Source organism: Triticum urartu, chromosome 4A, assembly GCF_056163025.1.
Source record: "Triticum urartu cultivar PI428250 chromosome 4A, HENAU_Tu73, whole genome shotgun sequence".
In the NCBI taxonomy this organism is placed as follows: domain Eukaryota; kingdom Viridiplantae; phylum Streptophyta; class Magnoliopsida; order Poales; family Poaceae; genus Triticum; species Triticum urartu.
In genome coordinates, this window is record NC_141876.1 from 106,734,569 (window position 1) to 106,806,657 (window position 72,089).

The 72,089-nt window shown below is 44.9% G+C and overlaps 1 long non-coding RNA gene across 1 annotated transcript; it reads right to left on the reverse strand.

Annotated features, from left to right (window-relative positions):
- Positions 1 to 24,826: 24,826 nt before the first annotated feature.
- On the reverse strand, positions 24,827 to 46,948 carry LOC147975005 (uncharacterized). Its single transcript, XR_015602003.1, has 3 exons — positions 46,578 to 46,948; positions 45,002 to 45,074; positions 24,827 to 25,147 (listed from the first exon to the last, which is right to left on the reverse strand). It is a non-coding gene; the product is annotated as an uncharacterized LOC147975005 (long non-coding RNA).
- Positions 46,949 to 72,089: the final 25,141 nt, after the last annotated feature.

Genomic DNA, 72,089 nt, shown 5'->3' on the forward strand with positions numbered 1-72,089 from the left:
CATGGCATAATAAGCAAACGTAGAAGTAACTCCCAAAGATTTGATAATAAACAGGTAATAGGTACTACCTCATCTACTTCCCATCCCACAATTTAATTAGATCCTAATCATGCAATGTGTGAGGATTGATCTAATGCAATAAAACTGGGTTGTAGAAAAAGTATGATCAAAGTTTTACTTGCCTTGCTGATGATCCGCGTAACCTAGAGATTCGAAGTAACAGGCGGCGCACTCCGGGTATTCTATCGCAGACAAATAACAAGCATGCAATAAGTACTCATCTAATGCACAGGTAAAACTCAAATAGAAGATCTAACCAGAAAGTTCAACTTAAGAACCCTGGTTTGCAAAAAGAATCAAATCGAATGAATCAAAAGAAATCAAACAGCGAAAGAAAACAACTTCGTTCTAGTAATCTGGATCTAGGGCAAATTTTACAGTAGCAAAAACATGTTTAGGTTGATTATTCGGAAAGAGGGTTTTGAGATGAAACTCTAGGCGCTTGAATCGCCTGATTCCGATAAACGAGCGAAAAGTTATACTAAAATGAAAATCGGATCAGAAATCGCGATCAGAAAATAACTGCGGAAAAATCCGACGAAAAAGAAAAACGACGAGCAGAATTTTTCTTTAACAGCACGGAAAACGAGGCGGCGGCGAACCTCGGGCGGCGCGCAACTCCGGCGGCGGCGGCGGCGGGTGGCGGCGGCGGCGGCTGGGGCGGGGCCAGGGTTAGGCGGCGGCGGCTGGGCTCTCTCTCGGCTCGGGCCTCGGGCGCCTTATAAAGGCCGGGGCCAGGGAAGTCCTAGCCGAGTACGGCCCGTAGTCGGTTCCGCGTTTTTTTAATAATTCCGCTCGGAAGAAAAATAAAATGAAATACTAAACGGACTCCAAAAATCACGAAATAAATTTTGCTGGGTTTCTAAAATCAAGCCCGATAAAGTGAACATTTATCTGGGCCCAAACTAGAACTTTGAAAAACGCGCATTTTTCCTAAATTCAAATAAAAATACCAAAAAACTCCGAAATAAATCTTATTTGATTTTTTTATTAAATCCTCAATATTTCTATATTTTGGGAAAGTTATTTTATTCCCTCTCTCATATTTTATAATAGAAATAATTGATGATAAAATAAATGAAATCAAATGATCCTGTTTACATAATTTGAGAAAACTCAAATATGTAAATAACGAAATCCCCAACTCTCTCCGTGGGTACTTGAGTTGCTTAGGATTTTCTAGGATCAAAACCAAAAGCAAAATAAAATATTATATGCATGATGACCTAATGTATAACATTCCAAATTGAAAATTTGAGATGTTACATAAAGTGACTTGCCGGTAACGGGATTGAACAAGGTATTGGGATACCGACGATCGAATCTCGGGCAAGTAGCATACCGATTGACAAAGGGAATTGTATACGGGGTTGCTTGAATCCTCGACATCGTGGTTCATCCGATGAGATCATCGATGAGCATGTGGGAGCCAACATGGGTATCCATATCCCGCTGTTGGTTATTGACCGGAGAGCGATCTCGGTCATGTCTACATGTCTGCCGAACCCGTAGGGTCTACACACTTAAGGTTCGGTGACGCTAGGGTTGTAGGGATATGTATATGCAGTAACCCGAATGTTTTTCGGAGTCCCGGATGAGATCCCGGACGTCACGAGGAGTTCCGGAATGGTCCGGAGGTAAAGAATTATATATAGGAAGTGCTATTTTGGCCGTCGGGACAAGTTTCGGGGTCACCGGTATTGTACCGGGACCACCGGAAGGGTCCCGAGGGTCCACCGGGTGGGGCCTCCTGCCCCGGGGGGCCACATGGGCTGTAGGGGTGTGCGCCTTGGCCTATATGGGCCAAGGGCACCAGCCCCAAGAGGCCCATGCACCAAGAGATAATGAAAGGAAGAGTCCTAAAAGGGGAAGGCACCTCCTAGGTGCCTTGGGGAGGATGGAATCCTCCCTTGGCCGCCGCCCCCCTAGGATATTGCATCTCCTAGGGCCGGCGCCCCCCCCTAGGCTCCCTATATATAGTGGGGGAAGGAGGGCTTCTCACCCCATGCCTTTGGTGCCTCCCTCTCCCTCTCCAACACATCCTCCTCCTCCATAGAGCTTGGCGAAACCCTGCCGGAGTACTGCAGCTCCATCACCACCACGCCGTCGTGCTGCTGCTGGAGCCATCTTCCTCAACCTCTCCTTCCCCTTGCTAGATCAAGAAGGAGGAGACGTTATGCTGACCGTACGTGTGTTGAACGCGGAGGTGCCGTCCGTTCGGCGCTAGGATCTCCGGTGATTTGGATCACGTCGAGTACGCCTTCCTCATCCCCGTTCTTTGAACGCTTCCGCGCGTAATCTACAAAGGTGTGTAGATGCAATTTGATCACTCGTTTCTAGATGAACTCATAGATGGATCTTGGTGAAACCGTAGGAAATTTTTTGTTTTCTGCAACGTTCCCCAACAGTGGCATCATGAGCTAGGTCTATGCGTAGTTATCTTGCACGAGTAGAACACAATTTGTTGTGGGCGTAGATGTTGTCAACTTTCTTGCCGCTACTAGTCTTATCTTGCTTCAGCGGTATTGTGGGATGAAGCGGCCCGGACCAACCTTACACGTACGCTTACGTGAGACCGGTTCCACCGACTAACATGCACAAGTTGCATAAAGGTGGCTAGCGGGTGTCTGTCTCTCCCACTTTAGTTGGAGTGGATTCGATGAAAAGGGTCCTTATGAAGGGTAAATAGAAGTTGACAAATCACGTTGTGGCTTTCACGTAGGTAAGAAAACGTTCTTGCTAGAACCCTTTTTCAGCCACGTAAAACTTGCAACAACAATTAGAGGACGTCTAACTTGTTTTTGCAGGTTCTGTGATGTGATATGGCCAAAGTTGTGATGAATGATGAATGATATATATGTGATGTATGAGATGTTCATGCTATTGTAATAGGAATCACGACTTGCATGTCGATGAGTATGACAACCGGCAGGAGCCATAGGAGTTGTCTTTATTTTTTGTATGACCTGCGTGTCATTGAGAAACGCCATGTAAATTACTTTACTTTATTGATAAACGCGTTAGCCATAGTAGTAGAAATAATAGTTGGCGAGCAACTTCATGGAGACACGATGATGGAGATCATGATGATGGAGATCATGGTGTCATGCCGGTGACAAGATGATCATGGAGCCCCAAGATGGAGATCAAAGGAGCTATGTGATATTGGCCATATCATGTCACTTTTATTATTTGATTGCATGTGATTTTTATCATGTTTTGTACATCTTGTTTGCTTAGAACGACGGTAGTAAATAAGATGATCCCTCATAATAATTTCAAGAAAGTGTTCCCCCTAACTATGCACCGTTGCGACAGTTCGTTGTTTCGAAGCACCACGTGATGATCGGGTGTGATAGATTCCAACGTTCACATACAACGGGTGTAAGACAGATTTACACATGCAAACACTTAGGTTGACTTGACGAGCCTAGCATGTACAGACATGGCCTCGGAACACAGAAGACCGAAAGGTCGAGCATGAGTCGTATAGAAGATATGATCAACATGAAGATGTTCACCGATGTTGACTAGTCCGTCTCACGTGATGATCGGACACGGCCTAGTTAACTCGGATCATGTTATACTTAGATTACAGGAGGGATGTCTATCTAAGTGGGAGTTGATTGAATAATTTGATTAGATGAACTTAATTATCATGAACTTAGTCTAAAATATTTACAATATGTCTTGTAGATCAAATGGCCAACGTAGTCCTCAACTTCAACGCGTTCCTAGAGAAAACCAAGCTGAAAGACGATGGCAGCAACTACACGGACTGGGTCCGGAACCTGAGGATCATCCTCATAGCTGCCAAGAAAGATTATGTCCTACAAGCACCGCTGGGTGACGCACCTGTTCTCCCTGCAGAACAAGACGTTATGAATGCTTGGCAGGCACGTACCGATGACTACTCCCTCGTTCAGTGCGGCATGCTTTACAGCTTAGAGCCGGGGCTCCAAAAGCGTTTTGAGAGACACGGAGCATATGAGATGTTTGAAGAGCTGAAAATGGTTTTCCAAGCTCATGCCCGGGTCAAGAGATATCAAGTCTCCGACAAGTTCTTCAGCTGTAAGATGGAGGAAAACAGTTCTGTCAGTGAGCACATACTCACTATGTCTGGGTTGCATAACCGCTTGACTCAGCTGGGAGTTAATCTCCCAGATGATGCGGTCATTGACAGAATCCTTCAGTCGCTTCCACCGAGCTACAAGAGCTTTGTGATGAACTTCAATATGCAGGGGGTGGAAAAGACCATTCCTGAAGTATTTGCAATGCTGAAATCAGCAGAGGTAGAGGTCAAAAAAGGCAAGGGTAAGAAAACCTTCAAGAAGGACGGCAAGGGAGTTGCCGCGCCCGGCAAGCAAGCTGCCGGGAAGAAGCCAAAGAATGGACCCAAGCCCGAGACTGAGTGCTTTTATTACAAGGAAAGTGGTCACTAGAAGCGGAACTGCCCCAAATACTTAGCGGACAAGAAGGCCGGCAAAACGAAAGGTATATGTGATATACATGTAATTGATGTGTACCTTACCAGTACTCGTAGTAGCTCCTGGGTATTTGATACCGGTGCAGTTGCTCACATTTGTAACTCAAAGCAGGAGCTGCGGAATAAGCGGAGACTGGCGAAGGACGAGGTGACGATGCGCGTCGGGAATGGTTCCAAGGTCGATGTGATCGCCGTCGGCACGCTACCTCTACATCTACCTACGGGATTAGTTTTGAACCTCAATAATTGTTATTTAGTGCCATGTTTGAGCATGAACATTGTATCAGGATCTCGTTTAATATGAGATGGCTACTCATTTAAATCCGAGAATAATGGTTGTTCTATTTATATGAGAGATATGTTTTATGGTCATGCTCCGATGGTGAATGGTTTATTCTTAATGAATCTCGAGCGTAATGCTACACATGTTCATAGTGTGAGTACCAAAAGATGTAAGATTGATAATGATAGTCCCACATACTTGTGGCACTGCCGCCTTGGTCACATAGGTGCCAAACGCATGAAGAAGCTCCATGCTGATGGACTTTTAGAGTCTCTTGATTACGAATCATTTGACACGTGCGAACCATGCCTCATGGGTAAAATGACCAAGACTCCGTTCTCAGGAACAATGGAGCGAGCAACCAACTTATTGGAAATCATACATACTGATGTGTGCGGTCCAATGAGTGTTGAGGCTCGCGGTGGCTATCGTTATGTTCTCACCCTCACTGATGACTTGAGTAGATATGGGTATGTCTACTTAATGAAACACAAGTCTGAGACCTTTGAAAAGTTCAAGGAATTTCAGAGTGAGGTTGAGAATCAACGTGACAGGAAAATCAAGTTCCTGCGATCAGATCGTGGAGGAGAATACTTGAGTCATGAGTTTTGCACACACTTAAGAAAATGTGGAATAGTTTCACAGCTCACGCCGCCTGGAACACCTCAGTGTAATGGTGTGTCCGAACGTCGTAATCGCACTCTATTAGATATGGTGCGATCTATGATGTCTCTTACCGATTTACCACTATCTTTTTGGGGGTATGCTTTAGAGACTGCCGCATTCACTTTAAATAGGGCTCCGTCGAAATCCGTTGAGACGACACCGTATGAATTATGGTTTGGGAAGAAACCTAAGCTGTCGTTTCTAAAAGTTTGGGGATGCGATGCTTATGTCAAGAAACTTCAACCTGGAAAGCTCGAACCCAAGTCGGAAAAATGCGTCTTCATAGGATACCCTAAAGAAACTATTGGGTATACCTTCTACCTCAGATCCGAAGGCAAGATCTTTGTTGCCAAGAATGGATACTTTCTAGAGAAGGAGTTTCTCTCGAAAGAAGTAAGTGGGAGGAAAGTAGAACTTGATGAAGTATTACCTCTTGAACCGGAAAATGGCGCAACTCAAGAAAATGTTCCTGAGGTGCCTGCACCAACTAGATAGGAAGTTAATGATGATGATCAAGATACTTCTGATCAAGCACCTACTGAAATTCGAAGGTCCACAAGGACACGTTCCACACCAGAGTGGTACGGCAACCCTGTCTTGGAAATCATGTTGTTAGACAACGGTGAACCTTCGAACTATGAAGAAGCGATGGCGGGCCCGAATTCCGACAAGTGGCTAGAATCCATGAAGTCCGAGATAGGATCCATGTATGAAAACGAAGTATGGACTTTGACTGACTTGCCCGTTGAGCGGCGAGCCATAGAAAATAAATGGATCTTTAAGAAGAAGACAGACGCGGATGGTAATGTGACCATCTATAAAGCTCGCCTTGTCGCTAAGGGTTATCGACAAGTTCAAGGGGTTGACTACGATGAGACTTTCTCACCGGTAGCGAAGCTAAAGTCTGTCCGAATCATGTTAGCAATTGCCGCATTCTATGATTATGAGATATGGCAAATGGACGTCAAAACGGCATTCCTTAATGGTTTCCTTAAGGAAGAATTGTATATGATGCAGCCGGAAGGTTTTGTCGATCCTAAGAATGCTAACAAGGTCTGCAAGCTCCAACGCTCGATTTATGGGCTAGTGCAAGCATCTCGGAGTTGGAACATTCGCTTTGATGAGATGATCAAAGCGTTTGGGTTTATACAGACTTATGGAGAAGCCTGCGTTTACAAGAAAGTGAGTGGGAGCTCTGTAGCATTTCTCATATTGTATGTAGATGACATACTTTTGATGGGAAATGATATAGAACTCTTGGACAGCATTAAGGCCTACTTGAATAAGAGTTTTTCAATGAAGGACCTTGGAGAAGCTACTTATATATTAGGCATCAAGATCTATAGAGACAGATCAAGACGCCTCATAGGTCTTTCACAAAGCACATACCTTGATAAGATATTGAAGAAGTTCAATATGGATCAGTCTAAGAAGGGGTTCTTGCCTGTGTTGCAAGGTGTGAAATTGAGCTCAGCTCAATGTCCGACCACGGCAGAAGATATAGAAGAGATGAGTGTCATCCCCTATGCCTCAGCCATAGGTTCTATTATGTATGCGATGCTGTGTACCAGACCTGATGTAAACCTTGTCGTAAGTTTGGTAGGAAGGTACCAAAGTAATCCCGGCAAGGAACACTGGACAGCGGTCAAGAATATCCTGAAGTACCTAAAAAGGACTAAGGAAATGTTTCTCGTTTATGGAGGTGACGAAGAGCTCGTCGTAAAGGGTTACGTCGACGCTAGCTTCGACACAGATCTGGATGACTCTAAGTCACAAACCGGATACGTGTATATTTTGAATGGTGGGGCAGTAAGCTGGTGCAGTTGCAAGCAGAGCGTCGTCGCGGGATCTACATGTGAAGCGGAGTACATGGCAGCCTCGGAGGCAGCGCATGAAGCAATTTGGGTGAAGGAGTTCATCACCGACCTAGCAGTCATACCCAATGCGTCGGGGCCGATCAAGCTCTTCTGTGACAACACTGGAGCTATTGCTCTTGCCAAGGAGCCCAGGTTTCACAAGAAGACAAGGCACATCAAGCATCACTTCAACTCCATTCGTGAAAATGTTCAAGATGGAGACATAGATATTTGTAAAGTACATACGGACCTGAATGTAGCAGATCCGATGACTAAACCTCTCCCTAGAGCAAAACATGATCAACACCAGAATTCCATGGGTGTTCGATTCATCACAATGTAACTAGATTATTGACTCTAGTGCAAGTGGGAGACTGTTGGAAATATTCCCTAGAGGCAATAATAAAAGGATTATTATTATATTTCCTTGTTCATGATGATTGTCTTTTATTCATGCTATAATTGTGTTATCCGGAAATCGTAATACATGTGTGAATAATAGACACCAACATGTCCCTAGTAAGCCTCTAGTTGACTAGCTCGTTGATCAACAGATAGTCATGGTTTCCTGACTATGGACATTGGATGTCATTGATAACGAGATCACATCATTAGGAGAATGATGTGATGGACAAGACCCAATCCTAAACATAGCATAAGATCGTATAGTTCGTTTTCTAGAGTTTTCCAATGTCAAGTATCCTTTCCTTAGACCATGAGATCGTGTAACTCCCGGATACCGTAGGAGTGCTTTGGGTGTACCAAATGTCACAACATAATTGGGTGACTATAAAGGTATACTACGGGTATCTCCGAAAGTGTCTGTTGGGTTGACACGGATCAAGACTGGGATTTGTCACTCCGTATGACGGAGAGGTATCACTGGGCCCACTCGGTAATACATCATCATTATGAGCTCAAAGTGACCAAGTGTCTGGTCACGGGATCATGCATTACGGTACGAGTAAAGTGACTTGCCGGTAACGAGATTGAACAAGGTATTGGGATACCGACGATCGAATCTCGGGCAAGTAGCATACCGATTGACAAAGGGAATTGTATACGGGGTTGCTTGAATCCTCGAAATCGTGGTTCATCCGATGAGATCATCGAGGAGCATGTGGGAGCCAACATGGGTATCCAGATCCCGCTGTTGGTTATTGACCAGAGAGCGATCTCGGTCATGTCTACATGTCTCCCAAACCCGTAGGGTCTACACACTTAAGGTTCGGTGACGCTAGGGTTGTAGGGATATGTATATGCAGTAACCCGAATGTTGTTCGGAGTCCCGGATGAGATCCCGGACGTCAAGAGGAGTTCCGGAATGGTCCGGAGGTAAAGAATTATATATAGGAAGTGCTATTTCGGCCGTCGGGACAAGTTTCGGGGTCACCGGTATTGTACCGGGACCACCGGAAGGGTCCCGGGGGTCCACCGGGTGGGGCCACCTGCCCCGGGGGGCACATGGGCTGTAGGGGTGTGTGCCTTGGCCTACATGGGCCAAGGGCACCAGCCCCAAGAAGCCCATGCGCCAAGAGATAATGAAAGGAAGAGTCCTAAAAGGGGAAGGCACCTCCTAGGTGCCTTGGGGAGGATGGAATCCTCCCTTGGCCGCCGCCCCCCTAGGAGATTGCATCTCCTAGGGCCGGTGCCCCCCCTAGGCTCCCTATATATAGTGGGGGAAGGAGGGCTTCTCACCCCACGACTTTGGTGCCTCCCTCTCCCTCTCCAACACATCCTCATCCTCCATAGAGCTTGGCGAAACCCTGCTGGAGTACTGCAGCTCCATCACCAACACGCCATCGTGCTGCTGCTGGAGCCATCTTCCTCAACCTCTCCTTCCCCTTGCTAGATCAAGAAGGAGGAGACGTTACGTTGACCGTACGTGTGTTGAACGCGGAGGTGCCGTCCGTTCAGCGCTAGGATCTCCGGTGATTTGGATCACGTTGAGTACGCCTTCCTCATCCCCGTTCTTTGAACGCTTCCGCGCGTAATCTACAAAGGTATGTAGATGCAATCCGATAACTCGTTGCTAGATTAACTCATAGATGGATCTTGGTGAAACCGTAGGAATTTTTTTGTTTTCTGCAACGTTCCCCAACACAAACTTTGTTGTATATATTTGGTTAGGCATGACTACAACAGCTGTTTATTTTTGGTGTTTGCATCAAATTTCTTGTTTAAAGTTTATTATGTAGTTCATAAACAAAAGTTTGTACTTTCTCAATTTAAGTTTTCAGTTATACAACCAAGTTCCTTCTTCATACCATGTAAATTAAACTATACACAGCAAGTGATCTTCTTTTGCACTACATGTATGCTTCTGTTCTTCATCCGTAATCCAGTGGTGTCGTGAACCTACCCACTACAGCACAATGTCATATTCTGCAATGTCTTAACTATGAACAATGTCATATCATTCTACTATTATTTAAACCATCTCTTTATTTTCCAATATGAAATGGTATAAATTGATAGCACACTAACAGCTGATACTTGTGAGTTCTTGATCTGTAATCCAGTGGTGTCGTGAAGCTGCCAACTCCTTCACAATGTCATTTCCTGCCATGTCTTGACCTGAACAATACCATATTGTGTTAATGCAATTTAAACTGTGTCACTTTATTCGTCAGTAAGAAATGTGATGAATTATCAGCACTGATACTTTTATGTGCAAAACCTGTCATCTGTCTGCTTGTTTATCTTTCAGAGTGAGGAAGATATAAGTGTTGAACAAGCGCAGTCTCATCATCTTGCTCAGCTGCTTGCGCTGCAGCTCCCCAGCAGGGCTAACTTTTCTTGAACTCTATTGAAGTGCTGTCAGCTTTGTATATTATTTTGTCGGCATGTTTATTTGCACTGGTGGCGATCTTTGATGCCCAGTGTATGTAATCTGTTGTCTGCTTGTGCTTTATTATCATAGAGGCGAACTTTGATGCCCAGTGGATGTAATATGCTGTAATTTCTTTATTGTATAGTCTAGGTTTTTTTCTTATTGACGATGATGCGGTTATTTTACTGTATATATATCCTGTCTTTGCAGTCAACCGGCCAAACCGTAAAATTACGGTACATAATCGGGCCGTCATGCAATCACGATGTAGGTTGGGCCTGAAACATGCCGAACAGCTCACGGGCCGGTAGCAGCCCGAAATGAACCCCGGCCCATGATTGTGCGAATCAAATCACGGGCTTTTAACAGGACAAAATTGTCTCGGTCCTTGTTTGGCCCAATCAGATATCGGCTGCGAGCAGGCCGGATGCAAACAAGGCCGTAGTTAGGCCCAACTATATGACGGGCTTTTAACAGGACGAAATTAATATAGGTCCGAAATGTTAAACGGGCCCTTAACAGGCCAAAACTAATATCAGGACGAATTACTAAGTGGGCCTTTAGCATGTGGGCCCAAAAGCATAGTGTCCAGTTGATGGGCCGAATCTGATATGGGCCATAATTGAGGCAAAGCCTCTTAAAGGGCTGGACCTGATCTGGCCGTAATTTGGCCCAGAACATGGTAGGCTTTTAACGGGCCGGATCTCATATGGGCCACTATTAGGCCCGGAGCATGGCAGGCCATTAATGGACCGGATCAAATATGGGCCGGCATTTGGCCCAAAACATGGCAGCCAGTTAATGGGTCGGCCTACTAAGGTCCTCAAAATCTTGTGGGCCTATAGTTGGGTCGTCCCATTAATGTTGGCGAAATCTCATGGGCCTTTAGCTGGGTCGGCCCATTATGATACGCAAGAATCTTGTGGGCCTTTACCTGGGCCGGCCCATTATGGCACACAAAAATCTTGTGGGCCTTTACCTGGGCTGGCCCATTATGGCCCGCAAAATCTTGTGGGCCTTTAGCTGGGCCAGCCCATTATGGTCCGCAAAATCTCGTGGGCCTTTAGCTGGGCCGGCCCATTATGGTCCACAAAATCTTGTGGGCCTTCAGTTGGGCCGGCCCATTTAAACTAGATGGGCCGGTCCACGTGTCAACATATCATAGGCACATCTCGCCCATTGGATGAGTGACACCTGTGCCAACGCGGACCTGACACGTGTCTCCTCTAGCCAATGATGATTTTACACATGGAAAATCCCCATTGGTCGGGGCTGTTAACGGGTTACCGGATCCAAAACCCGACCCGATAGCTTAACGGCATTCCGTTATGGTGGATGCCACGTGTCGGTCACCCTTGATGAAAGCACTTCTGTGACGCGCGATTTATCGGCATGGAAGTGGACACTTCCGTGATGATAATTTTGGTAATGTCATGGAACACTTCTATGACAACACAGATATGACTATCTTGATTCTGTCATAAATTTGTCATGGATGTACATGCATGACAAAAACGCGACCTGCTGTGATAAACACGTATCATCATGGAAGTGTATTTTTTGTAGTGTATCTTCCATGCTAAGCGGGTTATTCTCAGGTCGAGTGTTTATTCACTCGCCATCGCACGAGAAAATGAAAATAAGTAAACAAAAATCCCCCGGGAGTATTGTTGGTTTGGACGTCACCCGTTGTTTCGGACAAGCCGTGGAATGTGATTGTTAGTGGAGGGGGGGTAAACCTTTACTTTTATCGCTTGGGAACCGCCACTAGCATGCTTCACATGGAAGATGTTGATAACTGACGATCATGAAGTGAATAAGAATGGTGCATGTCCGAAAATATCATTTACCTCTATTTTAAAAATTGAGTTCTGGCACCTCTGCAAACCACTGCTTCCCTCTGCGAAGGGACTTTCTATTTACTTTTATGTTTTGTCATCACCTTCTGAAACAAGCGCCAGAAACTGAGTAGAGCATAGCGGTCATGATTTATGCATTGTGTGTAGCTAATGTTGGGTGCATCATGACTGGATCTGTTCTACCATGAATTACAATGTTTCTTCGCTACTTGAACTTTGGAGCTGCTCTGCATTTATGTTTTGCGGTCTCAGAAAGGCCTAGCGAGATACCATTATTGTCATATTATATCATGGTTGTTTTGATAACATGTTGCCGTTCGAGATATCTTATTATTGCTCGCTAGCTGATTATGTCATTGATATGAGTCATTGTAATCTTTAAGAGTTATTGTCGACATGCTTAGTTATAATGTTGGCTGAAAACCTGGGTGTTGTTTAAGCTTATTTATGTAAACAAGAGCGAAGAGTTCGTAGAAGTTTTTCTTTCTCACTTTCAGTTTATCAACTGAATTGCTTGAGGACAAGCAAAGGTTTAAGCTTGGGGGAGTTGATATGTCCCCAACGTATGTACTTTTTCTCACGCTTTTCCTCTTGTTTGGACTCCAATTTGCATGATTTGAATAAAACTAACCCCGGACTGACGCTGTTTTCAGCAGAACTACCATGGTGTTGTTTTTGTGCAGAAATAAAAGTTCTCAAAATGGAAAGAAACTTTTTGAGGAATTTTTATATCAATAATAAGAATTTCTGGAGCCAAGACCTACCAGAGAGGGGCCCCTGGGTGGGCACAACCCACCAGGGCGCGCCCCCCTCTCCTGGCGCACCCAGGTGGGTTGTACCCACCTGGTGGCCCCGCAGACCTCAACCCTGACACTATAAATTCTTATTTTCAAAGAAAAAAATGAAGGAGAAAGAATTATCGCGATCCACGAGATAGAGCCGTCGCCAAGCCCTGTTCTTCCTCGGGAAGGCAGATTTGGAGTCCGTTTGGGGCTCCGGAGAGGGGGTTCTTCGTTCTTTGTCATCACCAACCCGTCACCATCGCCAATTCAATGATGCTCCCCATCGGGAGTGAGTAATTCCTTCGTAGGCTCGCTGGTCGGTGAGGATTTGGATGAAATTCATCATGTAATCGAGTTAGTTTTGTTAGGGCCTGATCCCTAGTATCCACTGTGTTCTTAAATTGATGTTCCTATGACTTTGATATGCTTAATGCTTGTCACTTTTGGGCCCGGGTGCCATGATTTCAGATCTGAACCATTATGTTATCATCATTATATCCATGTTCTAGATCCGATCTTGCAAGTTATAGTCACCTACTACGTGTTATGATCTAGCAACCTCGGTGTGACAACACTCGGGACCACTCCCGGTGATGACCGTAGTTTGAGGAGTTCATGTATTCACTATGTGTTAATGATTTGTTCCGGTTCTCTATTAAATGGAGTCCTTAATATCCCTTAGTTTCCAATATGGACCCCACTACCACGGGAGGGTAGGACAAAAGATGTCATGCAAGTTCTTTTAATAAAGCACGTATGACTATTTACGGAATACATGCCTACATTATATCGATGAACTAGATCTAGTGTCGTATCGCCCTAGGTTATGAATGTCTCATGATGAATATCATCCAACAAGTCACCGATCCAGTGCCTACGAACTTTTCCATGTTGTTTTTGCTAAGTTACTACTGCTATCATCACTGTTACACTTGCTACAAAATTACTGCTATCACTGTTACTGTTACTATTGCTGCTGCTACTACTATCAAAACTATCAAACTACTTTGCTACTGATCGCTTTGCTGCAGATAATTAATCTCCAGGTGTGGTTGAATTGAAAACTCGGCTGCTAATACCTTCAAATATTCTTTGGCTCCCCTTGTGTCGAATCTATAAATTTGGGTTGAATACTTTACCCTCGAAAACTGTTGCGATCCCCTATACTTGTGGGTTATCAGACATATATTAAGTACTCTCAAATCCATAAAAGTATTCAATCCGATAACAATGAAATCTCAAAGCGAAAAACTCAATTCATCACAAGATAGAGAGGGGGAATCACCATATGATCCGACTATATTAAGAAAGCCCGCGATACATCAAGATCGTGACATCTCAAGAACATGAGAGAGAGAGAGATTAAACACATAGCTACTGGTACAAACCCTCAGCCCCAAGGGTGGACTACTCCCTCCTTATTGTGGTGGCCGCCGGGATGATGAAGATGGCCACCAGTGATGATCTCCCCCTCCGGCAGGGTGCCGGAAAGGGTCTAGATTGGTTTCTCGTGGCTACAGAGCCTTGCGGCGGCGGAACTTCTGATCTAGGTTAACCCCAAGGGTTTTTGGAATATTTGGGATTTTATAGGGCAAAGAGGGGGTGCGGGAGGCCACCGAGGTGGGCACAACCCACCTAGGCATGTCCCGGTGGGTTGTGCCCCCCTCGGGGGTGGGGCACCCCCCAGGTGCTGCTCTGGCCCATTGGGAGTCTTCTGGTCCATAAAAATCCATAAAAAGTTTCACGGTGTTTGGACTCCGTTTGATATTGATGTCCTGCGATGTAAAAACAAGCAAAAAACAACAACTAGCACTGGGCACTTGGTCAATAGGTTAGTCCCAAAAAATGATATAAAGTTGCTATAAAATGATTATGAAACATCCAAGAATAATAATAAAATAACACGAATGTTTCATAAATTATAGATACGTTGGAGACGTATCGCTTACTCATACAGTCGTGAATGGATTCATTCAACCCTGCGACCAAGCCGGAGTTATAGAAGGCATATTGATTCATGAGCAGTTTCAAGCAGTGAGCAGCACCATAACCAGCCTCGTAGGCATAACCCGCTGCATGCGGATAACAATGCTTAGGATTTGGTGGATCAGGGCAGGGCACGTCGGGAGGCTGAGCTGGCGGCTAAGTTGGCGGCTCAACAACAATCTCCGGTTTACCCATCGGTGTCTGTGGAGGTAGGAGTAACCTCTAGAACCTTTGGTGTGCCGTGTTTAGTATCGGCTTTACTTAATGAATGCTTGCCTAAGGATTTTAATGGCCCCCGCAAGGTGCCTAATTATATGGCGGATCAGCCCCAGAGGCCTGGATTGAGAGCTATGAGATGGCCATGGAGATGTTGGACGACAGTGATGCTGCGTGTGCTAAATACTTCACCATGGTGTTGGATGGGCCGGCACGCAATTGGCTGAAAGGATTGCCCCCTAACTCCATCAGATGATGGGCTGAATTGAAGACACATTTTATCTAGAATTTTAAAGACACGTGCAAGCAGCCTATGTCGATTCTTGATTTAGACTCTTCTGTCCAGGGTGAGGGCGAATCAACAACCAATTGGGTGCGTCGGATCTTGGCCGTTATCCATTCATCAGATAGTATCAACGCCGGTTCAGTCGTCCTGATGTTGGAAAAGAGTTGTCGTTTCCTTCCTCTTAAGTAGAAGCTGGGGTGGCTTAAGCGCCACTGCAATGATATGGGAGAGCTCATGGCGGCTCTCGTCAAATACGCTGATTTTGATAGTACTAAGGACCTCGAGTCTGATGAGGAGAAGGCTGGCAAGGGGAAGAAGAATGGCAATGCAAACGGACAGCAACATAATACAGCGGGTCAAGCTAACAATGGTAAGCGCAAGCAGATGGAGGGTGGTTCAGACTTTGTGGCCAACACCAACACGTAGGGTAATAATCAACACCGTAAGGGGAAATCGTCAATGCCCCGGTTTGGAGGGCCGAAGTTCAACCTTGAGGCGATTATGAATCAGCCTTGCCCTAAGAACGGTATGCAACTAAATCCAGACAGTCATCTGTGGAAAGATTGCTTCATCATGAGGGAGTATATAAATTCTGGTTTTTTCCAGAAAAATCATGGCCTGCATGGCGGGTCAGGATCCGGCTCTCACGGACCTGGCTTTGGAGGTGGTGGCTCAAGCTCCGGTTTTCAGGGCCAAGGCAATCAAGGTGATTTTAATCAGCAATCTAGTTAAGGGAATTAGCAGCAGCAGTCTGGTTATCAGAGTAATCCAAAGCAGCTGAATAGTGGTCAATATCATGTGTTTACCACGAGCTTACGGAAACGAGACTAGAAGATTCATAAGCGGGCGGTGAACGCGGTTGAGCCGGCAGTCCCCTGATACTTGCGATGGTCTGAACATCCTATTGTATGGAGCCGTGAGGATCACCTGCCCCGGGTCGACAATCCGGGTCAATTGGCTTTGCTGGTTGCTCCTCAGGTTGGAGGGTACAAGTTTACCAAGGTGCTTATGGAGGAGGCAGTGATACATCTCCAACGTATCTATAATTTATGAAGTATTCATGCTGTTATATTATCATTCTTGGATGTTTTACAATCATTTTGTAGCAACTTTATATCATTTTTTGGGACTAACCTATTGACCCAGTGCCCAGTGCTAGTTGCTGTTTTTTGCTTCTTTTTTACATCGCATGAAATCAATATCAAACGGAGTCCAAACATCGCGAAACTTTTTGTGGATTATTTATCGACCAGAAGACCACCAGTGGGCCAAAGAAGCACTTGGGGGGTGATATGTCTCCGTCGTATCTATAATTTTTTATTGTTCCATGCCAATATTCTACAACTTTCATATACTTTGGCAACTTTTTATACTATTTTTGGGACTAACATATTGATCCAGTGCCAAGTGCCAGTTCCTGTTTGTTGCATGTTTTTTGTTTCGCGGAATATCCATATCAAACGGAGTCCAAACGGGATAAAAACTGACGGAGATTTTTTTTGGAATATATATGATTTTTGGGAAGAAAAATCCACGCGAGACGATGCCCGAGGGGGCCACGAGGCAGGGGGCGCGCCCCTGACCCTCGTGGCCACCCCATAAGGCGGTTGATGCCCTTCTTTTTCCGCAAGAAGGCTAACATCTGGATAGAGATCGTGTCAAAATTTCAGCTCAATCGGAGTTACGGATCTCCAGGAATATAAGAAACGGCGAAAGGGTAGAATCTGACAATGCACAAACAGAGAGAGACACAGAGACATATCCAATCTCGGAGGGGCTCTTGCCCCTCCCATGCCATGGAGACCAAGGACCAGAAGGGAAAACCTTCTCCCATCAAGGGAGGAGGTCAAGGAACAAGAAGAAGGATGGGGGGCCTCTCCCTCTCGCTTCCGGTGGCACCGGAGTGCCACTAGGGGCCATCATCATCACCGCAATCTTCACCAACAACTTCACTGCCATCATCACCAACTCTTCCCCCCTCTATGCAGCGGTGTAACCTCTCTCTTACCCGCTGTAATCTCTACTTAAACATGGTGCTCAACGCTATATATTATTTCCCAATGATGTATGGCTATCCTATGATGTTTGAGTAGATCTGTTTTGTCCTATGGGCTATTTGATGATCAAGATTGGTTTGAGTTGCATGTTTTATTATTGGTGCTTTCCTATGGTGCTCTCCATGCCGCTCAAGTGTGAGGGACCCCTCTGTAGGGTGTTGCAATACGTTCATGATTCACTTATATTGGGTTGCGTGAGTGACTGAAACACAAACCCGAGTAAGGGGGTTGTTGCGTATGGGATAAAGAGGACTTGATGCTTTAATGCAATGGTTGGGTTTTACCTTAATGATCTTTAGTAGTTGCGGATGCTTGCTAGAGTTCCAATCATAAGTGCATATGATCCAAGGAGATGGAGATCAAAGGCGCAAGATGATCATGGCCATATCATGTCACATATTTTGATTCCATGTGATGTTTATCCTTTATGCATCTTATTTTGCTTAGTTTGTCGATAGCATTATAAGATGACCTCTCACAAAATTTCAAGGTATAAGTGTTCTCCCTGAGTATGCACCGTTGCGACAGTTCGTCGTGCCGATACACCACGTGATGATCGGGTGTGATAAGCTCTACGTTCACATACAACGGGTGCAAGCCAGTTTTGCACATGCGGAATACTCAGGTTAAACTTGACGAGACTAGCATATGCAGATCAGACATAGTAGATATGATCAACATAGTGATGTTCACCATTGAAAGCTACTCCATCTCACGGGATGATCGGACATGGTTTAGTTGATATGGATCACGTGATCATTTAGATGACTAGAGGGATGTCTATCTAAGTGGGAGTTCTTAAGTAATATGATTAATTGAACTTAAATTTATCATGAACTTAGTCCTAATAGTATTTGCATATCTATGTTGTAGATCAATTGCTCACGTGTAGCTTCCCCGTTTTATTTATGATATGTTCCTAGAGAAAAACTATGTTGAAAGATGATAGTAGCAATGATGCGGACTAGGTGCGTGATCTGAGGATTATTCTCATTGCTGCATAGAAGAATTATGTCCTTGATGCACCGCTAGGTGACAGACCTATTACAGGAGTAGATACAGACGCTGTGAATGTTTGACAAGCTCGGTATCATGACTACTTGATAGTTTAAGTGCACCATGCTTTACGGCTTAGAACCGGGACTTCAAAAATGTTTTGAATGCCACGGAGCATATAAGATGTTCCAAGAGTTGAAATTGGTATCTCATACTCATGCCCGTGTCAAGAGGCATGAGACCTCTGATAGTACTTTGCCTACAAGATGGAGGAGAATAGCTCAATGAGTGAGCATGTGCTCAAAATGTCTGAGTACTACAATCACTTGAATCAAGTGGGAGTTAATCTTCCCGATAATATAGTGATTGACAGAGTTCTCTAGTCACTATCACCAAGTTACTAGAACTTCGTGATGAACTATAATATGCAAGGGATAATGGAAACGATTCCCAAAGTTCTTCGCGATGCTGAAATCGGCGAAGGTAGAAATCAAGAAAAAGCATCAAGTGTTGATGGTTGACAAGACCACTAGTTTCAAGTAAAAGGGCAAGGGAAAGAAAGGGAACTTCAAGAAGAATGGCAAGCAAGTTGCCACTCCCATGAAGAAGCCCAAAGCTAGACCCAAGCCTTAAACTAAGTGCTTCTACTGCAAAGGAAATGGTTACTGGAAGTGGAAATGCCCTAAATACTTGGCGGATAAGAAGGATGGCATACAAAATAAAGGTATATTGGATATACATGTTATTGATGTGTACTTTACTAGTGTTTATAGCAACCCCTCGGTATTTGATACTGGTTCAGTTGCTATGAGTAGTAACTCGAAATGGGAGTTCATAATAAACAAAGACTAGTTAAGGGCGAGGTGATGATGTGTGTTGGAAGTGATTCCAAGGTTGATAAGATCACCATCGCACACTCCCTTTACCTTCGGGATTAGTGTTGAACCTAAAATAAATGTTATTTGGTGTTTGCGTTGAGCATGAATATGATTGGATCATGTTTATTGCAATAGAGTTATTCATTTAAGTCAGAGAATAATTGTTGTTCTATTTACATGAATAAAACCTTCTATGGTCATACACTCAGTATAAATGGTTTATTGAATCTTGATCGTAGTGATACACACATCCATAATATTGAAGCCAAAAAGATGCAAGGTTAATAATGATAGTGCAACTTATTTGTGGCACTGCCATTTAGGTCATATTGGTGTAAAGCGCATGAAGAAACTCCATGCTGATGGGCTTTTGGAATCACTTGATGCTTGCGAACCATGCCTCATAGGCAAGATGACTAAGACTCCGTTCTCCGGAACAATGGAGCGAGCAACTGACTTATTGGAAATAATACATACTGATGTATGCGGTCCGATGAGTGTTGAGGCTCGCGGCGGGTATCATTATTTTCTGACCTTCACAAATGATTTGATCAGATATGGGTATATCTACTTGATGAAACATAAGTCTGAAACATTTGAAAAGTTCAAAGAATTTCAGAGTGAAGTGGAAAATCATCATAACAAGAAAATAAATTTTCTACGATCTGATTGCGGAGACGAATATTTGAGTTACGAGTTTGGTCTTCAACTAAAACAATTGGAAATAGTTTCACAAATTCATTGCACCTGGAACACCATAGCATAATGGTGTGTCCGAATGTCATAACCATACTTTATTGGATATAGTGCAATCTATGATGTCTCTTACCGATTTGCCACTATCGTTTTGGGGTTATGCATTAGAGACAGCTACATTCACCTTAAATAGGGCAACATCTAAATCCGTTGAGATGACACCATATGAACTATGGTTTGGCAAGAAACCAAAGCTGTTGTTTCTTAAAGTTTGGGGTTGCGATGCTTGTGTGAAAAAGTTTCACAGTGATAAGCTCAAACCCAAATTGGAGTAGTGCGTCTTCATAGGATACCCAAAAGAAACTGTCTGGTACACCTTCTATCACAGATCCGGAAGGCAAGATCTTTGTTGCTATGAGTGGATCCTTTCTAGAGAAGAAGTTTCTCTCAAAAGAAGTGAGTGGGAGGAATGTATAACTTGATGAGGTAATTGTACCTTCTCCTGAGTTGGAAAATAGTTCATCACAGAAATCAGCTCTAGTGATTTCTACACCAATTAGTGAGGAAGCTAATGATGATGATCATGAAACTTCAGATCAAGTTACTACTGAACCTCGTAGGACAACCAGAGTATGGTCCGCACCAGAGTGGTACGGTAATCCTATCTGGAAGTCATGTTACTATAACATGACAAACCTACGAACTATGAGGAAGCGTTGATGATCCCAGATTCCGCGAAATGGCTTAAGGCCATGAAATATGAGATGGGATCCATGTATAAAGAACGAAGTATGGACTTTGATTGACTTGCCCAATGATCGGTGAGCCATTGAGAATAAATGGATCTTCAAGAGGAAGATAGATGCTGATAGTAGTGTTACTATCTACAAAGCTCAAATTGTCGCAAAAAGGTTTTCGACAAGATCAAGGTGTTGACTGCGATGAGATTTTCTCACTCGTAGCGTTGCTTAAGTCTGTCCGGATCATGTTAGCAATTGCCCCATTTTGTGAAATCTGGCAAATGGATGTCAAAACTGCATTCCTTAATAGATTCTTAAAGAAGAGTTGTATATGATACAACAAGAAAATTTTGTCAATCCTAAAGGTGCTAACAAAGTGTGCAAGCTCCAGCGATCCATCTATGGACTGGTGCAAGCATCTCGGAGTTGGAATATACGCTTTGATGAGTTGATCAAAGAATATGGTTTTATACAGACTTTTGGAGAAGCCTGTATTTAAAAGAAAGTGAGTGGGAGCTCTGTAGCATTTCTGATATTATATGTGGATGACATATTGTTGATCGGAAATGATACTGAAATTATGTATAGCATAAAAGGATACTTGAATAAGAATTTTTCAAAGAAAGACCTCGCTGAAGCTGCTTACACATTGAGCATCAAGATCTATAGAGATAGATCAAGACGCTTGATACGATTTTTCAATGAGTACATACCTTGACAAGATTTTGAACTAGTTCAAAATGGAACAGTCAAAGAAGGAGTTCTTGCCTGTGTTGCAAGGTGCAGTTGAGTAAAGACTCAAAACCCGACCACAGCAGAAAATAGAAAGAGAATGGAAATTCATTCCCTATGCCTCAGTCATAGGTTCTATAAAATATGCTATGTTGTGTACCAGTCCAATTGTATACCTTAGCATGTTTTGGCAAGGGAGTACAATAGTGATCTAGGAGTAGATCACTGGACAACGGTCAAAGTTATCCTTAGAGGACTAAGGAAATATTTCTCGGTTATGGAGGTGATAAAAGAGTTTGTCGTAAAGAGTTACATTGATGCAAGCTTTTTACATCGATCTAGATGACTCCAAGTCTCGATCTGGATACATATTGAAAGCGGGAGCAATTAGCTAGAGTAGCTCCATGCAGAGTATTCTAGACATAGAAATTTGCGAAATACATACAGATCTGAATGTTATAGATCCGTAGACTAAACTTCTCTCACAAGAAAAACATGATCACTCTTTGGGTATTAATCACATAGCGATGTGAACTAGATTATTGACTCTAGTAAACCCTTTGGGTATTAGTCACATGAAGATGTGAACTAAAAACATAATGATGTGAACTAGATTATTGACTCTAGTGCAAGTGGGAGACTGAAGGAAATATGTCGTAGAGGAAATAATAAAGTTGTTATTTATATTTCCTTATATCATGATAAATGTTTATTATTCATGCTAGAATTGTATTAACCGGAAACTTAGTACATGTGTGAATACATAGACAAACTGAGTGTCACTAGTATGCCTCTACTTGACTAGCTCGTTAATCAAAGATGGTTAAGTTTCCTAGCCATGGACAAAGAGTTGTCATGTGATTAACGGGATCACATCATTAGAGAATGATGTGATTGACTTGACCCATCCGTTAGCTTAGCACGATGATCGTTTAGTTTGTTGCTATTACTTTCTTCATAACTTATACACGTTCTTATGACTATGAGATTATGCAACTCCCGGATACTAGAGGAACACTTAGTGTGCTATGAAACGTCACAATGTAACTGTGTGACTATAAAGATGCTCTACAGGTGTCTCCGATGGTGTTTTTTGAGTTGGCATAGATCGAGATTAGGAATTGTCACTCCGTGTATCGGAGAGGTATCTCTGGGTCCTCTCGGTAATGCACATCACTATAAGCCTTGCAAGCAATGTGACTAATGAGTTAGTTGCGGGATGTTGCATTACGGAACGAGTAAAGAGACTTGTCGGTAACGAGATTGAACTAGGTATTGAGATACCGACGATCGGATCTCGAGCAAGTAACATACTGATGACAAAGGGAACAACATATATCGTCATGCGGTTCGACCGATAAAGATCTTGGTAGAATATGTAGGAACCAATATGAGCATCCAGGTTCCGTCATAATGATGAGTCTTGGTCATGTCTACATAGTTTTCGAACCCGTAGGGTCCACACGCTTAACGTTCTATGAAGATTTGTATTATGAGTTATGTGATTTGAAGACCGAAGTTTGTTCAGAGTGACGAGGAGTCTCTAAATGGTCGAGACATAAAGATCGATATATTGGAAGGCTATATTCGGACATCGGAAAGGTTCCGAGTGATTCGGGTATTTTTCGGAGTACCGGAGAGTTACGGGAATTAGTATTGGGCCTTAATGGGCCATACAGGAAAGGAGAGAAAGGCCTCAAGGGTGGCCGCGCCCCTTCCCCATGGACTGGTCCGAATTGAACTAGGGAAAGGGGGCGCCCTCTTCCTTCCTTCTGCTTCTCCCTTCCCTTTTTCCTATTCCATATGAGAGGTGGAATCCTACTAGGACTAGGGAGTTCTAGTAGGACTCCACACTTTAGGCGCGCCCTATGAGGGTCGGCCTCCTCCTCCCTCCATCCTTTATATACGTGGCCAGGGGGCACCCCATAGACACACAAGTTGATCATTAATCTTTTAGCCGTGTGCGGTGCCCCCCTCCACCATAATCCACCTCGGTCATATCATTGCGGTGCTTAGGCGAATCCCTATTCCGGTAGCATCATCATCACCGTCATCACGCCGTCGTGCTGACGAAGCTCTCCCTCGACACTCTGCTGGATCGTGAGTTCGTGGGACGTCACCGAGCTGAACGTGTGCAGATTTCGGAGGTGTCGTACTTTCGGTACTAGGATCGGTCGATCGTGAACACGTACGACTACATCAACCGTGTTGTCATAACGCTTCCGCTTACGGTCTATGAGGGTACATGGACAACACTCTCCCCTCTTGTTGCTATGCATCACCTAGATGGATCTTGCGTGTGCGTAGGAATTTTTTTAAATTACTGCGTTCCCCAACATGGTTTATAAAAGAAAACTACATAAAAATGGAATTGAGGTTGCATCATATTATTGATCATCTTTATAATATCTTTCTTGAAAATGATGGTTCGGAAAATTGTGCTCAATTGTTAGAAGAAGAAGTCAATAAAATGTTTGGCACAAAATATTTGAATGAAGAGCATGATTGCAATGTTGTTAGTATGAATTCTTTGAATATCCAAAATGCTAATGATGATTGCACAAGTCATGAATTTTCTTCTTCTGATAAGCATCTCAATTTTTGTGGAGTGCATAAAGTTTGTGAAGACGTGCTTTATAGGGAAGATAGATTTTGTAAGAAGCATAAACATGGTAGAACCAATTCTTTGCTCAAAGTGATAGATGAATTTCCTACAAAATTATGCTCTCTTTGTCCTTTTACTTGTGAACTTTGCAATAAGGTTGGTCATTTTAATTTTCAATGCAAACTTTTTGATGATCTAATCATGGCCAAATATTGCAATAACTTGATCACCCTTGAACTTTATAATGAGCTTTGTCTATTTATCGGGAGTGAAGAATTGACACATAAAAATAGTTGGTTTAGAGTATTCATTCTCATGGATGACATTGAAACTAAACTAAAGAATATCTATATGTTTTGCATGGTAAATTGCAATGAGAATGCTTATATTGCCACCTATAGAAAGAGGGGAAAACCAATAGAATATAAAAGGAATACTAATGAAAGGGTAAAGATTTCCACTTTCCCTCCTCTTGTCTCTCATGATGAAATAGGTGACGAGGAGGAGCTCCCTATTCAACCAATCTCATCAATAGGAAGCTTGAAAAAATTAATTAAACCCACATGATGTGGTGAATAAGAAGAAAAGAAGAAAGAATAGAGGTAAAAAGGTATCTCTCTGAAATAGTGTTGCTCCTATTATTGTTGTGCCTCATGAAAATGAATCAAAAATAATGGTGGAGGATGATGCACTTGATGGTGATATTGCTTCTATGTCTTATGGCCCAATGTCTGTGACGCCCCCAATTCAATCGTACACTAATCATACACGCAAACGTGTACGATCAAGATCAGGGACTCATAGGAAGATATCACAACACAACTCTACAAATAAAATAAGTCATACAAGCATCATATTACAAGCCAGGGGCCTCGAGGGCTCGAATACAAGAGCACGATCATAGATGAGTCAGCGGAAGCAACAATATCTGAGCAGACATAAGTTAAACAAGTTTGCCATAAGAAGGCTAGCACAAACTGGAATACAGATCGAAAGAGGTGCAGGCCTCCTGCCTAGGATCCTCCTAAACTACTCCTGGTCGTCGTCAGCGGGCTGCACGTAGTAGTAGGCACCTCCCGAGTAGTAGTAGTAGTCGTCGACGGTGGCGTCTGGCTCCTGGGCTCCATCGTCTGGTCGCAACAATCGGGTATAGAAAGGGGGAAAAGAGGGAGCAAAGCAACCGTGAGTACTCATCCAAAGTACTCGCAAGCAAGGAGCTACACTACATATGTATGCATTGGTATCAAATGGATTAAGGGTATCATATGTGGAATGAACTGCAGAATGCCGGAATAAGAGGGGGATAGCTAGTCCTTTCGAAGACTACGCTTCTAGTAACCTCCATCTTGCAGCAGGAGAAGAGAGTAGATGGTAAGTTCACCAAGTAGCATCGCATAGCATAATCCTAACCGATGATCCTCCCCTCGTTGCCCTGTGAGAGAGCGATCACCGGTTGTATCTAGCACTTGGAAGGATGTGTTTTATTAAGTACCCGGTTCTAGTTGTCATAAGGTCAAGGTACAACTCCAAGTCGTCCTGTTATCGAAGATCATGGCTATTCGAATAGATTAACTTCCCTGCAGGGGTGCACCACATTTCCCAACACGCTCGATCCCCTTTGTCCGAACACACTTTCCTGGGTCATGCCCGGCCTCGGAAGATCAACACGTAGCAGCCCTACCTAGGCACAATAGAGAGGCCAGCACGCCGGTCTAAATCCTATGGCGCAGGGGTCTGGGCCCATCGCCCATTGCACACCTGCACATTGCGTATGCGGCCGGTGAGCATACCTAGCCTCCCTTATACAAGAGCAGGCGTTCCAGTCCAACCCGCCGCGCGCCGCTCAGTCGCTGACGTCACGAAGGCTTCGGTTGATACCATGACGTCGAGTGCCCATAACTGTCCCCGTGTAGTTGGGTTAGTGTGTATAGGCCAGTGCCAGACTCAGATCAAATACCAAGATCTTGTTAAACGTGTTATCTTGAAATAACCGCGAACGCCGACCAAGGCCAAGCCGACCTCTCTCCTAGGTGGTCTCAACCTGCCCTGTCGCTCCGCCTCAAAGTAACAGTCGGGGGTCCTCGGGAACTCAGGCCCACCACCACCACCACCTGCCCCTTCAGCCCCCACATTAGAATCACCTACGGGTACTCAACGAGCCGACCCGACTTTAGTCACCACCTGTATAGTATGTATATATGTATGTATTTACCCGTGATCAACACCGGACGCAATCACGACCCGATAGTATAGCATGGCAGACTGAAAAGAATGTAGGGCCACTGATGATAATCTAGCATCCTATACTAAGTATTTAGGATTGCAGGTAATGTATCAACAGTTGTAGCAACAATGACAGGCTATGCATCAAAATAGGATTAACGGAAAGCAGTAACATGCTACACTACTCTAATGCATGCAGTAGAGAGAAGAGTAGGCGATATCTGGTGATCAAGGGGGGGGGCTTGCCTAGTTGCTCTGGCAAGGAGGGGTCGCCGCCGATGTAGTCGATCAAGGGGGGTATCGGTGGCAGTCTCGAGGTCTACCAGAAAGAAGTAACGGAGGGGGAACACAAATAAATAATAGAGCAAACAAAGCAACAAAAGCATAGCATGGCAATACGCGGCGCTAGGGGTGAGCTAACGCAAGGATATGTGATACCGGCGAAGGGGGAAAACATCCGGGAACGTAATCCCGGTGTTTCGCGTTTTTGGACAGATGAACCTGAGGGGGAAAGTTGTGTGTTCGCTATGCTAGGGACGTGTGGCTGACAAACAAACCGCTTATTCGGATTTTCGTCTCGTCGTTCTGTGCAACTTTTGTATATAAATTATTTACATCCGACTTACAATTTATTTTCTATGAATTTTCAAAGTTTATACAATTTTCTGAAATTTTAGCATTTATTTAATCCGAATTGACCAAGTCAAATTGACCGGACAAAAGGAAAGGCAAGGCCCACATGGCATAGACTATATGTAGACAAAATAAATAAAATTTAACTTAACTAAAAGAGGTCCACCTGCCATAGGCTAGCAACTAACCTAACAAAGATTACGCAATTAATCTAGATTAGCCTAAACTAATCAAGCCGGCCACACACAGCTGTGGCACAGCCCACGCGCACACAGCGCACACACGCAATGCTAGGGAGTAACTCTATTCCTTTTAACACAAGATAGCATTTTGTGATTTTTGTAGGATTTAATCCATGCATTATCTGAAGCAGGTCCAATGGAACAAAATGAGGCTTGTTATGTCTACTTTCTGTTTATATAATTTTTACCCATGTTAGGACTTGTCTTATCGCTATTTAGTGTCAGTTTAGAAGGCTAGTGTCGGTGTCAAAACCGTCGGATCTCGGGTAGGGGGTCCCGAACTGTGCGTCTAGGCCGGATGGTAACATGAGGCAGGGGACACGATGTTTTACCCAGGTTCGGGACCTCTTGATGGAGGTAAAATCCTACGTCCTGCTTGATTAATATTGAAGATATGTGTAGTACAAGAGTAGATCTACCACGAGATCAGAGAGGCTAAACTCTAGAAGGTAGCCTATGGTATGATTGTATGTTGTGATCGTTGTCCTACGGACTAAAACCCTTCGGTTTATATAAACACCGGAGAGGGTTAGGGTTACACAAGGTCGGTTACAAAGGAGGAGATATCCATATACGTATTGCCTAGCTTGCCTTCCGCGCCAAGTAGAGTCCCATCCGGACACGAGATGAAGTCTTCAATCTTGTATCTTCATAGTCTAACAGTCCGGCCAATGGAGATAGTCCGGCTGTCCGGAGACCCCCTAATCCAGGACTCCCTCAGTAGCCCCTGAACCAGGCTTCAATGACGATGAGTCCGGCGCATAGTTGTCTTCGGCATTGCAAGGCGGGTTCCTTCTCCGAATACATCACATAAGAATTTGAATACGAGGATAGTGTCCGACCCTGCAAGATAAGTTCCACATTCCACCGTAGAGAGAATAATGTTTTCGCAGATCTAATTCGCTAGCTTGTTTTGGCAACACGACATTACGTCATTGCCCGGTGATTATTTGAACCGTTTCTTTTAACCAGCCCCACACATAACGCGAGGCAGTTTTTCGACACGTCTTGTCAAAGCAGAGATCGTGTCCCCTTATTACGGGATTCTCATCAATACGGGTGTGGGTAACCCAACCGCGCCATCAATTACGGCGCTTGGGGGATAAGCGAGTTTTACCAGGTAAGTGGGGACGCTTAGTTTTGTCCGCCCATATAAAGGGATAAGGATTCACCTTTCCATCCACGCCTTCTTCCTCCTCTGCTCATCCGCTCCCGCACACTCGAGCTCTAGCGCCCAAGTCCTCACTTCCATCTCAACCTTCTCCAACCATGTCCGGAGCGGGAGGCAAGCGGCTGGTCTCCTCCGTCATGGAGGGAGACGTCAAGAAACTGAGGAGAGCCGGATACCTGCCCGACGACATCGTGCACCGGCTCCCAGATGAGGGGCAACTCATCCCGACCCCCAGGCCCCATGAGAGGGTTGTATTCCTCACCCATTTCTTCCGCGGACTAGGATTCCCTCTCCATCCCTTCGTCCGGGGGCTCATGTTCTATTACGGCCTGGATTTCCACGATCTGGCCCTGAACTTCATGCTCAACATCTCGGCGTTTATCGTCGTGTGCGAGGCCTTTCTCCGCATCAAGCCCCACTTCGGCCTATGGCTGAAGACCTTCAACGTCAAGCCGAAGGTGGTGGGCAGCCGCCAGGCGGAGTGCGGAGGCGCCATGGTGGGCAAGATTCCCAACATAACATGGCTCAAGGGCTCCTTTGTGGAAACCATAAAGGGGTGGCAATCGGGGTGGTTCTATATCACCGAGCAGCGTGACCCCACATGGGTAGCGGCCCCCGAGTTCCGATCTGGCACCCCCATGCAGCTCACCTCCTGGAAGGAGAAGGGCCTGTCCTGGGGTAATTCAAAAGAGCTGACCGGACTCCAGACATGTATTCAAAACATGGTGGACAAGAAGCTCAAGCTCGTCAACATAGTCCAGGTTATGCCCATCCGCTGGATACTCCCGTGCCAACAACGGGATTTCACCTTATGGGAGTTCAATCCGGCGCAGCACCGAACTCTGAACATGCTCTTCGACACGACTCATGAAGATGCCTGGAGGGTGCTTTTCAAGAGCGCCGAAGTCCCTCCCCCCATTACTGAGGATCGCGGATTCAGCGCGAAGCGCCAAGCCAGCGCGATAAGTTGTTTTACCTTTCACGGGATACTTATTTTTATATAGATTGACTCTATGCGGGATCTAAACTCCCGTGCCGTTAACAGGACTGGCAGAAGATGGTCGGACAAATCGACTGTCCGGCTCCCTTGCCCGAAGGCCCCGCAGACGCCCTTCTGGCAAAGATGTTGACTCCGGCCCCTTATAAGATGCCGGAGAAGACCAAGAAGGCCAAGGGAGCTCGAAAGAGTTCCCGACGCCAGGCGTCGTCGGACTCACCGTCCGATGACTCTGCGGCGCACTCTTCCCCCGAAGACGAGGAAGAGGAAGAAGAGGCTCCCCCACCGACTGGGGGAGACAAGAAAAGGAAGGCCGCCCCGACTGGGGAGGCCGGAGGGTCCAAGAAGGGAAGGACTCTCCTTCCGGACAGCTCCACCGCCGCCGACGAAATTGAAGACGAGTGGTTGCCCAGGGCCAAGCCCCAGGGGAGATCGTAAGTATTCGGATACCAAAGTGACCCATAGGATTCCTTTGTCGCATTTCTTTCCCTAATCGCCGAACATAATTGCGCAGGCCGCCATGAGCCAATATCAAGGTATCATCGGACGGCTCCCTGGGTTCGTCGGACATGGATAGCGATCCAGTCCCAACTGCCACCTCCCCTCATCCTGCCGACGACGCCGAGGTGTTGTCTCAAGAGGCACCGGATCAAGGGGAGACAGTCCCGGAGGCGCCTCAAGGCGACCTTCCAGACTCCGGGAGCAGAGGGGACGGGGCCCCTGAGAGCTCCGAGTTCGGCCCTCAGCCGAACACCACGCTGGAACCTCCAGCGGTTCCGGGCTCGGGCAGGCTGTCTCCTTCTACGAGGGGTGAGACGCCTGTGCCGGTGACCTCTGTCCATCCAGAGGTGCCAGACAATCTGTTGGAAGCGCTTCGCAGTGCTTCCATCGAGGAGGAGCACCACACCATCATGAGTGCGGTGATCCAGAAGGTTTAGTCCGCCAAGAGCGGATTGACTGAAGCCTGTACTAGCCTTCTAACAGGCTTCGAGGTAAGTGTTTTAAAATGTAGTAAAAGTATTACCGCATAGACAGTAGCCCCTGATGCTTTGTTCGGTGTTCACAAAGAAAAGCCGAACAGAGGATCAAATAATATCGCAGGAGTCTAATATAAGTATGTCAATATGCATATGCAAGCTTCTCTGCTGGCGTCCGCCGCACTAACTGCGGAGGTCGCCGTGCTGAAGCAGGACCTCGATGGGTCCAAGAAAGAGCTCGGCCTTGTCAAGAGGCAGCTCGAGGAGAATGAGGGTAAGTAATACCCCTTCTATAGATATATGTATATATAAGAAAGGACGCGATTGCAGAATGACAGGATCATTGTATGTTTTGCCAGGGGCCACGGCCGAGGTGGCGACCCTGAAGCAAGCATTGACCAAGGCCGAAGAGACAGGGGCCAAGGAGCGCACCGAGCGAGAGGGGCACGAGGCTTGGGTGGGCGAGGTGCAGCAAGAGCTCCAGGCTCTCGTGACGAAGCAGGAGGCGTTGGAGCTTGACTTGAAGACGCGAGAGTCTGAGCTTGCCGCGGCCCGTGAGAGCGCGAAGAGTGCCAAGGCCGAGGCCTAGAAGGCCCTTCAGGAGATCGACGCGATGAAGAAGATGTTGGGGAACGTAGTAATTTCAAAAAAATTCCTACGCACACGCAAGATCATGTGATGCATAGCAACGAGAGGGGGGGAAGTGTGATCTACATACCTAGTAGATCGACAACGGAAGCGTTTGGTTGATGTAGTCGTACGTCTTCACGACCCGACCGATCAAGCACCGAAACTACGGCACCTCCGAGTTTTAGCACACGTTCAGCTCGATGACGATCCCCGGACTCCGATCCAGCAAAGTGTCGGGGAAGAGTTCCGTCAGCACGACGGCGTGGTGACGATCTTGATGTACTACTGCTGCAGGGCTTCGCCTAACCACCGCTACAATATTATCGAGGACTATGGTGGCTGGGGGCGCCACACACGGCTAAGGAATAGATCACGTGGATCAACTTGTGTGTCTCTAGGGTGCCTCTGCCTCAGTATATAAAGGACCAAAGGGGGGGAGGCTGGCCGGCCACATAGGGCGCGCCAAGAGAGTCCTACTCCCTCTGGGAGTAGGATTCTCCCCCCCCAATCCTAGTTGGAATAGGACTCGTGGAGGGGGGAAAAGAGAGAGTGGCCGGCCCCCTCTCCTTGTCCAATTCGGACCAAGGGAGGGGAGGGGCGCGTGGCCCACTATGGGCTGCCTCTTCTCTTTTCCACCAAGGCCCATTAAGGCCCATCTAGCTCCCCGGGGGGTTCCGGTAACCTCCCGGTACTCCGGTAAAATCCCGATTTCACCCGGAACACATCCCAATATATCAATCTTTATGTCTCGACCATTTCGAGACTCCTCGTCATGTCTGTGATCACATCCGGGACTCCGAACAACCTTCGGTACATCAAAATGCATAAACTCACAATATAACTGTCAACGTAACCTTAAGCGTGCGGACCCTACGGGTTCGAGAACAATGTAGACATGACCGAGACACGTCTCCGGTCAATAACCAATAGCGGGACCTGGATGCCCATATTGGCTCCCACATATTCTACGAAGATCTTTATCGGTCAGACCGCATAACAACATACGTCGTTCCCTTTGTCATCGGTATGTTACTTGCCCCAGATTCGATCGTCGGTATTCCAATACCTAGTTCAATCTCGTTGCCGGCAAGTCTCTTTACTCGTTCTGCAATACATCATCCCGCAACTAACTCATTTAGTTGCAATGCTTGTAAGGCTTAAGTGATGTGCATTACCGAGAGGGCCCAGAGATACCTCTCCGACAATCGGAGTGACAAAACCTAATCTCGAAATACGCCAACCCAACATGTACCTTTGGAGACACCTGTAGTACTCCTTTATAATCACCCAGTTACGTTGTGACGTTTGGTAGTACCCAAAGTGTTCCTCCGGTAAACGGGAGTTGCATAATCTCATAGTTATAGGAACATGTATAAGTCATGAAGAAAGCAATAGCAACATACTAAACGATCGGGTGCTAAGCTAATGGAATGGGTCATGTCAATCAGATCATTCTCTTAATGATGTGACCCCGTTAATCAAATAACAACTCATTGTTCATGGTTAGGAAACATAATCATCTTTGATTAACGAGCTAGTCAAGTAGAGGCATACTAGTGACACTTTGTTTGTCTATGTATTCACACATGTATTATGTTTCCGGTTAATACAATTCTAGCATGAATAATAAACATTTATCATGATTATAAGGAAATAAATAATAACTTTATTATTGCCTCTAGGGCATATTTCCTTCAGAAGATAGCGGCGGGTAAGGCTTTCTATATGCAAAGCAAGCATGTAAAAGTAAATTATCGATTACTTACCGGGATCCGGAGCTCTTCAAGAGCATTCACAGATTTGCCCCGAAGTGTGTCCGATGCCGCACAATTTTACTAGGCCGAGGACTGGAGTTCGACGGAGAAGCTGTTCTGGTCTCAGTATGCTAAGGCCGAACATCCGATGCCAATGAGCGACCAACTGAAGCAGATGGTCGAGCTACATAAGGCGGCCGATCAGGCCATGAAGGGCTTCATAGTCCGGTTGTGGCCTGGCGACGCCCTTCCGAACAGCTTCTTCGGCCTGGTGAGGCGGCTTGTGGATGCCTGCCCACGGCTGGAGGTCATCAAGCGATCCGTCTGCATTGAAGGTGCACGCCGGGCTTTCGCCCGTGTAAAAACGAAGTGGGTCAAGCTAGACGCCGTGAAGCTGATCAAGGAGGGGCCGCCGGAGGGCAAGGAGCACCGCCACCCTGAGATGTACTACGAGGGTGTTCTGCCGGGCGCCCGTCTTATCCCAGATGAGTGTTCACAAAATGTAATATTTGAATGAGACTTGCTCGTTTTGTCCTGTATGTATGAAAACTTGTATCATATCCGCTATGCAACGCTTGTGTGAATTTAAAATATTACCTTCTATTTGGCTATTTATCCAATCTGAGGGATGGCTAGTCCTCGACTTCTGCCCCCATGCCACGAGTGCTGGGGTGTTCGGGATAAACCTGAGCACTCTTGTTCCCATGTTTGGGTCCTTCGAGGGAGGTGCTCAGCACAACGAACAAGGCAATCGGACTAATAATGCTTTATCACTCTCACTTAGCCTTAGAATTCTATAATTTTAAATTTTGGCGAAGCCCCTGGTATTCAGAAGGCCGAATTCGGGGCGCGATACACGCCTGTAAGCCGGACAGAGCCGGCCCCTCGCCCTAAGCGGCATAAGTCTTTAGGGACTCGAAAAACCTCGCCGAACAGCGACCAGTCTTTCGCCTTATCATGACAGTCAGTTTTAGCTTTCTCTACTGAGGTGCTCAGCCTGGCAGAACCGGGGCACAATCGCAGTAGTTCTCCTAGCGCTACCTTAGCCGATAGAGCGGAACGTAAGGTACCAAAACATAGGAGCCGGGCAAACCCAACATTTGACCAAAGACATGATTCAGAGCTGATGCATATAATGCTATAAGTTCAGGGTGCCGCACTTGTGAAAGTGTTCAGACTTTTCACACCATATTGTGGGTACGTAAGCCCCTGGTGCATTGGTCGTACCAGAGTGTAAGGTTGCAAGGCGTCATTAATGAACACATAGATATATATATATATAACAAAAATGCAATAATACTCGTAATGTCATGCATTGTTTATTAAAAAATTGCAATAAAGCAGAGTGATACAGATAGTGCAATAAGCAAAAGAGTAGGACTATGTCCCTTCCAAGGGCGAGCTGAGGAATGATATGAAATATGTAATCAACCTAGGAATTCCGTTGTATAACGTAGTTGTCTGCCTCCTTGGTTGTTGTATCATGTGTTCGGCAATAGAGTTGCCGGACAGCGTTTCCAGAGATTAAAGTCCTGAAAGAAAAAGAAAAAGAACCAAACGGGAAGCCCCTAGTGCGGTTTAGGCCGCGTTTTGGGGCGTGCCTCAGTTGTGCCCCCCTCCCCACCTGTGCCCATGGTATTTTTAACACGTAATTATGTACGCGTGGCACGAATATCGCCGTTGGGCTGGGATTGGGGTGGCCGTCGTATTGCTACGCGAGCTCAGATCGTGCCAGGCGGTCCTTTTGCCGATTGCCCCGAGCGCGCTTGAAGGTGTCCGGGCTTTGAAACGCCGAACTGGTAGGTTGCCTTGAGAGGCTACTTTGTGCTTCTGCTGCAAGGGCCGCGGTGTGTTCCATTGTGCGGAGAGAGCGCTCTGTGTTTCCATTGACTATAATAACTCCGCGAGGTCCTGGCATCTTGAGCTTGAGGTATGCATAATGTGGTACCGCATTGAATCTAGCAAATGCGGTTCGTTCGAGCAGCGCGTGATAACCACTGTGGAACAGGACTATATCAAAGATTAACTCTTCGCTTCGGAAGTTATCCGGGGATCCGAAGACTACTTCCAGTGTAATTGAGCCTGTGTAGTAAGCCTCTATGCCTGGAATGATGCCCTTAAAGGCCGTTTTTGTGGGTTTGATCCTTGAGGGGTCTATACCCATTTTGCGCACTGTGTCCTGATAAAGCAGGTTCAGGCTGCTGCCCCCGTCCATAAGGACTCGAGTGAGGTGAAATCCGTCGATGATTGGGTCTAGGACCAGTGCGGCGAATCCGCCATGATGGATACTAGTGGGGTGGTCCCTGCGATCGAAGGTGATCGGACAGGAGGACCAAGGGTTGAACTTTGGGGCGACCGGCTCCAGCACATATACGTCCCTGAGCGCACGCTTCCGCCCCTTGTCCTTGTTTTCGGCAATTAACTTGCCGGCCTGCTTGAACACCCAACAATCCCTGTTGGTGTGATTGGCTGGCTTGTCTGGGGTGCCGTATATTTGACACGAGCGATCGAGTATACAGTCCAAGCTGGACGGACCCGGCGTACTTTGTTTGAATGGCTTTTTCCGATGACCGGGTTTAGAGCCTTGGAATCTGGCATTGACTATCGTATCCTCAGTACTTTCGCTGTTAATGCGGCGCTTATGCTTGTTGCGACGTGACCTGCTATTGCCGTCCTTAGTATCTGAGGTGCCATGGTTCTTTGATATGTTAGTACTGTGAGCCAGCCAGCTATCTTCTCCCACACAAAAGCGGGTCATGAGCGTCGTGAGGGCTGCCATAGATTTCGGCTTTTCCTGACCAAGGTGCCGGGCTAGCCACTCGTCTCGGATGTTTTGCTTGAAAGCCGCTAAGGCCTCCGTATCCGGACATTCGACGATTTGATTTTTCTTTGTAAGGAACCGAGTCCAGAATTGCCTGGCCGACTCTTCTGGCTGCTGAATTATGTGGCTCAAGTCATCGGTGTCTGGTGGTCGCACATAAGTGCCCTGAAAGTTATCGAGGAATGCGGCTTCCAGATCTTCCCAACAGCTAATGGAGTTCGCTGGCAAGCTGTTAAGACAATGTCGCGCTGGTCCTTTGAGCTTTAGTGGGAGGTATTTGATGGCGTGTAAGTCATCACTGCGTGCCATGTGGATGTGGAGGAGGAAATCCTCAATCCATACCGCGGGATCTGTTGTGCCGTCGTATGATTCAATATTTACGGGTTTGAAACCTTCTGGAAATTGATGTTCCATTACTTTGTCTGTGAAGCATAAGGGGTGTGCGGCGCCTCTGTATTGGGCTATGTCGCGACGCAGCTCGAATGGGTCTTGCCCACTGTGTTCGGCCCGGCCGGATTTGCTTTTACTGTATCCGACGTGACGTTTATCGTCTCGCAGAGTGGTGCGCCCTCGTGATCCGTAGATCGATCTTGAATGCTTTGCCTTGTCCTCCAATATGTCTCGCAGGTCTGGCGTATCTCCCCATGCCTTTTTATATGAATGGCGTTGGGGTGGGGGCTGAGCTTTTGACTGGAATGCCTCTCTATCGCGGCCACGAGGTGGCCGATCAGCCGTATCATACGCTTCTTCCTCCAGTCGGGGTAGTAACCTGCGCCTCGGGTAACTCTTGGAGGGATGCTCGAGTTTATATTCCTCGGCCGCGAGGACTTCAGTCCATTTTTCAGCTAGCAGATCTTGATCAGCTTGAAGCTGCTGCTGCTTTTTCTTTAGGCTATTTGCCGTGGCCATAAGCCTGCGCTTGAAGCACTCTTGTTCGACGAGATCCTCTAGTACGGTGAATTCATCATCGCTGAGGCTTGCCTCGTCTTCGGGGGGGCATGTAATTGTCATCCTCCTCCTCTCCGCCAGCCGCTCTCTCAGGAGAGCTGGCTCCTTCATCCTCTTGCTCTAAATCTTGCTGGAGGGGACTGTTGTTGTCTTCGGCGCTATCCGGAGTGTTATTATCTCCTGTGACGGTATCACCACTGTTGCTTTGGCGGGACTTAGAGCGGCGCCGCTGACGTCGGCGCTTGGGTTGCTTCTTGGAGGGGTCATCCTCTGCTATCTCGTCGCCATTGCCTTCATTGGGTGTATCCACCATGTATATGTCATACGACGAGGTGGCTTTCCAGTGCCCTATAGGTGCTGGTTCATGTTCATCTCATACATCGTCATCCATACCGTCGATGTCTTCGGAGTCGAAGTCGAGCATGTCAGTTGAATCATCGACAGTGGCTACGAAGTGGGTGGTGGGTGGGAGTCGAATTTCTTCGTCGTTCGCATCCCAATCCTGTTGGCCATAATCCGGCCAGGGCTCTCCTGACAAAGAGAGAGACCTTAGTGAATTCAGAATGTCACTGAAGGGTGAGTGCTGAAAGATATCCACGGCGGTGAATTCCATGATCGGCGCCCAATCGGATTCGATTGGCAGGGGCACGGATGGTTCGGGGTCCGAAGAGAGTCCGGCATCTTGGAGTCACGGGCTGCGCAGAGGATTATGCTGGTGTTTGGCTCGATCGCTGTCGAGACTGTAGCCCCTGAGGCGGTGTCTAGCCACCCATCCTCGATTGGCGTAGTTGGCTCCGAGCTAAGGGTCGGAGCTGATGCGGGCGCGGCCTCTGGGGTACCGTCCGGTGGCAGAGCTAGGTCATACCCATCGCGACAGTGCGGCGCGCCCGGCTGTGGCTCGAATCCGTCGAAGATCAAGTCCCCGCGGATGTTGGCCGTGTAAATCAAACTTCCAAATCTGACCTGATGGCTAGGGGCGTAGCTTTCAATCTGCTCCAGATGGCCAAGCGAATTAGCCTGCAGTGCAAAGCCGCCAAATACGAAGATCTGTCCGGGGAGAAAAGTCTCACCCTGGACCGCATCGCTATCGATGATAGTAGGAGCCATCAAGCCTAACGGCGACGACATAGAGGAACTCTCAATGAAAGCACCAATGTCGGTGTCAAAACCGGCGGATCTCGGGTAGGGGGTCCCGAACTGTGCGTCTAGGCCGGATGGTAACAGGAGGCAGGGGACACGATGTTTTACCCAGGTTCGGGCCCTCTTGATGGAGGTAAAACCCTACGTCCTGCTTGATTAATATTGAAGATATGTGTAGTACAAGAGTAGATCTACCACGAGATCAGAGAGGCTAAACCCTAGAAGCTAGCCTATGGTATGATTGTATGTTGTGATCGTTGTCCTACGGACTAAAACCCTTCGGTTTATATAGACACCGGAAAGGGTTAGGGTTACACAAGGTCGTTTACAAAGGAGGAGATATACATATATGTATTTCCTAGCTTGCCTTCCACGCCAAGTAGAGTCCCATCCGGACACGAGACGAAGTCTTCAATCTTGTATCTTCATAGTCTAACAGTCCGGCCAATGGAGATAGTCTGGCTGTTCGGAGACCCCCTAATCCAGGACTCCCTCAGCTAGTCATTGTAGAGATACAAAAGCTAGCTACCCACTACAGTACTTGCAGTAGTATACAAAAGGTAGCACCGGTGGCTAGAAGCAGACAAGCAGCAGTAGAGCAGCGATGGGTGAAACCGCCCCGGCCATGGCCAAGCCGGCCACTTGCATTGGGCACACATGCACTGATTCCACATGAGCACGCACGCACTAAGTCCACATGAGTACGCATGCAATGGAGTCCAGCAGATCAGCATCAGCAGGCATAGCTTGAGCAGTAGCTACATGCGGCAACAATAGCAAGCACGAAGCAGCAGCGGCAACAGAGCACCGACGGACGGGCCACGGCCAACAGCAGCAAAGTTACAGCACCATCAACGGTGCTAGAAGGCAGCAGCAGCGATAGTAGCAGCCAGCGATGTGGCAAGCAGCAGCGGCAGCAGGTAAGAGGAGCAGCAGCAAAACAAAAGAAAAATAAACAGCACAGACACAGGGAGCAGCGGCGACTCGGGCGAGGCCACACGCACGTGGAGGCGAGCAGCGCTGGCGCAGGGCAGGTAGCGGTCACGCGCCTGGGTGCGGCTAGGAAGCGGCGCGCGCGGCCAGATGCCGTCGGACACGAACATGGGCGCGGCTGAGGATGGCTACGACACGAAACTTCAAGCACGATGGGAAGAGCAGCCTACAACATCGAATCGAAGGGGAAAATAGGGGGAGATGGAGGGGGGGTTCGCCGTAAGGCCGGAGGTGTAGACGGCAAGGACGGGGGTGGTCGGAGCGGTGCGGATCAATGGCGAGATGGCGGCGGCCGGATGAAGAAGACGATGATGGCGTTGGCGACGCAGCGCCTTGGCTTGGTCTGGGGTCCGGAACAGACGAAGCCAGCCGCGACGGACCTCGCGGACATGCTCCCGCATGACGGAGAGGTCGGTGGCCGCGACGATGACAGCGAGGCAATGGTGATCGTGAGTTGTTCGAGCTCGAATTTGAGAAGAAGAGGAGGAGGCCGATGGGGGATCCCGGGGCTATGAGTGAGATGGGGATTAGGGTTTCGGTGGGCGACTTTATAGGGCGAGGGAGGCGACGTGGTGGCCATCTGGCCATGGCGCCGTGGGATGGCTGCCACGCCATGGCACCTGCCTCCCCTGTACGTGGTGGTGGGGGGAAAGGCTGTAAGTGGGCTGGGCCATGTGCACACTAAAGCCCACTTAAGTAGTACTAGTTTAGGCAGTTTCTCTTTCTCTTTCTACATTTTCTTTTCTGCTTTCATCTTCAGTATCAGCTTTGCATTTTATTTTATTACCAAATGACTTTGTTCACATTGAAACTTGGCACATAATTACGAGGTAATATTTTGCATTAGCTCACAAAGTTTGAGGCCACTTTGAATTATTTTGAATTTAGTGTTGAGTGTAACCAGAACAAAAAGGTGATTTTGGTCCATAACAATTGTTGCTAGGGACTAATTTTGTAGGTCAAATAATGTTGGTGTCAACATGATAATTAATCAAGGGAATTTATACTAAAATTTGAACATTTTAGTTTCATAGTTTGAGGAAATTATAATTTGACTTGTCTTTGGAATTTAAACTTGACCCTGGCTTTCATCAAGTGGCAAAATGGCTTAGTAAAACATGATGACCTGGCACATTAGGGTGAGGTTACTATAGCATGATTATCGGGGTCTTACAAATCTCCTCTACTAAAAGAAATCTCGTCCCGAGATTTAAGAGGTGGAGTACGGGGGAAAGTTCTGGTTACGTAATTCTAACAGATCTTGTCAGTCTTGGTTGCTCTTCTTGAAGAAGTTGATCCATTACGTTGATGTCTTCAATTCACTGCAATAGGGCATCATGATGAAGTCGTCATCCTTTCTTCGAATCTCCATCGTACTTAAGAATGAATAAGGGGGTATTCCGGGAGAATGGGCCTCTTCAAGGTTGACTATCTGGTAGATAACTGCGGGAAGGTGGCGCAAAGTAACTCTCGAATTGAAACTTAAGAAGATATCGAGAGCAAAGTAAGAAGGTACCATGAGAAGTTTCGAGCGGACAGGCAATCGTTCGATGCCTGAAAACAGGGCGTGAAAGGGGTTCAGAGCAGCGGGAATAAGTATTGTGTCTGATACCAGAATAGATCACTAGGCAGGTGGCCCATGAATTACATACGAAGTCAAGCGCGAGGAATAACTTTGACAATAGGGTGTATAGGAGAGTCAAGTTTCGATCCTGTGGAACTTTGGGTTATGGGCCCACCATGTGGGTTAAAAGTAGGAAGGGCGATGACGTCTTGCACGATCATGTAAGCAAGGCATGTCAAAGGATAGCCTATCTGTTATGTTGGCAACAACATCGGTACCAAGGGCGAGGGACGAAGAGAACCATTTTCCTACTCGTTGAACGAGGCGGACCAATAGGAAAAGTTCTCGTCCATCGGTGGTTACCGGAATGTCATCAACAAAAGTAACAGGGTCTTACTGACAGAGTGGTACAACGAGGTGTTTACATAAGCAGGGAAATATTACTGCTTATATAATATAGATCACAAGAAGGTTTAAACAATCCAATGGAAAGGAAAAGTGATTATCAGGTTTAAATAGAACAATGGAAAAGAAAATGTGTTTAAACACATATTACAGGAGTATATTCTTCCCAAGGGCAAGCAGAGCATGATATCCAAGAAAGGATATAACGTAGAAAACTCTTTAGGTAAGGGGAGAGAAATTTCAGGACATTACCCATACAGCGGTGTTTGGATAATTGAGCAGGAAACATTTAATATTAGGCTTTAAATGTTCTTGTTGAAAATTGGAGTACCATATATATGCTTCGAGATAGCATTGACATGGTCTTCAGGCAAAGGTCAGACTTTGGAAACACAAAGGATCCATCAGGAATAACTTGTAGAATAAGTCTTACAATTTCCTCATGGAAGAATGGATAACCTTGCTGAAAAGGAATCTATAACCATAGGGCCTCCGGCCGGGTGTGCTAAGCACGACATCCTTGATATAAAAGATGGTAATACTTCAAGGTAAGGAAGAACAAAAGTTGGATAGCAAGGAACTCAAGGTATAACACAGAACACGAACAAGTTTGTGTTGGAGGGAAGGAAATAAAGTTGTCAATGATAACACAATTCATCAGGGGCAAGGATGGTATTTCTCATCATGATTTCGATTGGTATTCTAGAAGAGCTCATAAGATTGATGATGATCACGACACAATTGTTGAGAGATTTCATGAAGATGTAATCCATCGGCGATGACATCAAGTCAAAAGAATGATGAAGCGAAAGGTTATTGGAACCACGGGTACGGCACAAACTCGAAACCAAGCTTGTGGTTTAAGGAGAAATGATATGATGAGAAAAATCGATGTAAGCTTAGCTCATCATCGAAAATTGTGCTCCGGGAAGAAGGACCAGGTAGCACAATTAAGAGCAGCACGATAAGGAAATAGCCAAGTAGGCTAGGGATGACATGATCGAGTTCAAACTCGTAAGTAATGAAGGTTACCAAGAGTTGTTTAATCGTGGTGCGGAGTTGAGTCAGTTATCGGTGTCTTTGAGTGTTTAATAACTCAGAGCCCGTGAAAAATTAGAATCAGTGAGGATGTAGCACTTGATGAAGAACTCATAAGAAGTTATGCAGTTCCATGATAATCTCGAGATACCAGGGGGTAGTACTCGATGATAGATCAAAGTAGAGGTTGGACTAGAGTAATGCTCTGCAGAAGACAAGTGCTCAAACTTGCACGAGAAATGGAATCAAGGAGAAAATATGGTTGGAACCACGATTGCAAAGGATCAATTCACAGATACAAAATGATAATATATCAAGGGAATAGTTATTATTTCAAGAAGCTTCCAGGATAGATACACATCGTGTCCATGGTCATGAACCCAAAGTTCAAGGTCGACTCCCACTTCTTCAATGTATAACCATCCATTCACCTCTCACTTTCGAAGAAGTTGTAGTGTTGAAATTTTATCTGGCAAAATACTAGCAGAATATGACTCGCGAAAACTTTCGAGTTCACACATAATAAGGAAGGCATGGGTTCAACCCGTCAGGGTATCATGGAAACATATACCACAAACTTCAGGAGTAAATAACACAAGCTCGAAAGTAGAGCATGGTTGACCAAGCAGAGGATACAATTTACCAAAGGCATTATGTATCCGAGGAAAAGCTCTCAGGCTTATTGAATAAGAAGGACGATGTCAGATAAAATCCAACAAAAGGATCTGGTGGTCCACACGCGATCTGACATGAGCATGGGTACTCAACTAGAGGAAGAAGGATGCAAGGGGATCAGATTATAGAAACAACTGACTAACTCAAAGCTCAAATGCAAAAGAATTATGATTTCCGATCAAGGGATCAAAAGCAAATGCTCTCATTAAGGATGGATAAGTTGCGTAGACTTAAGGGTACAATCGATGGCAATCCGATTGGTGGAGAACCAGCTCATGTTTAAAATGATGTCTGAGCCGGAAGGATAAATCCTGAGGATTGCAAGCATCCGCAACATATTGAATCGACGGACTCAAAATGATAGTGACAAAGGATGCTCATAAGATTACTAGACTTATGGGATTAAACATAATGTAATCAAGCAAGAATTTCACAAGCCATAGGCTGCTGAGGATTTTCCGAAGATCGAATGGTATTTCGAAGATTGTGACATACATGAATCAACTGGGGATGAGTGTATACTCGGTAAGTATGAGAAATTATTCGTAGGGGTATTCAGGTGGCAAAGAACTGCAGGGCAGTAGGCACAAAGTATTCTCGGGGTATCTTGTAATAACAAGATCGAATGGGAATAAAAGTAAGCACGACAGGTGTAAGTATTTATCCATAGGGATATTTCGGTGGTAGGGAATTGCAAAAGCAACAGGCACAAGGTCTCGAGAGAATATCGGAGGGTATCTTCGAAATCTTCTGGTGCAGCCGGCGATCATCTGGACTGAAGGGGCTCTCCGGGAGAAAGTATTTTCGAGAACCTAAAGTTAGATTTTAGTAAATTCATTAATCCGAGTAAGAGAGAGTCAGAGTCCCAGAGTAAGGATCGAGGAGTAAAAGATTCTAATACCACCCAGATGGCGACGTGGGCCCGTAAGGCACACATCCATGTTAGTAAAAGTTTTTGTAATGACTAGACTCAACTTCGGCCAAGGAGTGTGGAAGGGGGATTCCTACAGGCAGTCGGCTCTGATACCAACTTGTGACGCCCCCGATTCAATCATACACGCAAACGTGTACGATCAAGATTAGGGACTCATGGGAAGATATCACAACACAACTCTACAAATAAAATAAGTCATACAAGCATCATATTACAAGCCAGGGGCCTCGAGGGCTCGAATACAAGAGCTCGATCATAGACGAGTCAGCGGAAGCAACAATATCTGAGTACAGACATAAGTTAAACAAGTTTGCCTTAAGAAGGCTAGCACAAACTGGAATACAGATTGAAAGAGGTGCAGGCCTCCTGCCTGGGATCGTCCTAAACTACTCCTGGTCGTCGTTAGCGGGATGCACGTAGTAGTAGGCACCTCTCGAGTAGTATTAGTCATCGTCGACGGTGGCGTCTAGCTCCTGGGCTCCATCGTCTGGTCACAGCAATCGGGTATAGAAAGGGGGAAAAGAGGGAGCAAAGCAACCGTGAGTACTCATCCAAAGTACTCGCAAGCAAGGAGCTACACTACATATGTATGCATTGGTATCAAATGGATTATGGGTATCATATGTGGACTGAACTGCAGAATGCCAGAATAAGAGGGGGATAGCTAGTCCTTTCGAAGACTACGCTTCTAGTAACCTCCATCTTGCAGCAGGAGAAGAGAGTAGATGGTAAGTTCACCAAGTAGCATCGCATAGCATAATCCTAACCGATGATCCTCCCCTCGTTGCCCTGTGAGAGAGCGATCACCGGTTGTATCTAGCACTTGGAAGGATGTGTTTTATTAAGTATCCGGTTCTAGTTGTCATAAGGTCAAGGTACAACTCCAAGTCGTCCTGTTATCGAAGATCATGGCTATTCGAATAGATTAACTTCCCTGCAGGGGTGCACCACATTTCCCAACACGCTCGATCCCCTTTGTCCAGACACACTTTCCTGGGTCATGCCTTGCCCGGCCTCGGAAGATCAACACGTCGCAGCCCTACCTAGACACAACAGAGAGGTCAGCACGCCGGCCTAAATCCTATGGCGCAGGGGTCTGGGCCCATCGCCCATTGCACACCTGCACGTTGCGTACGTGGCCGGTGAGCAGACCTAGCCTCCCTTATACAAGAGCAGGCGTTCCAGTCCAACCCGACGCGTGCCGCTCAGTCGCTGACGTCACGAAGGCTTTGGCTGATACCACGACGTCGAGTGCCCATAACTGTCCCCGCGTAGTTGGGTTAGTGCGTATAGGCCAGTGGCCAGACTCAGATCAAATACCAAGATCTCGTTAAACGTGTTATCTTGAAATAACCGCGAACGCCGACCAGGGCCAGGCCCACCTCTCTCCTAGGTGGTCTCAACCTGCCCTGTCGCTCCGCCTCAAAGTAACAGTCGGGGGTCGTCGGGAACTCAGGCCCACCACTACCTGAATGGAGCCACCTGCCCCTTCAGCCCCCACATCAGAATCACTTGCGGGTACTCAACGAGCCGACCCGACTTTAGTCACCACCTGTATAGTATGTATATATGTATGTATTTACCCGTGATCAACACCCGACGCGATCAGGCCCGATAGTATAGCATGACAGGCTGACAAGAATGTAGGGCCACTGATGATAATCTAGCATCCTATACTAAGTATTTAGGATTGCAGGTAAGGTATCAACAGTTGTAGCAACAATGACAGGCTATGCATCAGAATAGGATTAACGGAAAGCAGTAACATGCTACACTACTCTAATGCATGCAGTAGAGAGAAGAGTAGGCGATATCTGGTGATCAAGGGGGGGGGCTTGCCTGATTGCTTTGCCAAGGAGGGGTCGTCGCCGATGTAGTCGATCACGGGGGGTATCGGCGGCAGTCTCGAGGTCTACCGGAAAGAAGTAACGGAGGGGTAACACAAATAAATAATAGAGCAAACAAAGCAACACAAAGCATAGCATGGCAATACGCGGCGCTAGGGGTGAGCTAACGCAAGGATATGTGATACTGGCGATGGGGGAAAACATCCGGGAAAGTAATCCCGGTGTTTCACGTTTTTGGACAGATGAACCGGAGGGGGAAAGTTGCGTGTTCGCTATGCTAGGGACGTGTGGCTGACAAATAAACCGCGTATTCGGATTCGTCTCGTCGTTCTGAGAAACTTTTGTATATAAATTATTTACATCCTACTTACAGTTTATTTTTTATGAATTTTCAAAATTTATACAATTTTCTGAAATTTTAGCATTTATTTAATCCGAATTGACCAAGTCAAATTGACCGGTCAAAAGGAAAGGCAAGGCCCACATGGCATAGACTATATGTAGACAAAATAAATAAAATCTAACTTAACTAAAAGAGGTCCACCTGCCATAGGCTAGCAACTAACCTAACAAAGATTATGCAATTAATCTAGATTAGCCTAAACTAATCATGTCGGCCACACACGGCTGTGGCACAGCCCACGCGCACACAGCGCGCACACACAATGATAGGGAGTAACTCTATTCCTTTTAACACAAGATAGCATTTTGTGATTTATGTAGGATTTAATCCATGCATTATCTGAAGCAGGTCCAATGGAACAAAATGAGGCTTGTTACGTCTACTTTTCGTTTATATAATTTTTACCCATGTTAGGACTTGTCTTATCGCTGTTTAGTGGCAGTTTAGAAGGCTAGTCATTGTAGAAATACAAAAGCTAGCTACCCACTACAGTACTTGCAGTAGTATACAAAAGGTAGCATCGGTGGCTAGAAGCAGACAAGCAGCAGTAGAGCAGCGATGGGTGAAACCGCCCCGGCCATGGCCAAGCCGGCCACTTGCATTGGGCACACATGCACTGATTCCACATGAGCACGCACGCACTAAGTCCGCATGAGTACGCACGCACTGGAGTCCAGCAGATCAGCAGCAGCAGGCGTAGCTTGAGCAGTACCTACATGCGGCAACAATAGCAAGCACGAAGCAGCAGCGGCAACACAGCACCGGCGGACGGGCCACGGCCAGCAGCAGCAAAGTTACAGCACCATCAGCGGTGCTAGAAGGCAGCAGGAGCGATAGTAGCAACCAGCGATGTGGCAAGCAGTAGCGGTAGCAGGTAAGAGGAGCAGCAGCAAAACAAAAGAAAAATAAACAGCACAGACACAGGGAGCAGCGGCGACTCGGGCGAGGCCACACGCACGCGGAGGCGAGCAGCGCTGGCGCAGGGCAGGCAGCGGTCGCGCGCCTGGGTGCGGCTAGGAAGTGGCGCGCGCGGCCAGATGCCGTCGGACACGAACATGGGCGCGGCTGAGGATGGCTATGACACGAAACTTTGAGCACGATGGGAAGAGCAGCCTACGGCATCGAATCGAAGGGGGAAATAGGGGAAGATGGAGGGGGAGTTCACCGTAATGCCGGAGGTGTAGACAGCAAGGCCGGGGGTGGTCGGAGCGGTGCGGATAGATGGCGAGATGGCGGCGGCCGGATGAAGAAGACAATGATGGCGTTGGCGACGCAGCGCCTTGGCTCGGTCTGGGGTCCGGAACAGACGAAGCCAGCCGCGACGGACCTCCCGGACATGCTCCCGCATGACGGAGAGGTCGGTGGCCGCGACGATGACAGCGAGGCAATGGTGACCGTGAGTTGCTCGAGCTCGAATTCGAGAAGAAGAGGAGGAGGCCGATGGGGGATCCCGGGGCTATGAGTGAGATGGGGATTAGGGTTTCGGTGGGCGACTTTATAGGGCGAGGGAGGCGACGTGGTGGCCATCCGGCCATTGCCCCGTGGGATGGCTGCCACGCCATGGCACCTGCCTCCCCTGTACGTGGTGGTGGGGGGAAAGGCTGGGAGTGGGCTGGGCCATGTGCACACTAGTGCCCACTTAAGTAGTACTAGTTTAGGTAGTTTCTCTTTCTCTTTTTACATTTTCTTTTATGTTTTCATCTTCAGTATCAGCTTTGCATTTTATTTTATTACCAAATGACTTTGTTCACATTGAAACTTGGCACATAATTACTAGGTAATATTTTGCATTAGCTCACAAAGTTTGAGGCCACTTTGAATTATTTTGAATTTAGTGTTGAGTGTAACCGGAACAAAAAGGTGATGTTGGTCCATAACAATTGTTGCTAGGGACTAATTTGTAAGTCAAATAGTGTTGGTGTCAACATGATAATTAATCAGGGGAATTTATACTAAAATTCGAACATTTTAGTATTATAGTTTGAAGAAATTATAATTTGACCTGTCTTTGGAATTTAAACTTGACCCTGGCTTTCATCAAGTGGCAAAATGGCTTAGTAAAACATCATAACCTGGCACATTAGGGTGAGGTTACTATAGCATGATTATCGGGGTCTTACAATGTCCGAGAGCACTATTGATGATGATTTTGTTATGCCTATTGCTTACTGTGATGATTATGATTGGGAAGATAATGATACTTCTTATAATCTTGGAAATATTTTTGGCACCAACTTGGGAAATTATGATGATAGCAACTGTTATACCGTTGGTGCTATTCATACTATTAATGATGAGAGTGATAATGCTTATGATATGCCAAGCCACAAGCTTTGGGATGCTATGTTTGAGAATTTATTTGCTGCAATTAATGTTTGTCCCAATCTTGGGGAGTCTATGCTTAATGAAGATGATCTTTTTAGTCCCCTTACTTTGAATGATCAAATTTGCTATGATGATTGCATGCCTCCTACTTATGATGATTATTATGATTATACTTATGTTATAAAAAGTAATGATAATTATTGTCATAATTTTGAATATCCTCTTACTGAACATTACTCTCTTAATATGGGAACAATTTATAGTATTCGAGTTTCCTATGATACTCCCACCATTGTGAATGAGAAGAAATTTTCTTATGTGGAGAGTAATAAAATTTCTATGCTTGTGGATCATGAAAAGAATGTTTTATGTGATAGTTATATTGATGAATTTACTCATGATACTACTGAAAATTATTATGAGAGAGGAACTTATGATTCATGATGCTCTCTTTATGTTTCAATTCTTATCTTTTATGTGAGCATCATTGAATCATCATGCCTAGTTAAAGGCATTAAAGAAAAGCGCTTGTTGGGAGACAACCCAACACTTTTACCTACTGTTTTTGTGTGTTCACATGATTAGGCTACTATAGTAATCATGTTTAATTGCTTTTGTTTCAATAAAGTGCCAAGTAAGACCATTGGGATGGTCTATGGTGATAGTTGATTTGATCTTGCTGAAAAACAGAAACTTTTGCGCTCAGGAAAATAATTTTCATTTTTAACAGAAGAGTGATAAAATACTGATTCTTTTTCAGAATATTAATAGACAAATTTCCCTGGTCTTCCTAATGTTTTAGAATTTTTGGAGTGCCGGAAATATGGTTGGGTTACAGATTACTACAGACTGTTCTGTTTTTGACAGATTCTGTATTCAATGCATAGTTTGCTTGCTTTCTAGTTTCTATGGCTTATACTGCTGAATATAAATTGTGGAAATGATATTCTACAGTAGACATTGTGTGTACAAAATTATGAATCTTGTCTTTGACAGTACCAAAGTGAAATAGTTTGCTCTTTACCATACTAACCTATCTCACAAAGTTCCATTAAGTTTTGTGTGATTGAAGCTTTCAAGTTTTGGGTGAGATGTCAATAAGAAGAGAATAAGGAGTGACAAGACCTTGAGCTTGGGGATTCCCAAGGCACCCCAAGGTAATATTCAAGGAAGATCCAGGCAACTAAGCTTGGGGATGCCCCGGAAGGCATCCCCTCTTTCGTCTTCAACATTATCGGTAACCTCACTTGGAGCTATGTTTTCATTCGTCACATGATATGAGTTTGGCTTGGAGCGTCATTTTATTTTGTTAGGATTTGCTTGATGTTATTTATAATAATTTTTTGCATCCTTAATTTCAATAAAAATGTCAAGGATAGCCTTTACCATGCTTATTTTGCAAGTCTACATGTTGTTGTTTCAAAACAGAAAGTTTATCGATGTTGCAAAAATTCCCTAGAAAAGTCATAATGTGATAAAATGTTGATTTTTTTTGAAAAATAAGCTCTGATAAATTTTATAGAGTGTGGTAAATTTTCATAACTTTTTTAGTTATGGAAGTATTGATACTCTTGCATTCTTTACAAACTGTACCGTTTTGGCAGATTGTTGTTATGTTTGCATTGTTTGCATATGATTGCTTGTTTAATGATTCTATTTGAGGATAGGAGTATTAAATATGAAGAGGCATTTAGTATGCAATGTTGAATATATATTTTTGTGATTTGCTACAGTAGAGAATGATAAGGTTTTTGCATTGGTTTATACTAACTTATCTCACGAGTTCTTGTTGAGTTTTGTGTGGATGAAGTTTTTGAGATTTAGGGAAACCATGATATGAGAGGAATTAAGGAGACACAAAAGATCAAGCTTGGGGTTGCCCAAGGCATCCCAAGATAATATTCCAAGAAGTCTCAAGCATCTAAGCTTGGGGATGCCCTGGTAGGCATCCCACCTTTCTTCATCAACAATTATCGGTTAGTATCGGTTGATCCTAAGTTTTTGCTTCTTCACATGATGTGTGCTATTCTTGAAATGTCATTTTATTTTCATTTTCCTTTCTGTTTTAATAAAATATTTAGATCTGAAAGTTTTAAATAAGAGAGAGTCCTCACATAGCTATCTATTTACTTAACTACTCGCATGATCTTCACTTATATCTTTCTGGAGTAGTTTGTCATTTACTCTCGTGCTTTATGTTGGGTAACATAGTAATTTCAAAAAAATTCCTATGCACACGCAAGATCATGGTGATGCATAGCAACGAGAGGGGAGAGTGTAGTCTACGTACCCTTGTAGACCAACAGCGGAAGCGTTATGACAACGCGGTTGATGTAGTCGTACGTCTTCACGGCCCGACCGATCAAGCACCGAAACTACGACACCTCCAAGTTCTAGCACACGTTCAGCTCGATGACGATCCCCGGACTCTGATCCAGCAAAGTGTCGGGGAAGAGTTTCGTCAGCACGACGGCGTGGTGACGATCTTGATGTTCTACCGTTGCAGGGCTTCGCCTAAGCACCGCTACAATATTATCGAGGAGTATGGTGGAAGGGGGCACCGCACACGGCTAAGAAAACGATCACGAGGATCAACTTGTGTGTCTATGGGGTGCCCCCTGCCCCTGTATATAAAGGAGTGGAGGAGGGGAGGGCCGGCCCTCTCTATGGCGCGCCCTAGGGGAGTCCTACTCCCACCGGGAGTAGGATTCCCCTTTTCCTAGTCCAACTAGGAGTCCTTCCATGTAGTAGGAGTAGGAGACAAGGAAGGGGAAGAGGGAAGAGAAGGAAGGAGGGGGCGCAGCCCCTCCCCCTAGTCCAATTCGGACTAGGCCTTGGGGGGCGCGCGGCCTGCCTCTCCCTCTCCCCTAAAGCCCAATAAGGCCCACATAATTCTTCCCCCGTATTCCCGTAACTCCTTGGTACTCCGAAAAATACCCGAACCACTAGGAACCTTTCCGATGTCCGAATATAGCCGTCCAATATATCGATCTTTACGTCTCGACCATTTCAAGACTCCTCGTCATGTCCCCGGTCTCATCCGGGACTCCGAACTCCTTCGGTACATCAAAACTCATAAACTCATAATATAACTGTCATCGAAACCTTAAGCGTGCGGACCCTACGGGTTCAAGAATAATGTAGACATGACCGAGACACGTCTCCGGTCATTAACCAATAGCGGAACCTGGATGCTCATATTGGCTCCCACATATTCTACGAAGATCTTTATCGGTCAGACCGCATAACAACATACGTTGTTCCCTTTGTCATCGGTATGTTACTTGCCCGAGATTCAATCGTCGGTATCTCAATACCTAGTTCAATCTCGTTACCGGCAAGTCTCTTTACTCGTTTCGTAATACATCATCTCGCAACTAACTCATTAGTTTCAATGCTTGCAAGGCTTATGTGATGTGCATTACCGAGAGGGCCCAGAGATACCTCTCCGACAATCGGAGTGACAAATCCTAATCTCGAAATACGCCAACCCAACATGTACCTTTGGAGACACCTGTAGAGCTCCTTTATAATCACGCAGTTACATTGTGACTTTTGGTAGCACACAAAGTGTTCCTCCGGCAAACGGGAGTTGCATAATCTCATAGTCATAGGAACATGTATAAGTCATGAAGAAAGAAATAGCAACATACTAAACGATCGAGTGTTAAGCTAACGGAATGGGTCAAGTCAATCACATCATTCTCCTAATGATGTGATCCTGTTAATCAAATGACAACACATGTCTATGGTTAGGAAACATAACCATCTTTGATTAACGAGCTAGTCAAGTAGAGGCATAATAGTGACGTTTAGTTTGTCTATGTATTCACACAAGTATTATGTTTCCGGTTAATACAATTCTAGCATGAATAATAAACATTTATCATGATATAAGGAAATAAATAATAACTTTATTATTGCCTCTAGGGCATATTTCCTTCAGTCTCCCACTTGCACTAGAGTCAATAATCTAGTTCACATCGCCATCTGATCTAACATCAATAGTTCACATCTTTATGTGGTTAACACCCATAGTTCACATCGATATGTGACCAACACCCAAAGGGTTTACTAGAGTCAGTAATCTAGTTCACATCGCTATGTGATTAACACCCAAAGAGTACTAAGGTGTGATCATGTTATGCTTGTGAGAGAAGTTTAGTCAACGGGTCTGTCACATACAGATCCGTAAGTATTTTGCGAATTCTATGTCTACAATGCTCTGCACGGAGCTACTCTAGCTAATTGCTCCCACTTTTAATATGTATCTAGATCGAGACTTAGAGTCATCCAGATCTGTGTCAAAACTTGCATCGACGTAACTTTTTACGACGAACCTTTTGTCACCTCCATAATTGAGAAATATTTCCTTATTCCACTAAGGATAATTTTGACCGTTGTCCAGTGGTCTACTCTTAGATCACTATTGTACTCCCTTGCTTAACAAAGTGTAGGGTATACAATAGATCTGGTACACAGCATGGCATACTTTATAGAACCTATGGTTGAGGCATAGGGAATGACTTTCATTCTCTTTCTATCTTCTGTCGTGGTCGGGTTTTGAGTCTTACTCAATTTCACACCTTGTAACACAGCCAAGAACTCTTTCTTTGACTGTTCCATTTTTGAACTACTTCAAAATATTGTCAAGGTATGTACTCATTGAAAAAACTTATCAAGCGTCTTGATCTATTTCTATGGATCTTGATGCTTAATATGTAAGCAGCTTCACTGAGGTCTTTCTTTGAAAAACTTCTTTCAAAACACTCATTTATGCTTTGCAGAATAATTCTACATTATTTCCGATCAACAATATGTCATTCACATATACTTATCAGAAATGCTGTAGTGATCCCACTCACTTTCTTGTAAATACAGGCTTCACCGCAAGTCTGTATAAAACTATATGCTTTGATCATCTCATCAAAGCGCATATTCCAGCTCCGAGATACTTGCACCAGTCCATAGATGGATCGCTGGAGCTTGCACATTTTGTTAGCACCTTTAGGATTTACAAAACCTTCTGGTTGTATCATATACAACTCTTCTTTAATAAATCCATTAAGGAATGCAGTTTTTGTTTATCCATTTGCCAGATTTCATAAAATGCGGCAATTGCTAACATGATTCGGACAGACTTAAGCATAGATACGAGTGAGAAACTCTCATCGTAGTCAACACCTTGAACTTGTCGAAAACCTTTTGCGACAATTCTAGCTTTGTAGATAGTAACACTACTATCAGCGTCCGTCTTCCTCTTGAAGATCCATTTATTTTCTATGGCTTGCCGATCATCGGGCAAATCCATCAAAGTCCATACTTTGTTCTCATACATGGATCATATCTCAGATTTCATGGCCTCAAACCATTTCGCGGAATCTGGGCTCATCATCGCTTCCTCATAGTTCGTAGGTTCGTCATGGTCAAGTAACATGACCTCCAGAACAGGATTACCATACCACTCTGGTGCGGATCTCACTCTGGTTTTCCTACGAGGTTCGGTAGTAACTTGTTCTGAAGTTTCATGATCATTATCATTAGCTTCCTCACTAATTGGTGTAGGTGTCACAGAAACCGGTTTCTGCGATGTACTACTTTTCAATAAGGGAGCAGGTACAGTTACCTCATCAAGTTCTACTTTCCTCCCACTCACTTCTTTCAAGAGAAACTCCTTCTCTAGAAAGGATCCATTCTCAGCAATGAATAACTTGCCTCCGGATCTGTGATAGAAGGTGTACCCAACAGTCTCCTTTGGGTATCCTATGAAGACATATTTCTCCGATTTGGGTTTGAGCTTATCAGGATGAAACTTTTTCATATAAGCATCACAACCCCAAACTTTAAGAAACGACAACTTTGGTTTCTTGCCAAGCCATAGTTCAGATTGTGTCGTCTCAACCGACTTAGATGGTGACTTAGATGGTGCCCTTTTAAACGTGAATGCAGCTATCTTTAATGCATAACCCCAAAACGATGTTGGTAAATCTGTAAGAAACATCATAGATTGCACTATATCCAATAAAGTACAGTTATGATGTTCGAACACACCATTATGTTGTGGGGTTCCAGGTGGCGTGAGTAGTGAAACTATTTCACATTGTTTTTAACTGAAGGCCAAACTTGTAACTCAAATACTTTACTTCTGCGATCATATCGTAGAAACTTTTATTTTTGTTATGACGATTCTCCACTTCACTCTGAAATTCTTTGAACTTTTCAAATGTTTCAGACTTGTGTTTCGTCAAGTAGATATACTCATATCTGCTCAAATCATCTGTGAAGATCAGAAAATAATGATACTTGTCGCGAGCCTCAATATTCATCAGACCACATACATCTATATGTATGATTTCCAACAAATCTGTTGCTCTCTCCATAGTACCGGAGAACGGTGTTTTTAGTCAACTTGCCCATAAGACATGGTTCGCAAGCACCAATTGATTCATAATCAAGTTATTCCAAAATCCCATCAGAATGGAGTTTCTTCATGCGCTTTACACCAATATGACCTAAACGGCAGTGCCACAAATACGTTGCACTATCATTATGAACTTTGCATCTTTTGGTTTCAATATTATGAATATGTGTATCACTACGGTCGAGATCCAATGAACCATTTTCATTGGGTGTGTAACCATATAAGGTTTTATTCATGTAAACAGAACAACAATTTATTCTCTTACTTAAATGAATAACCGTATTACAATAAACATGATCAAATCATATTCATGCTCAACGCAAACACCAAATAACACTTATTTAGGTTCAACACTAATCCCGAAAGTATAGGGAGTGTGCGATGATGATCATATCAATCTTGGAACCACTTCCAACACACATCGTCACTTCACCCTTAACTAGTCTCTGTTTATTCTGCAACTCCTATTTTGAGTTACTAATCTTAGCAACTGAACTAGTATCAAATACTGAGGGGTTGCTATAAACACTAGTAAAGTACACATCAATAACATGTATATCAATATACTTATGTTCACTTTGCCATCCTTCTTATCCGCCAATCACTTGGGGTAGTTCCGCTTCCAGTGACCAGTCCCTTTGCAGTAGAAGCACTTAGTCTCAGGCTTAGGACCAGACTTGGGCTTCTTCACTTGAGCAGCAACTTGCTTGATGTTCTTCTTGAAGTTCCCCTTTTTTCCCTTTGCCCTTTTCTTGAAACTAGTGATCTTGTCAACCATCAACACTTGATGCTCTTTCTTGATTTCTACCTTCATCGATTTCATCATCATGAAAAGCTCGGGAGTCGTTTTCGTCATCCCTTGCATACTATAGTTCATCACGAAGTTCTACTAACTTGGTGATGGTGACTAGAGAATTCTGTCAATCACTATCTTATCTGGAAGATTAACTCCCACTTGATTCAAGCGGTTGTAGTACCCAGACAATCTGAGCACATGCTCACTAGTTGAGCGATTCTCCTCCATCTTTTAGCTATAGAACTTGTTGGAGACTTCATATCTCTCAACTCGGGTATTTGCTTGAAATATTAACTTCAACTCCTGGAACATCTCATATGGTCCATGACGTTCAAAACGTCTTTGAAGTCCCGATTCTAAGCCGTTAAGCATGGTGCACTAAATTATCAAGTAGTCATCATATTGAGCTAGCCAAATGTTCATAACGTCTGCATTTGCTCCTGCATTAGGTCTGTTACCTAGCGGTGCATCAAGGACATAATTCTTCTATGCAGCAATGAGGATAAACCTCAGATCACGGATCCAATCCACATCTTTGCTACTAACATCTTTCAACTTAGTTTTCTCTAGGAACATATATAAAACATAGGGAAGCAACAACGCGAGCTATTGATCTACAACATAGATATGCTAATACTACCAGGACTAAGTTCATGATAAATTAAAGTTCAATTAATCATATTACTTAAGAACTCCCACTTAGAAAGACATCCCTCTAATCTTCTAAGTGATTACGTGATCCAAATCAACTAAACCATAACCGATCATCACGTGAAATGGAGTAGTTTTCAATGGTGAACATCGCTATGTTGATCATATCTACTATATGATTCACGCTCGACCTTTCAGTCTCAGTGTTCCGAGGCCATATCTGCATATGCTAGGCTCGTCAAGTTTAACCTGAGTATTCTGCGTGTGCAAAACTGGTTTGCACCCGTTGTAGATGGACGTAGAGCTTATCACACCCGATCATCACGTGGTGTCTGGGCACGACGAACTTTGGCAACGGTGCATACTCAGGGAGAACACTTTTATCTTGAAATTTAGTGAGAGATCATCTTATAATGCTACCGTCAATCAAAGCAAGATAAGATGCATAAAATATAAACATCACATGCAATCAATATAAGTGATATGATATGGCCATCATCATCTTGTGCTTGTGATCTCCATCTCCGAAGCATCGTCATGATCACCATCGTCACCGGCGTGACACCTTGATCACCATCGTAGCATCGTTGTCGTCTCGCCAATCTTATGCTTCCACGACTATCGCTACCGCTTAGTGATAAAGTAAAGCATTACAGCGCGATTGCATTGCATACAATAAAGTGACAACCATATGGCTCCTGCCAGTTGCCGATAACTTAGTTACAAAACATGATCATCTCATACAATAAAATTTAGCATCATGCCTTGACCATATCACATCACAACATGCCCTGCAAAAACAAGTTAGACGTCCTCTACTTTGTTGTTGCAAGTTTTACGTGGCTGCTACGGGCTTAAGCAAGAACCAATCTTACCTACGCATCAAAACCACAACGATAGTTTGTCAAGTTGGTGTTGTTTTAACCTTCGCAAGGACCGGGCGTAGCCACACTCGGTTCAACTAAAGTTGGAGAAACTGACACCCGCCAGCCACCTGTGTGCAAAGCACGTCGGTAGAACCAGTCTCGCGTAAGCGTACGCGTAATGTCGGTCCGGGCCGCTTCATCCCACAATACCGTCGAACCAAATTATGACATGCTGGTAAGCAGTATGACTTATATCGCCCACAACTCACTTGTGTTCTACTCGTGCACAACATCAACACATAAAACCTTAGGCTCGGATGCCACTGTTGGGTAACATAGTAATTTCAAAAAAATTCCTACGCACACGCAAGATCATGGTGATGCATAGCAACGAGAGGGGAGAGTCTAGTCTACGTACCCTTGTAGACCGACAACGGAAGCGTTATGACAACGCGGTTGATGTAGTCGTACGTCTTCACGGTCCGACCGATCAAGCACCGAAACTACGGCACCTCCGAGTTCTAGCACACGTTCAGCTCGATGACGATCCCGGGACTCCGAACCAGCAAAGTGTCGGGGAAGAGTTCTGTCAGCATGACGGCGTGGTGGCGATCTTGATGTTCTATCGTTGCAGGGCTTCGCCTAAGCACCGCTATAATATTATCGAGGAGTATGGTGGAAGGGGGCACCGCACACGGCTAAGAAAACGATCACGAGGATCAACTTGTGTGTCTATGGGGTGCCCCCTGCCCCTGTATATAAAGGAGTGGAGGAGGGGAGGGCCGGCCCTCTCTATGGCACGCCCTAGGGGAGTCCTACTCCCACCGGGAGTAGGATTCCCCTTTTCCTAGTCCAACTAGGAGTCCTTCCATGTAGTAGGAGTAGGAGACAAGCAAGGGGAAGAGGGAAGAGAAGGAAGGAGGGGGCGCAGCCCCTCCCCTTAGTCCAATTCGGACTAGGCCTTGGGGGGCGCGCGGCCTGCTTCTCCCTCTCCCCTAAAGCCCAATAAGGCCCATATACTTCTTCCCCCGTATTCCCGTAACTCCCCGGTGCTCCGAAAAATACCCGAACCACTCGGAACCTTTCCGATGTCCGAATATAGTCGTCCAATATATCGATCTTTACGTCTCGACCATTTCAAGACTCCTCGTCATGTCCCCGATCTCATCCGGGACTCCGAACTCCTTCGGTACATCAAAACTCATAAACTCATAATATAACTGTCATGGAAACCTTAAGCGTGCGGACCCTACGGGTTCGAGAATAATGTAGACATAACCGAGACACGTCTCCGGTCAATAACCAATAGCGGAACCTGGATGCTCATATTGGCTCTCACATATTCTACGAAGATCTTTATCGGTGAGACCGCATAACAACATACGTTGTTCCCTTTGTCATCGGTATGTTACTTGCCCGAGATTCGATCGCCGGTATCTCAATACCTAGTTCGATCTCGTTACCGGCAAGTCTCTTTACTCGTTTCGTAATACATCATCTCGCAACTAACTCATTAGTTGCAATGCTTATATGATGTGCATTACTGAGAGGGCCCAGAGATACCTCTCCGACAATCGGAGTGACAAATCCTAATCTCAAAATACGCCAACCCAACATGTACCTTTGGAGACACCTATGGAGCTCCTTTATAATCACCCAGTTATGTTGTGATGTTTGGTAGCACACAAAGTGTTCCTCCGGCAAACGGGAGTTGCATAATCTCATAGTCATAGGAACATGTATAAGTCATGAAGAAAGCAATAGCAACATACTAAACGATCGAGTGTTAAGCTAACGGAATGGGTCAAGTCAGTCACATCATTCTCCTAATGATGTGATCCTGTTAATCAAATGACAACACATGTCTATGGTTAGGAAACATAACCATCTTTGATTAACGAGCTAGTCAAGTAGAGGCATACTAGTGACGTTTAGTTTGTCTATGTATTCACACAAGTATTATGTTTCCGGTTAATACAATTCTAGCATGAATAATAAACATTTATCATGATATAAGGAAATAAATAATAACTTTATTATTGCCTCTAGGGCATATTTCCTTCACTTTACTTATATCCTATGAGTAAATTGTTGAATAAATATAATGTCATGAAGTTGCAATCATATCATTGTAACATCCCAAATTTTCAATTTGGAATGTTATACATAGATCATTCTTGCATATCATATTTTATTGCATTTCATTTCGCGATCCTCAAAAATCCTAAGTAACTCAAGGACCCTCGGAGAGAGTTGGGGATTTCCCGGTTTTCATATTTGTTTTTTATCAAATATTGAAACGAGGATTTTTGGTTTTAATTATTTTTCTCTCGGAAAATATTTCATATTAAAATATATGAGAGGATATAATATGACTTCTCCAAAATAATTGAAATATTGGAGGAAAAATATTAAAATCAAATATTTGATTTTATTCGGATTTTATTGCAATTTTATTTGCATTAGATAAATTGCATGATTTCAAAATTGCATTTTAGGGCCAAGAAAGTGTTCATCTCGTTCTAAATATTTTATTTAGACGGTGAAAATTTGTTTTGGCATTTTTAGATTTTTATTTTATTTTCTAGGATTTTTTTTTGTTCGACAGAATTGTTTTAAAAAAAAACTTCCAGCGCCGACTGGGCCGAAACCCAGCCGGGCCGGCCCGTCTCCCCGCGTCGTCGTCTCACCCAAGACGCACCGCCGCCTCCACCGAATCGGATAAGAGTCAAAGCTGGACTCCTCTTCCGCCGCCGCCTTGCCCCCTCCTCCAAGCCACCCCTCCCCCCTTTAATATGCCGTCCCAAGCCCCCCGCCACCACCACCAACCCAGCCGCCGCCGCAGCCTGCCTCCCGAGCTGCGCCGCCGCCTCCCGCGCCTCGCCGCCGCAGCACCGCTGCCGCCCCGCAAGCCCGCCGCACCGCCGCCGAAGCCCCAGCCCGCCGGAGCCCCTCGCCTCGCCGGATCCGACGAGGTAGCCGCCGCCGTCGGTTTCCTCTAGAAAACCGATTCAGTTTTTTTGAGAAAAACCCTAGTTTGTTTTTTTAGATCAGTTCGCCGGTTTTCCCGGTTCTTCTATTTAGCGGACGTTCATCCGTACGTTCATTTTAATGAACGGTTTTCGCTCGATAGTTACAGACAACGAACATTCGTTCGTTAGCCTGTTCGTCTGTTTTCTTTTTATCAGATTTTTCCGCGATTATTTTCAATCGCGATTTCTGATCCGATTTCCGTTTCAGTTTATCTTTTCGCTCGTTTATCGGAATCAGGCGATTCAAGCGCCTAGATCTTCGTCTCGAGACCCTCTTTCCGTTTAATCAACTTAAAAAAAGATTTTGCTACTGTAAAATTTGACCTTAGTCCAGATTAGTAAATGGATCTTGTTTCTTTTGCCGTTTGAGTTTCGTTGCTCCGTTCGATTTGATTCTTTTTGCAAACCGGAGTTCTTAAGTTGAACTTTATGGTCAATTCTTCTTATTTGAGTTTTGCCTGTGCATCTTTGTTTTATTGCTTATGTATGCTATTGTTTGTTTGCGATAGAATTCCCGAAGTGCGAAGCGTGCTACATCGAATCCCTAGGTTTCGTGGATCGCTAGCAAGGCAAGTAACACATTGATCATATTGTTTCCATACCCAATTTTTATGCATTAGTTTCAATCCTCAAACATTGCATGATTAGGATGCCATTAACATGTGGGTTGGGAAGTAGATGATGAGGTAGAACCTATTGCCCTGTTATACTCAAACCCTTGGGAGTTACTTCTACGCGTTTCTTATATTGCTATGTTATGCTTGTAGACGTGGTTTGGGTGAGTGAAATCCATGACAGATGTGAGATTGTTAATTAATGGTTCAACTTAAGGTGGCAACTTGAATACACATCTGGGTGGATTGAGGCACCTGGAGAACATAGTGTTGCCTGTATTTTTGGAAATCCCGGGGTACCATGTGATCTTCCTATGGACCGCCACCCAGGCTCAAAGGGAACTGAGATGATTGATGCTAGAAACTTTCGTGTGCAGCCACAAGCTATTATGGGCTCTAGCATAGTTGAGTAAGTTACGTGAAGCTCTCGAAGAGGTAGATTAGCAGGTAGTGGGTTGTAGGTTTGGTATGGTCTGCCCGGAGTAGAGAGTTAATGTTTCTGAAAGACTGTGTCTCAGTCATCCGTTTCTCAAACACCGCGTAGTGCGAGAAATTCAACGAAGGCGATCGAGTCTTGTGGGGAAAAGTGCGCAAACCTCTGCAGAGTGTACAATCTAATCATGGTTAGCCGTGTCCCCCGTTATGGACAATTTTGAGTATCTAGTACTTGGAGTATCTTAAGTATCTCATCTCTCTTTAAATTAATATTGTTGGGTTGATAATTACTTTAATTGGGATTGAGTTGGAGGAACCTTATCAATGATGTTTCAACTACCATGATAGTTAAATTAAAATCTATTCCTTTGTTGTAGGAAAAAATTGGCTTTTCGCAAAAACTATAACCATAAAGCTTTCCACCAGCCAAATATGCATGTAGTGATAGCATTATTCTGTTCTTGCTCTACTGTGTTATATTGCCAGCATATTCCATGTGCTGACCCGTTTTCAGGCTGCAACGTATTATGTTGCAGACTTTTCAGACGAGGAGTAAGGTTCGTTAGGTCGTTGCCGTGTAGCTCAGCTATGCCGTTGGAGTTGATGGACTCACTTTATCTTCCAAGCCTTCCGCTGTTATGTTATTAGATGGCCTTAAGCCATATTTATTGTAATAAGTTCTCTTTTGAGACATTCAATGTAATAAGTGTGTGATTGCTACTCTGTTATAAATCCTCGAGTACTGTGTGTGTCAGCATTACCGATCCAGGGATGACATTGAAGCACAGAGACTTGGCCGTTTGAGCTCGGGTCGCTACAAGATGGTATCAGAGCACACGCTGAGTGTAGGACACGACCACTAAGCTAAAGCCCTAGATCACTATTCTCTTCTCATTTCTGACTCCTCTCCATTTTCCACTCTTTAGGATGGCGGACGCGAGGAACAAGTTTGCACAACTGGATGAAGACACACCTTTTGGACGACAGTTGAAGGAAGTCACTAGGTACGTGAACATAGGAATACCAAGCTTCACTGGGACTTACAACGCCACTTTACCAGAAGAGGAGCGATGGATGATTCAAGTTCAAGTTCCAGGAAGGACATTCACGCCAGTCACTAAGCCCATAGAGTTTTCCTTTGATGCACCAACCTGGAGTCTAGGAAAGAGTATGGAAGCTCACATCACCATGGGACGCATTGGAGAAGTTTACCAAAAGGAGCTTAAGGATACTATCTACCAGATTTGTGGGCGTCGAGATGAGCAATGTGAGATGATCAGCACCAGGAAAGATAGATCAATTGCAGCTTTGATCCAGGAGTTAAACCAACACATTCATCGCCAGGAGAACCAAATGTGCGCAGGCATGATAGATTTGAAGAAGGCAAAGACAAGGATCATTGAGCTGGAGAAGAACTTAAGTCTACACGTGATGGATACGAGGAGGAAATTGTGACACTATTGGAGAAGAATGACGACTTGATTAAGAAGATCGGATTATTCATGGGAGACCCCGCACCAGGAGAAGAAGACGAAGAACCCAAGGAGATTCGTCCGGAGGACTACATCATCATTGACGACACCGACTCTGACCCCATTGATGATGACTTTGAAGACGAAGCTGGAGCAGACATCATGGAGTCTTCCACCAATCAAAATTTCTAGATGACCACCAAATAGTTAGTAGTATTCCCCCATGTATTTAGTAGTAGTTGAGGACTTTTGCGATAGTTCTAGACCGTTGTATGCCCTTGCTTGATTGATTGAGTGAAATGTTTGTGTTTGTCTCATGTGCATATGGGTAGTGCTTTCTCATTAGACCCCTTTTCTCTATTCTGATCTCTTCCCTCTAAGCCCGCCAGATGCCTCCGAGACGTGACCCCGGATTTACCTCCCCACCGGAGCTCACTCAGTTGATCCAGCAGCAGAATACCCTGATGCAGTTGTTAGTCCAGAACCAAGGCAACAACCACAACAACAACAATCCACCGCCACTACCAGTTGATAACTTAGCCCGTTTTCTGAGGTTGCAACCACCGGTGTTTTCCAGTAGCACTGAGCCCATATTAGCAGATGATTGGCTCCGCAGGATTGGAAGGGAGTTAACCACTGCAGGATGTACCGATGCTGAGAAGGTGCGTTTTGCCGCAGATCAGTTGGATGGACCAGCAGCCTCATGGTGGGAGAATTACACTGTCACCTACCCTATAGCCACGGTGACATGGGATCAGTTTTAGCAAGCTTTCCGTACAGCCCATGTCTCAACTGGAGCTATCGGTATGAAGAAGCGTGAGTTTCGCAACTTACGCCAGGGGAACCATACTGTAACTCAGTACTTGGATGAGTTTAGCAAGTTATCTTGCTATGCCCCTGATGACTGATACGTCTCCAACGTATCTATAATTTTTGATTGCTCCATGCTATATTATCTACTGTTTTGGGCAATATTGGGCTTTATTATACACTTTTATATCATTTTTGGGACTAACCTATTAACCCAGAGCCTAGTGCCAGTTTCTGTTTTTACCCTGTTTTAGGGTTTCGAAGAAAAGGAAAAATCAAACGGAGTCCAATTGACCTGAAACTTCACGGAATTCATTTTTGGAAGGAAAGAAGCCCAGAAGACTTGGAGTGCACGTCGGGGGATCTACGAGGAGGTCACGAGGCAGGGGGGCGCGCCCACCCCCCCGGGCGCGCCCTCCACCCTCATGAGCCCCTCGTGGCCCCCTGACGTACTTCTTCTGCCTATATATCTCCATATACCCTAAAAACATCCGTGAGCACAATAGATCGGGAGTTCCGCCGCCAGAAGCCTCCGTAGCCACCAAAAACCAATCTAGACCCGTTCTGGCACCCTGCCGGAGGGGGCAATCCTTCTCCAGTGGCCATCTTCATCATCCCGGTGCTCTCCATGACGAGGAGGGAGTAGTTCTCCCTCGGGGCCGAGGGTATATACCAGTAGCTATGTGTTTGATCTCTCTCTCTCTCGTGTTCTTGATTTGGCACGATCTTGATGTATCGCGAGCTTTGCTATTATAGTTGGATCCTATGTTTCTCCTACCCCTCTTCTCTCTTGTAATGAATTGAGTTTCCCCTTTGAAGTAATCTTATCAGATTGAGTCTTTAAAGATTTGAGAACACTTGATGTATGTCTTGTCGTGCGTATCTGTGGTGACAATGGGATACCACGTGATTCACTTGATGTATGTTTTGGTGACCAACTTGCGGGTTCCGCCCATGAACCTATGCATAGGGGTTGGCACACATTTTCGTCGTGATTCTCCGGTAGAAACTTTGGGGCACTCTTTGAGGTTCTATGTGTTGGTTGAATAGATGAATCTGAGATTGTGTGATGCATATCGTATAATCATACCCACGGATACTTGAGGTGACATTGGAGTATCTAGGTGACATTAGGGTTTTGGTTGATTTTTATCTTAAGGTGTTATTCTAGTACGAACTCTAGGGCTGTTTGTGACACTTATAGGAATAGCCCAACGGATTGATTGAAAAGAATAACTTTGAGGTGGTTTCATACCCTACCATAATCTCTTCGTTCGTTCTCCGCTATTAGTTACTTTGGAGTGACTCTTTGTTGCATGTTGAGGGATAGTTATGTGATCCAATTATGTTATTATTGTTGAGAGGACTTGCACTAGTGAAAGTATGAACCCTAGGCCTTATTTCCACGCATTGCAATACCGTTTACGCTCACTTTTATCATTAGTTACCTTCCTGTTTTTATATTTTCAGATTACAAATACCTTTATCTACTATCCATATTGCACTTGTATCACCACCTCTTCGCCGAACTAGTGCACCTATACAATTTACCATTGTATTGGGTGTGTTGGGGACACAAGAGACTCTTTGTTATTTGGTTGCAGGGTTGCTTGAGAGAGACCATCTTCATCCTACGCCTCCTACGGATTGATAAACGTTAGTTCATCCACTTGAGGGAAATTTGCAACTGTCCTACAAACCTCTGCACTTGGATGCCCAACAACGTCTACAAGAAGAAGGTTGTGTAGTAGACATCAAGCTCTTTTCTGGCGCCATGGCCAGGGAGGTGAGTGCTTGAAGGTATATCTTTAGATCTTGAAATCGAGTCTTTTAGTTTCTTGTTTTATCACAAGTTTAGTTTATAAAAGAAAACTAAAAAATGGAATTGAGTTTGTCTCATATGCTTCACCTCTTTAATATCTTTCGTGAGTACGATGGAAAGGATAATTGTGCTCAAGTGCTAGAAGAAAAATCTATAAAATGTTTGGCACTAAATATTTGAATGATGGACATGATGGCAATGTTGTTAGTATGAATTCCTTGAATATCCATGATGCTAATGATATGCAAAGCCACAAGCTTGGGGAAGCTATGTTTGATGAAGATGATATTTTTTGTCCCCCAAGTTTTGATGAGAAAATTTATTATGATGAAAGCATGCCTCCTATCTATGATGATTATTGTGATGACACGTATGCTTTAAAGAATAATAATAACAATGAACCTTGTCATCTTGATCTTAATTTTCAATCACATGATAGTTATTTTGGTGAGTTTGCTCCCACTATTATTCATGAGAAGAATTTTGCTCGTGTGGAGAGTGATAGAATTTCTATGCTTGTAGATCATGAAAAGAATGTTTTAGGTGATGCTTATATTTTTGAATTAATTCATGATGATACTGAAAATTATTATGAGGGAGGAATATATGCTTGTAGGAATTGCAATAATATCAAATTTCCTCTCTACATGCTTAAAATCTTGAAGTTATGCTTGTTTTGCTTTCCTATGCAAGTTGATTCTTGTTCCCACAAGTTGTTTGCTCACAAAATCCCTATGCATAGGAAGTGGGTTAGACTTAAATGTGCTAGTCATATTCTTCATGATGCTATCTTTATGTTTCAATTCCTATCCTTTATGTGTGCATCATTGAAATCATCATGCCTAGCTAGGGGCGTTAAACGATAGCGCTTGTTGGGAGGCAACACAATTTTATTTTTATTCCTTGATTTTTGATCCTGTTTAGTAATAAATAATTCATCTAGACTCTGTTTATATGTGGTTTTATTGTTTTAATTAGTGTTTGTGCCAAGTAGAACCTTTGGGAAGACTCGGGGAAAGTCTTGTTGATCATGCTGTAAAAAACAGAAACTTTAGCGCTCACGAGAATTGCTGCCATTTTTATTTGGAGAGTGATATTTAGTTAATTCTTTGTGGAGATGATTAATAGATAAATTCCTCAGGTACAGCAATTTATTTGAGAATTTTATGTGTTCCAGAAGTATAAGTTTGATCCAGATTACTACAGACTGTTCTGTTTTTGACAGATTCTGTTTTTCGTGTGTTGTTTGCTTATTTTGATGAATCTATGGCTAGTAATATAGTTTATAAACCATAGAGAAGTTGGAATACAGTAGGTTTAACACCAATATAAATAAATAATGAGTTCATTACAGTACCTTGAAGTGGTGGTTTATTTTCTTGTACTAATGGAGCTTACGAGTTTTCTGTTAAGTTTTGTGTTGTGAAGTTTTCAAGTTTTGGGTAAGGATTCGATGGACTATGGAATAAGGAGTGGCAAGAGCCTAAGCATGGGGATGCCCGACGCACCCCAAGGTAATACTCAAGGATAGCCAAGAGTCTAAGCTTGGGGATGCCCGGAAGGCATCCCCTCCTTCGTCTTCTTCCATCAGTAACTTTACTTGGAGCTATATTTTTATTCGCCACATGATATGTGTTTTGCTTGGAGCGTCAATTTATTTTGTTAGGATTTGCTTGCTATTATTTAGAACAATGTTTTGCATATTTTATTTCAATAAAAGTGGCAATGATAGCCTTTACTATGCCTATGTTACAAGTATACATGTTGCTGTTTGAAAACAGAAAGTTTACCGCTGTTGCAATAATTCCCTAGAAAAGTCAGAATGTGATAAAATGTTGAAACCTTTTGCATATTAAGCTATGATAAATGTACTACAGTGGGAATTTTCTTTCATAATTTTTGGATCCAGGGAAGTATGGATGTTGCAGCATTCTTTACAGACTATCCTGTTTAGGCAGATTGCTGTCATGTTTGCATTGTTTGCATATGGTTGCTTCTGTAGTGATTCTATTTGAGGATAGGACTATTAAATATGCAGAGGCATTTAGTATGCAATGTTGAATAATAATTTTACTGATTTGCTACAGTAGAGTATGATAAGGTTTTTGCAATGGTTTATACTAACTTATGGCATGAGTCCTTGTTGAGTTTTGTGTGGATGAAGTTTTTGAGATTTAGGGAGACCGTGATATGAGAGGAATTAAGGAGACACAAAATCTCAAGCTTGGGGACGCCCAAGGCATCCCAAGATAATATTTCAAGAAGTCTCAAGCATCTAAGCTTGGGGATGCCCCGGTTGGCATCCCACCTTTCTTCTTCAACAATTATTGGTTAGTTTCGGTTGATCCTATGTTTTTGCTTCTTCACATGATGTTTTCCATTCTTAGAATGTCATTTTATTTTGCTTTGCTTGCTGTTTGAATAGAATACCATATCTGAAATTATTAAATGTTAGAGAGTCTTCACATAGTTGCATAATTATTCGACTACTCATTGATCTTCACCTATATCTTTCGGAGTAGTTTGTCATTTGCTCTAGTGCTTCACTTATATCTTTTAGAGCATGGTGGTAGTTTTATTTTGAAGAAATAGATGAACTCTCATGCTTCACTTATATTATTTTGATAGTCTTAAATAGCATGGTAATTTTCATAAAATCCTAATATGCTAGGTATTCAAGAATAATAAAATTCTCTTATGAGTGTGTTGAATACTATGAGAAGTTTGATACTTGATAATTGTTTTGAGATATGGAGATGGTGATATTAGAGTCATGCTAGTTGAGTAGTTGTGAATTTGAGAGATACTTGTGTTGAAGTTTGTGATTCCCGTAGCATGCACGTATGGTGAACCGTTATGTGATGAAGTCGGAGCATGATTTATTTATTGATTGCCTTCCTTATGAGTGGCGGTCGGGGACGAGCGATGGTATTTTCCTACCAATCTATCCCCCTAGGAGCATGCGCGTAGTACTTTGTTTCGATAACTAATAGATTTTTGCAATAAGTATATGAGTTCTTTATGACTAATGTTGAGTCCATGGATTATACGCACTCTCACCCTTCCACCTTTTGCTAGCCTCTCTAATACTGCACACCTTTCGCCGGTATCATACACCCACCATATACCTTCCTCAAAATAGCCACCATACCTACCTATTATGGAATTTCCATAGCCATTCCGAGATATATTGCCATGCAACTTTCCACCGTTCCGTTTATTATGACACGCACCATCATTGTCATACTGCTTTGCATGATCATGTAGTTGACATCGTATTTGTGGCAAAGCCACCATTCATAATTCTTTCATACATGTCACTCATGCATCATTGCACATCCCGGTACACCGCCGGAGGCATTCATATAGAGTCATATCTTGTCTTAAGTATCGAGTTGTAATTCTTGAGTTGTAAGTAAATAAAAGTGTGATGATCATCATTATTAGAGCATTGTCCCAGTGAGGAAAGGATGATGGAGACTATGATTCCCCCACAAGTCGGGATGAGACTCCGGATGAAAAATAAATAAAAAAGGCCAAAGAAGCCCAAATAAAAAAAGAAAGAAAAGAGGCCAAAGAAGCCCAAATAAAAAAGAGAAAGAAAAGAGGCCATAAAAAAGAGAAAAGGCCCAAATAAAAAATATAAAAAAATGAGAGAAAAAGAGAGAAGGGACAATGCTACTATCCTTTTACCACACTTGTGCTTCAAAGTAGCACCATGATCTTCATGATAGAGAGTCTCCTATGTTGTCACTTTCATATACTAGTGGGAATCTTTCATTATAGAACTTGGCTTGTATATTCCAATGATGGACTTCCTCAAAATGCCCTAGGTCTTCGTGAGCAAGCGAGTTGGATGCACACCCACTAGTTTCTTTTGTTGAGCTTTCATACATTTATAGCTCTAGTGCATCCGTTGCATGCCAATCCCTACTCACACACATTGATATCTATTGATGGGCATCTCCATAGCCCGTTGATATGCCTAGTTGATGTGAGACTATCTTCCCCCTTTTTTTATTCTCCGCAACCACCACTCTATTCCACCTATAGTGCTATATCCATGGCTGACGCTCATGTATTGCGTGAAGATTGAAAAAGTTTGAGAACATCAAAAGTATGGAACAATTGCTTGGCTTGTCATCGGGGTTGTGCATGATTTAAATATTTTGTGTGGTGAAGATAGAGCATAGCCAGACTATATGATTTTGTAGGGATAGCTTTCTTTGGCTGTGTTATTTTGAGAAGACATAATTGCTTAGTTAGTATGCTTCAAGTATTATTGTTTTTATGTAAATATTAAACTTTTGTCTTGAATCTTATGGATCTGAATATTCATGCCACAATTAAGTAGAATTACATTGAAATTATGCCAAGTAGCACTCGGCATCAAAAATTCTGTTTTTATCATTTACCTACTCGAGGACGAGCAGGAATTAAGCTTGGGGATGCTGATACGTCTCCAACGTATCTATAATTTTTGATTGCTTCATGCTATATTATCTACTGTTTTGGGCAATATTGGGCTTTATTATACACTTTTATATCATTTTTGGGACTAACCTATTAACCCAGAGCCTAGTGCCAGTTTCTGTTTTTACCCTGTTTTAGGGTTTCGAAGAAAAGGAAAATCAAACGGAGTCCAATTGACCTGAAACTTCACAGAACTCATTTTTGGAAGGAAAGAAGCCCAGAAGACTTGGAGTGCACGTAGGGGGATCTGCGAGGAGTTCACGAGGCAGGGGGCGCGCCCACCCCCCTGGGCGCGCCCTCCACCATCGTGAGCCCCTCGTGGCCCCCCTGACGTACTTCTTCCACCTATATATCTCCATATACCCTAAAAACATCCGTGAGCACAATAGATCGGGAGTTCCGCCGCTAGAAGCCTCCGTAGCCACCAAAAACCAATCTAGACCCATTCCGGCACCCTGCAGGAGGGGGCAATCCTTCTCCGGTGGCCATCTTCATCATCCCGGTGCTCTCCATGATGAGGAGGGAGTAGTTCTCCCTCGGGGCTGAGGGTATATACCAGTAGCTATGTGTTTGATCTCTCTCTCTCTCTCGTGTTCTTGATTTGGCACGATCTTGATGTATCGCGAGATTTGCTATTATAGTTGGATCCTATGTTTCTCCTCCCCCTCTTCTCTCTTGTAATGAATTGAGTTTCCCCTTCGAAGTAATCTTATCGGATTGAGTCTTTAAAGATTTGAGAAAACTTGATGTATGTCTTGCCGTGCGTATCTGTGGTGACAATGGGATACCACGTGATTCACTTGATGTATGTTTTGGTGACCAACTTGCGGGTTCCGCCCATGAACCTATGCATAGGGGTTGGCACACGTTTTCGTCATGATTCTCCGGAAGAAACTTTGGGGCACTCTTTGAGGTTCTATGTGTTGGTTGAATAGATGAATCTGAGATTGTGTGATGCATATCGTATAATCATACCCACGGATACTTGAGGTGACATTGGAGTATCTAGGTGACATTAGGGTTTTGGTTGATTCATATCTTAATGTGTTATTCTAGTACGAACTCTAGGGCTGTTTGTGACACTTATAGGAATAGCCCAACGGATTGATTGAAAAGAATAACTTTGAGGTGGTTTCGTACCCTACCATAATCTCTTCGTTCGTTCTCCGCTATTAGTTACTTTGGAGTGACTCTTTGTTGCATGGTGAGGGATAGTTATGTGATCCAATTATGTTATTATTGTTGAGAGGACTTGCACTAGTGAAAGTATAAACCCTAGGCCTTATTTCCACGCATTGCAATACCGTTTACGCTCACTTTTATCATTAGTTACCTTCCTGTTTTTATATTTTCAGATTACAAATACCTTTATCTACTATCCATATTGCACTTGTGTCGGTGTACTAAAGTAGGGGTACCCTTAGTACCCCGAACTTGTGCACGGGCAGTCGCAGCGTCCCGCGGCAAGGCCTGCCAGGTCACCGCCAAGATTCCCCGTGGTCCCTCTGAAGACCACTCAAGAACAAAGTACTCAAGACAAGACCCCGGCAAGAGGAGCTTGCCGGGAAGAAGGCAAGACCCCGGCAAGAGGAGCTTGCCGGGAAGGCCATCAGAAGCGTTCCAAGGCCCCGGCAAGAGGCGCTTGCCGGGAAGGCCGTCCGAGGCATTCCAAGGAACTTGCCGCGGCGCGCTACGCGCCCCGACAAGGCCCGGTGAGCGACAAGCTCCCGGAAGCGACAAGTCGACGGCCGCGGCAAGCCCCCACTCCACGCCCGCGCTCCAGCACATCCACCCACGTGTCGCTCCGGGGCCCCTCCCGAGCGCACATGGCAGGAGGCTGTGCAGCTAGGGGCGTGCGGTGGCACGCAGGCGCTGACAAGACAACCATCGTGGCAAGACGGTGGCGTCCCTAGCGGTCCCTTTCGGTGCTGTCTAGGCGACACAGACGGGCATTTAATTCCCTTGTCCCCTGCCGTCAGGGTTAGGTATGATAACACTGTAGCAGCTAGCTGTGCCTACTACAGCACCTAGCTGTGCCTACCCACGGCACCCTTTCCATTTTTGCCCTTGGCCCCCGTTGCTCTATGTCGGTAACCCCTTGAGTATAAAAGGAGGCCCGTGTGCAACGTAGAGGGGGTCGGCCATCTCGAGAGCTCTCGCGGGGTTCAGCAATTCCACACACTCACGCTCGCTCCCAAGCTAGAAATCAATACCAATCCACAAAGCAGGAGTAGGGTTTTACGCATCCGTGCGGCTCGAACCTGGGTAAATCGCTCGCGTGCTTCGCCTCGATTTACTCCTCGCACGATCAACTGCCCGCTTGCTTCGTCTCGATCTGCTCTTTGCGCAACCTCCGCCCCCCGCCGAACCAAAAGGGACCCGGTCCGCCGGTCCCATAGGTGCCCGTGGATCAGAAACCCCGGCATCTCTGGCGCGCCAGGTAGGGGGCGTCGAAGTGGTGTGAATCAGATCCGGCGTTCTTGCGAGCTAGATCTTCATCTTCTTCATCAACATGCCACCGAAGAAAAAAGTTTCGGAGGCAGCTGCTCCGTCCGTCCGCGCCGAGCCACCCACCGTCGGAGCAAATGGATGGTGGGGCAGGCGCCGGCGGAAGAACACGCGTCGACGAGGGAACTCGCGGTGCTGCCAGGTCCCAGGGCAAGGCTGCGCTGCCCGCCGGCGGCGTAGCCGACTCCCACAACGACCGAGCGCACTCCAAGACCTCGGCGTCCATGCATGCACCGCGCCCATCTCAGGAGGCGTGGGACCGGCAGCGTCATGGTACTCACGGTACCATGCACTCGCTGGATCAAGATCGAGCTGGTGGGTCTCGGAGCGCCCAAGACCACCATGCACATCAACACACCCAGAACAGATAAGTTGCCAAAGCCTGAGCAACCAGATCTCTAATTTTTAAGCTATTCCCCGCGGATCGGCTCACTTTGTATGAGAAGCCTGTG